The sequence below is a fragment of the Cuculus canorus genome, chromosome 1, assembly GCF_017976375.1.
Source record: "Cuculus canorus isolate bCucCan1 chromosome 1, bCucCan1.pri, whole genome shotgun sequence".
In the NCBI taxonomy this organism is placed as follows: domain Eukaryota; kingdom Metazoa; phylum Chordata; class Aves; order Cuculiformes; family Cuculidae; genus Cuculus; species Cuculus canorus.
This window is the reverse complement of record NC_071401.1, coordinates 154,352,119-154,413,066: the sequence shown is the minus strand read 5'-3', so window position 1 is coordinate 154,413,066 and position 60,948 is coordinate 154,352,119. Positions and strand designations below refer to the sequence as shown.

Here is a 60,948-nt window from a genome sequence, read left to right as displayed (position 1 = left end):
GTCCTCAGCACAGGAAGGACATGGAGCTGTCCAGAGGATGCCACAAAGACTATCAAGGGGCTGGAGCACCTGCCATAAAAAGATAGGTTGACAGAGTTGGGGTTGTTCAGCCTGGAGAAGGCTCCCAGGAGACCTTAGAGCAGCCTTCCAGCACTGAAAGGGGGCTACAGGAAAGCTGGAGAGGGACTCTTTATCCGGCAGTTCAGGGACAAGACAAGAGGGAACAGTTTGAAGCTGAAAGAAGGTAGATTCAGATTAGATACTAGGAAGAAATTTTTTCCTGTGAGAGCGATGAGGCACTGGCACAGGTTGCCCAGAGAAGTCACCAATGCCCCATCGCTGGAGGTGTTCAAGGCCAGGTTGGATGTGGCTTTGAGCAACCTGGTCTAGTGGGAGGTGTCCCTGCCCACGGCAGGGGAGTGGAACTGGATGATCTATAAGGTCCCTTCCAACCCAAACCATTTTGTGATTCCCCGATCTACAAGGCAGTTGCATTGCAACATAGTTTTGGTTCAATCCAGCATGACTTCCCGCTGTGCCCTACCAGAAACCTGTACAGGAGAAGTGTTTTACAAACTCCATCTGCCCGCTACAGCTTTGCAGATAGACTTTTCCCCTTGTGTTAAGGGAAACGTGTATTTTGCCAACCAAAACCAAAAATCTGAATTTATAGTTCAGCACCAAGCCATAATCCAGTACTAAATCTCAGCAAATAAGTACAAGACACAGACCTTGCACTTTTACGTCACCTGAAAGGGCTCAGGCTACTTTGATGCGAGACGCTCACCCGCTGCTAGCTGCAACCCTGCATTCTGGATGAATAGAGGGTTTCACCAGGAAGAGCTGTCACACCCACGCACGTCTAATGTAAGGAAGAGAGCAAGAGACATAGGTGCCAATGACTGTAGCTATAAGTTATTTATTCTGCAAAATAGAGGTATCTTCTATGGATTTGAACACTGAAATCACAGCATTATGAATTGTGGAAACGTTATGACAGCGCACACACACAGGCACACGTGGGTACACCTACACACGCGCGCACACACACACACACACACACACAGAGCCTTTGTACAGGCCCCCAACTCTTGCATTATCCAGAGGGAGCCCTCTCCGCATCCTTATTTGCAAAAATCTGCAGCGAGGGTTGCATTCAAGACCCCTTCCCCTAATTCACAGGGCTTCCGAGAGAACGAGGTTGGTCAGGATTGGGTGCATGGCACAGGTAATACGTGTCAACACGTGTGTAGAGAGCGCTGCACACACTCACCAGCCCTGTGTTCAGCACATCCTGATTAGGAATTAACTCTCGGCAGAACACAGCCCTTGGTGGAGCGTTCTCATTCTTGCCTCAGCTTCTGATCACACAGCTGAGTGCAGGGTGTCTAGATGAGGCACATTTCCACATTAGGACACAGTCAGTGGCCCCTGCTCGCTATGGTCCATGTTCCAAAGCCGGTAAAACTCTGCAAAATCCACGTAGGGCTCCACACGCCCATCTTCATCTGGCTGGAGTGAGTGGGTGGGTCGGGAGCGGAAGAGACCCCCATCTGAACTTGAGCTACTACTCTGTGTGCGAGTATTAGTCGACTGAAGCGTCACAGTTGGGCTTTGGCTATGGAGATAAAAAGAGAGAGAGAACATAGGCATCTTTATTTTTCCCCATGTGATGCTTTGGACACGAAAAGCACCAGAACAAGTGCCAGCTTCTTCACAGATCAAGCTATCCTTAGCAAACAGGTAAAATGTTGTGGTCTCTTGCTCTATCAGAGAACTGAAAGTGTTGAGAACTGCTTGGAATTGATGAATGCCAAAGATATCTGATTCACATTTAACTGGAAAGTCTTAAGTACAACCAGGTGTCTGAGAAACAGAGGGGAGGAAGCAGGGGAAAAAAAAGTGAAAAAGTAATAGTAACAGCAAAAAGAGGCATGCACTCTGCTGGCCTCCTCATACCCATACGGTACAAGTTTTATGGGAAGAGCCTGGCAGAAAGGAAGGCTATTCTTGGGTGACCTGCACTGTAGCCGAAGTAGCTCCAGTGCATCAGCCTCATTGTTTCTGGAGCTTCCAGAACACAATAACCACAGAGCTTTGCCGCTTTGCAGCATGTACAAACACCACCCTGTACCAAGGGCTGAACCTAAATCAGAGCTGCTAACTAGTATGACCCTGCAAAATGGATCCAAATAGGATCCAGTTCTAACCTTTATCCTTTTCCCTGTCCTGACTTCTACCTCTAAGCTCGCCAATTTGTGCAGCGCAGCCTCTCTAGCAACAATACAGATGGCCTGCATAACCCATCATCCTTATTAAAACAAAGGGCACCCACACTCCCTCCATGCACAGCATCCAACACACTTGGCACCCAAAATCCAAACAGAAGGACTGCTGGCTGCCAGAGTGCCCTCCGCAAACAGCAGCAGATGCTGCTCCCAAGGCATGTTCCCAGAGCTGGTTCAGAACTGCTCGCTTTACTCCTTCCCACTCCTCACACAATCACTTTCCAGCTAACACCTTACACTGGCTGTCAATACTGCAGCCAGGAGGGCCTCATTCCAGATAAAGGAACGATTGACAGGTAACTGACAGCTGTCAGCCACCTGATGTAGCACAATGTGCAGGGAAAACCTGTGTGTATCAAGAGATCAAGACACTTACTTGGTGAGGGTGGGGGTGGCTTCATCCAGAGTTGAGCTGCTGTGGGCACCATTGACCATCTGGCCTTGGGAAGGCATGACAAGAGACAGTGTGACACTCGTTTTGCTGGTGCTTTGGGAGCTGGAATATGGGACAGAGACTGGATAGACACGGCCTCCTGAGAAGGGAGAAAACAGAGTTACAAAAAGCAGCTGAGACGTTAGCAACTGGAGGTGCGCGGCGCCAAAGAAAGGCCAAAAGAAGGGCCAAAGAACCCAAGAATTTATATTAAACTGTTTCTTAGATGCTATACTGCGTTCTCTCAAATTGTCACAGATTCTGCACCTCAGAAGCCAATAATCCATTTAGCATGAAATTCCTTCTACTTCGAGTATCTCCTCTTCTGATGTTAGGTTAGTGCTGGATCAATTGAGAGATCTTCCACCCTCTATTTTGTTTCATTATCTCCCTAACATACCTTGCGTGGGTGTCAGTGTAGGCTGGCTCATCTCACCCAGGGGGTACCCAAAATTCCTCACAAGCAGTGTCATGTCTTCATGCCGGGGACAGAATTTGGACCGTTCCCCACCACTGGCAAAAGTGTCACAGTGGATCCGCTTAACCCTGTCCACTACTGCTTGTGCCACAGCATCCAGTGATGTCTGCTTGGCAAACTCCGTGGCTATCATGGCTGCAATTTCCTGAGATGAGAAGGGAAAGAAAAAAAGAGGAAGGATGTTCAGGAGAATCTGGAGGAAATCCTTTCCAGCCATTCAACCTCACAGTTTTTATGGCAACTCATGTGACTACTGTGCCTGCCTCTCTTGGCTGCCAATACACGCCCCTGTGCCTTCACAGAATCACAGGATGGTTTGGGTTGGAGGGGACCTTAAAGATCATCCAGTTCCAACCCCTCCGCCATGGGCAGGGACACCTTCCATCAATCAGGTTGCTCAAATACCCATCCAACCTGGCCTTGAACACCTCCTGGGCATTCATGACTTCTCCGAACAACCTGTTCCAGTGCCTCACTACCCTCACAAGAAAAAAATTCTTCCTAATATATAATCTAAATCTCCACTCTTTCAGGTTCAAACCATTCCCTCTTGTCCTATCCCTGCACTCCCTGCCCCTCTTCAGCTTTCCTGCAGGCCCCCTTTAATACCTGAAGGCTGCTATAAGGTCTCCCTGGTCTCCCTTCTCTTCTCTAGGCTAATCAACCCCAACTCTCACAGCCTTGAATCATCCCATTCCCTTTAATGAGCTGCTCCTGAGGGACAGGCAACTGCCTAGAAGAACTGGCTTGGCAAAGAATATCCCATGTGATTACAGACTGGAATGGGGTGGCACAGGCATTCAACCTGGCCAGCTCTCACAGGACACATGAGGAGGAAAATCTGTATGGGAGCAGCTGACACGGCTGAAGTGGGTCAATAGCCAAGAGAAGGTTTCCCCTGTGAGCAGGCTCACCTGGTTGGCCTGCCCCGGCCCGTGAGCTGCCTCCAGCGCTTTATAGAGCCCTTCAGACATGAGCACCAAGAAGCCAGTCACTCCATCCAGCGAGTGCCCTCCATGGATTTCAGGCTCTGCTATGATGGGCTTAGATTTAGCAGCACTGGAAAGAGATAGTGTTATTTAGTATTTAATAGTGCCATAGTAGGTGAGAATAGAAGGTCATGAAGAAACAAAGGGTTTGAAACCAGGAAGTTGAGTTTTTCTGACCTGAGCAATTCAATATCAGTGTAGCCGTATTTGACTTTGTAATCTCCAATGCGACGAGTGCTTTCCTGCCCACGAATTGTTCCCACTTGTTTTATTTTCCCTGCGTCCAAGCCTGCCAGATTGAAAACCAAAGAAGTTTAACTAACTTTGGGAAATTTGCAGTACTTCCTCTGATTACACTGTCAGGAATGAGAAAAGAAATATCCACATCTAAAGAGAATTGTAAGACAAAACAAGATGCCAAAGAATCATCAGGAGCTCAACAAGAAGGAAAGGAAGAACAATTTGCTCTGTTCCAAAGGACACCTCCTGATTAATTGTAATCTGGGATGGAAAGAAAAGGACAGAGATGCACAGAGCCTGACATTCGCACTCTGCAATGGTTGGCCCTGAGACAAAGCCCGCATTCTGGTCCAAAGCCACCAGTGGCAGCTGGCCTGTGCACACAGGCATTCGCTGAAAAGGCAGAGGAACATCTGTGCCTGTCAGCTCTGGACTGTGTGATGGGAGAGGGCAGCAGGGAGAGGGAAAAAAAATATGTGAAGGATTCTGCTTTTACTTCCACCTATTATTGATCCCTGATTCTAAGCTCCACGTGACGGTATCACCAATATGGTAGGTTGCAAAGGGAGAAAAGGAGAACTATCTACAAGAGGCACTGAATTTGCTCAACTGGCTCAAACAACGCTGGCTACTCCTAAAATAAGGACAATGACCAAACAAGAATTTGTCCCCTTAAATTTATTTAAATATATCTCCACTCAGCGTCCAACTCAAATCTGGCAAGGGTTAGGAAGGAATCCCATCTTGAAGAAGGTCCTAAGAGGAACCATCCAGAAGCAGCTATGATTTCAGGCAGGACTCTGAGCAGCAGAGTCACTTACCTGGACTGTTCTGCCAATCCCCCCTCTCCCCCCCCTCCCACTTATACCTACAGCTAACAGGCAGAAAATGTTCTTTTGAGATTTTATCTAGGGATGACTGTCCTCAGCACAAGGTGAAGGCAGGGGTCCAACTGAAACTCTCCCTCTGAGTCAAACCCAGCCTCACCACACAGATGGCTCTACACCTACCCCAGCAGTAAGACACAACTCTGCCATCTGCTGCAGACCAAAGCTGACTCATCAACATGGCCTGGCTCATTTGCCAGCTCCTGGCAGGGGGATACACGCTATCGACAGACACAAACACAGGGAGGCTCGCAGTACGCCACAGAGGTTATGTCTAAACCACAGCAACTCTCCTGGAGCACTGAACAAGCTGCAATGTGCTGAGTGAAGAGCCTGAAGGCCAAAGACCTCTCCTCTTCCCTCAAGAGATACAGGCATCATCTTAACAAACACTATCCCCACTACTTTTTACCACTACGCTTGAACCTAGCCCTACAACCACCTCCTTTGGGCCTCAGACTGTGCACGCAAGCTTGTTCCACAGGCTCTCTCTTCTGCTGGGAAGACCAGCAAGAGAGCCACTGCTGCACCAGAAGGTCAAGTACTTCTAGCAGATCTCTGTTGTGCTATGGGCTGCGGGTAAATTCTGCATAGTATTTTTGGCAGCAGAAAGGCAATCAGAGTCTCTCTCCCTGGATTCTTGTATGCCTTCTCTTTCATAGCATACACCACTACTGCAGGAGTATGAGCAAAAGAGGAAATGGAAGAGAAATGGAATGAAACAAGACCCAGCAGCAGCAAATTACATCAACAGCCTCACTAGATAAGGATATGCCCTCTAGGTGAACCTCGTGAAGAATGTCAAGTTAGAGCTACCTAAAGAAAGGTACAGAACATGAGTATCTCAACAAGAAGAATTCAGTGCTAGCAATCACACAAGTGGTCTGGGCTAGTTCTACACAAAGAAAGAAAACACATCAAACTGTAAAGGAAAAGTGAAATTGCCTAAAGCAAAATGTCAGCATTAGAGTTCAATAGTTACTGATGTGAAAGCAGTAAATGCCAGTGCTTAGTCTAGCTCCATCTGAAGCATAACTGCTTTTTTTGCAGCAGCTTGTACAAAGGCACATTAAAAAACACTGTCCTGAGGGTGCAGCATCACACAGAACTCAACCCGGCATAACTGTGGTTTGCCTCCAAAGGAGCAGTCATGTACTGTCCATCCTGCTTCTACCCTCAGGCTGTGTGCTTCTACCGTGTTTCTACTCCCGTCTTCCTATCGACTCAAGCAATCACACAGCTGGAGGGCAAATCAATGTCAGTTTGGCAGCTGGACACAAAACTAATTCTCAAACTCGGAAAAAAAAAAAGAGACAGTTTTCCACTGGTTCAGTGAGCTGAACTTACTCACTCTGCAGGCTCACAATGGCAAGACATGCAGAAAAAGAAGGCACTGAACTCATCGTTTGAAATCACAGAAAGCTTCTTTCTGTGGTTATTTATTGTTTCCTGTGGCTTGAGTCATTCCTGGTACTCCAGATAAACAGAGGCACATGATGTTGTCGGATAAGAACATGAAACCCACTCACCTAGCTGGGAGAAACGAAAAAGTTCATCCTCGTTCTCTGTCGTATGGTCCACGTTGAGCTGAGTCACCTGCAGCCCATCCACCGTGGACTTGCATAACAGTGCCCGGTTGGTACCTGCAGTGGGAGCAGCGAGATGAGGCATCGGATAGCTCTGCCATTTAAGAAGGAGAACATATCCAAATGGAAAAATAACAGAAGAGGGGAATAAAGACAGAAAAGAAGAGAAAGGCTCATGTACTGTCTCGTTATCATCTCCAAAATGTAGTCTTGCTAGCAGCATAACATGCCTACTACGCAGCTCTTCATCCAGGCCTGAGCTTCTCAAGAAAGCTTTCCACTTCTCAGTGAACCTGCACTTCTGCCTCTCAACCCATTTTCCCTCTGTTCTTCGATCATACACATTGCATCAGCCAACATCTGCAGAGACAAGGAGCCAGGCTGATTTCAAGTGTTCCTACAAGTAACGAGCGTATCACTCCTTGGCTACAGAACAAGGAAAATGTCCCAAACATTCAAATTTCTATCACTTCCTAGAACCATAGCCATCCTCATAAACACCTAGACTGAGGTGCTGACAAAAAAATAACTCACCCACGTTGGCAATATAGAGCTTGTTGTTGAGAACAACAGCCACAATAGCCATGGCTCCTCCAGAGATCTCCTGTTCTACAGCCTTCAATCTCTCCACAATCTTCGAGTACTGAGGTGGCAGTTGGTGGTGAGGGACACCCTGGAACCCAAAATGAGGGAGAAGTTTAAATGCATACAGTCCACAACACAAAAACCACAACTGGAACCAAAGTTCTGCATAGAGAGGACTCGTCTTGGCATGTCTAAGCCTCATGCCAAGATTGTGCAAGATGTACTATTATTTGTTCAATCCTAACAAATGCACAGCACCAATAAGGTTCTGGAAACAACAGCCCAGTTCACCTGAAGGACAAAATCCACACCCTCCCAGATGCTATGCAAATTCGAGGCCTTGCCTCTCATTTGCATCATATGGTTTTGTCCTGAAAAAGCCACACATACAGATTGAACTCCTCTCCATATGTTCCGTTTCTTAACAAGACAACCACTTACAGGTTTAAGTAGTACGAGTATAAAAAGTAGAAACTCTGGGAAAAGGACTAAGATGCTTGCTTCATTCCATACAAGCCTTCCAGAAAAGAAACACATAGAAATAATTTTCAATCACAGGACCAGACTAACATGCCAAAACCCCATGGAGCTATCTGGAAGGTGTGACCTCTAGCAATCTCTGTTCTGAAGGCTGCATTACCTCTGGTAGCTGGGACTGCAGACTGGCCTTCTCTGCCAAGGCATCATCAATGGACTCCAGGAAACTTCTTTCTACCACATCAAAAGCCTAAAAAAAGCCACAAAGAGAAAATAAGTTCTTATTCAATACCTACAGACCTTTGAGGCTACCCATCCGCACCTTCCCCAAACTGGCTCATAGCCGTTGACAACAGATCACTGCGTCACACTGAAGCATGGTTATTTTAGCACAACTAGTTAATAGCTTGTAAAAACAATCTTCAACTACTGAAAACATGAGACAAAATCGTAAAAATTACATTCAAAGCAATGTTGGAGACCTATCTGATTTTGTGTGTTGATTGAAAGGACTTGCCTATCACTCAAGAAAGCACACTCACAAGTCCATCTCCCCACACACTAACTTCCTCCTTTCACTCATCGTCATCCTCATAGGCTGACTTGTTCCTACATGTCTACTGAAGACCAAGTACAGCTTCTTGGAGAGCTCTCAGCACTATGCTGACAGAGCCAGGGGGACAGATGGGCATGAGGCGGGAGTGAAACAAAGCTCTACAGCTGCTAAGGATGAGCGCAATCGCAACCATCAGTAGACGTTTCCAAGCCTCTCAGAAACCAGATGCTGCCCCCCTGGTGGCAAAAAGAGGAGGTGGGTAGTGTGAGAAACAGGAGCTGTTCCCAGCCAAAGCTTCTTTACCTGCAGCAGAACTCGGCGCACATCAGCATCGCTGTGATCTGCATGTAGCTGGCCCAGCAGCAATTCTGCAGACAGCCTCTGACCCACAAAGTTGGTGACTCGATTGCCATCATAGCCATTGAAGACACCATAGAGGTAGCAGTTGTTCTCACTCCTGTTAAAGAGGGCAGAAGCAAAGAGGTCACAGGTGTCTGTGATGTCTGATGTTACCAACGTAACAAGTTCCTCCAGACACCTCCTGCACGCTCATGCCCCACCCTCTTCTTCTGAATCCTGTGTGACAAACTAAATGCCGCTTTTACATGTCCTTGCGTCTGCAGGAGTCTGTGTCCCAAGTGCAACCCACTTACCTGAATTTTAACCAGTTATCTTCCAAGGGGTGACCCTCTGTCCCCTTGCCATCTGCACTGTAGGAACGGTTTGGAGCTGAGCCCACCCCAGAGAGATGGCACGACGGCAAGTCGTCTGTCCAGCTGGGCTGCTGCTCCTGGGAGACAGAAAGAGGAAAGAGACTATGATCAGCCTCAAGCGGCCTGAATTATGGATTCTGGTCCAGTACAAGTTCCAAGTCCATCTCCATCCTCTTCTCAACTCTTTGCTGACAGATTTAGAATCCAATGCCAATCTCATTCCCAAGAATCCTGTACAAAGAAATTCCTTTTTGGACCAACTGTTTGGCATCGTTTTGCCTTCATTTAGCCTGGTGGGTACCGAACCCATAAATTTTACAGGAAGACCCAAGGTCTTACCCTGGCGACGCATGGACTGTCCAGGCAAGGTCACAACACACACCAGCCCAACCAATTACTTCAAATTCCCTGCTGCAGAACTGGATCACTCACCACTTCCTTTCCCTCTGCAGCTGAGCTCTGGCTGCACCTCCAACTCTTGCTAACAAGAAAACAGAGATGAAATGGAACAGATCCTCCTAGAAGACATGCTAAAGCACATGGAGGACATGGAGGTGATTAATGGCAGCCAGCATGCCTTCACCAGGGGCAAGACCTGTATGACTATCTTAATTGCTTTCTATGATGGGGTAACCACAGCAGTGGACACAGAAAAAACAACGGATGTGATCTATCTGGACTTCTGTAAAGCCTTTGACACAGTCTCCCACAACATCCTTCTCTCTAAATTGGAGAGATGTTCAGTGGATAAGAGACTGGTTGGATGGTCGTATTCAGAGAGTAGTGGTCAATAGCTCAAAGCCCAGATGGAGATCTGTGACAATTGGTGTCCCTCAGGGGTCCGTACTGGGACTAGTGCTGTTTAATATCTTCATTAATAATATTGACAGCGAGATTGAGTGCAACCTCAGCAAGTTTGCAGATGACATCAAGCGGAGTGGTGCAGTTGCCACACCGGAAGGATGGGATGTCATCCAGAGGGACCTAGACAAACTGGAGAAGTGGGGCTCTGAGAACCTCATGAGGTTCAACAAGGCCAAGTGTAAGGTCCTACACTTGGGTAGGGACAATCCCCGATACCAATACAGCACGAGGGATGATGTGATTGAGAGCAGCCCTGCAGAGAAGGACTTCGGGGGTGCTGGTTGATGAGAAGCTCGACATGAGCCGGCAATGTGCGATCGCAGCCCAGAAGGCCAACCATATCCTGGGCTGCATCAAAAGAAACGTGTCCAGCAGGGCGAGGATAGTGATTCTGCCCCTCTATTCCTCTCTTGTAAGACCCCACCTGAAGTACTGTGTCCAGTTCTGGAATCCTTAACATAAGAAGGATATGGAACCATTGGAACAGCTCCAGAGAAGTGCTACAAAGATGATCAGAGGACTGGAGCACCTCCCATACGAGGACAGGCTGAGACAGTTGTGCTTGTTCAGCCTGGAGAAGTCTCCAAGAAGACCTTATAGCGACCTAACACAAGAAGAGGCTACAGGAAAGCTGGGGAGGGACTGTTTATAAAGGCTTGTAGTTGTAGGACTAGGGGCAATGGGTATAAACTGAAGAGGGGCAGATTTAGATTAGACATAAGGAAGAATTTCTTCACTATGAGAGTGGTGAGGCACTGGAACAGGTTTCCCAGGGACGTTGTGGATGCCCCATCCCTGGAGATGTTCAAGGCTGGGTTGGATGGGGCCTTGGGCACCCTGATCAAGTGGGAGGTGTCCCTGCCCATCACAGTGGGGTTGGAACTGGACGATCTTTAAGGTCCCTTCCAACCTAAACCATTCTAAATTGCACCAGAGTTTTCCAACTGATGTAGCACAGCACTACCTGTTCACTCAGCGGATCGGACCCTCATGCACCTGCAGCACGGAGCAGAAGGCAGACTCCTGTCCCCTACTGGACTACGCTCACCAAGGACAAGGGGTCTGGGGCCCTGTTGCTGCCAGCAGCATCCCAGTCAATTACTTCATATTCCCCGTTGCAGAACTGGATCGCTCACTACTTCCTTTCCCTTTGCAGCTGAGCTCTGGCTGCACCCCTGACTCTCGCTAACAAGAAAACAGAGGTGAAATTGCACTACAGTTTTACAACCGATACAGCACAGCACTATCTGTTCATTCGGTGGATCGGACCATCACACACTCGTGTCAGGGAGCAGAGGGAAGGCTCCTGTTCCCTGCTGGACTACACTCCCCCAGGACACGGGGACTGGGACCCTGCTGCTGCCTGCAGCGAGGCACCTCCGGGGCCGCCCCCTCTCTGGCGCACACACGGCCTGCAAGACCCAGGTGTCCCTCGCGGAGGGGAGCACCCACAGCCCCCCTCCCCGCCCCACAGCGCTGCAGAACGACGGCACGGCCCCGGGTGGCGGCGCAGAGCACGCAGGGCTCGTCCCCAGGCCGGGAGCCCCTGCCCTCGAGCCCCTGGCCCTCAGGGGGCAGCACCCTAACTCCCCACCCGGGCCTCGCCCTGCCCGCACGGTGGGACTAGGAGGAGGAGGAGTAGGCCGTGTTGTCCCCCCCTCGCACCCACCTGGGGGGGTGCCCGTGCACGGAGAGGGGGAAGGAGCCACTCACACTCTGCAGCAGGCTCCTCCTCTGCGCCGCCATCTTGGACCAGCAGCGACCTCCCCCCCTCCCACACGCCCTCCTCCTCCAGAGCAGACGACTCGGCCGGGCAGAGCGGCCGCACTGCAGGAACCCGCCTGCCTGTAAACCACACCCCCGTCTCCGCGATCCGGCCCTGGCCCCGCCCACCTGCGCGCGATGGCACCGGCACCGCCCAATAGGCACGCGGGGGGGGGGGGGGGGGGAGGTACACGGGCAGAGGGACGCACGGTGGGGGGGGTCACACGGAAACGTGCGGACTTACAGACATACACAGGCACACTGACAGGCACACGTGCAGGGGCACATACATCCACAGAGACACACATAAATAAACAGACGCACAGACGTGCACACACAGACATAGGGACATGTACATCCACAGACACACAGACACAGACATACAAGATGCACACAGACAGACGCACACACATCCACACACACATCCAGACACACACAGAGACGCATATACATAGACACACACAGACAAGATGCACACATATCCACAGACACACACGTAGACACACAGGCAGACCCACATATACAGGTGCATACACACATACACAGATACAGACTCATGCTAAATCAGACACACACACAAGCACCCATTCCCTCATGCCCGCTGGGATGAGGCAGATGCCTAACACACACCGTGGTTTTACCCAGCCCTAAAGTCATAGAATAGAATCATAGAATGGTTTGGGTTGGAAGGGACCTTAAAGATCACCCAGTTCCAACCCCCCTGCCATGGGCAGGGACACCTCCCTCTGGCTCAGGTTGTTCAAAGCCTCATCCAACCTGGCCTTGAACACCTCCAGGGATGGGGCAGCCACAGCTTCTATGGGCAACCTGTTCCTGTGCCTTACCACTCTCATAGGAAAAAAAAATCATAATATCTAACCTAAATCTCCCCTCTTTCAGCTTAAAACCATTACCCCTCATCCTCTCCCTGAGCTTCCCGGTTAAGAGCTGAACCACATCTTTCCTGCTGCTTATAATGTCTCCCCTATCCCTTCCCCAGCCCTTACCTATCCCTTCCGTTCTCTATCCCAATTCTCTCAGGCTTGAATCATCCCACTCCCTTTAATGAGCTACTCCTAAGGGACAGGCAACTGCCTAGAACTGGCTTGGCAAAGCATATCCCATATTATTACAGACTGGAATGAGGTGGCACGGGCATTCAACCCGGCCAGCACTCACAGGACAGATGGGGAGGAATTGGTCCTAGCACTGCACTCCCTGACAGTTTTGAGGGCACTTGGAAATGTGGCACTTGAAAACAGGGCTGTGGAGCCCTCTGGGGCTCCTGAAAGGAGACCCTGGAGAAACACACACCCCACTGTGATGTAGGGGAGACTGCGATGGTGCCTCAGTGCTTGCCTGGACGACTGGAGGAGAGAGCATGGTTAGCTCACCTCTGTGAGGAGAGAAATCCCACGGAAATGAAATATTCCCTGCCATTGCCCCTTCCTCTTGTATAGAGGGAATAGAGCCATCCAGTATTAAATGGGGCTACAGGAAATCTGGGGAGGAGCTCTTTATCAGGGAGTGCAGGGACAGGATGAGGGGTGAAGGTTTTAAGCTGAAAGAGAGCAGATTTAAGTTAGATATTAGGAAGATATTTTTTTCCTGTGAGGGTGGTGAGGCACTGGCACAGGTAGCCCAGAGAAGTTGTGGATGCCCCCTTCCTTGGAGGTGTTCAAGGCCAGGTTGGATGAGGCTTTGAGCAGCCTAAGCCAGTGGAAGGTGTCCCTGCCCATGGCAGAGGGGTAGGAACTGGATGATCTTGAAGTTCCCCGACAATCCAAACCAGTGATTCTACTCTATGATCTCCGTTTCTTACCTTGAGGCCTTATGGTGTGCAAAAAAAGACCTTTTGGCCACCACTCCAAACGTGTGTGGAGGGGCAGGAGGTCCTGAGGGGTCACCCGGGGCACCAGAGAGCCCTGAGAGAGCCTGGTGGTGAAATGTTTTTCTTAGCACCCTGTCATGTTCTATGCAACCTCTAGGGAAGACCAAGCTCCAGTAAGCCCAAGATACCAGCTCTCAAGTGCACTGCTGCTCTGTAGACACAAGAGATGTCCATTTGTCTCAGTTTGAAGTCCATAGTCCTTTCCCATCCTCTTTTGCAGGCCATAAGAAGGACATAGTGGGACCGCACGCTCAGGACAGCAATGGGAATGCATCTGTAACAGCTGACAAGTGGTTCTCGATACCCACCACAGTTTGGAGAAGTCCTTGGTAGTCTTGAGTCAGGTACAACAGTAAAATCGCTTGTGTGCCCGCCTGAATGATACAGAAAGAAACAGAGATGGCTGTTTTTTCTCCTTAACCTTTCTGGGCTGTGGTAGGCTGTTCCAGGAGGGACAGTTTCCATTGAGCCAGCTTAGCTGGAGGAGGAGGGAAGACACAAGAATCCTTGCTGCTGCTTTATTAACATTGTCAGTCAGTGGAAGAGCCCTCCAGGTGTGTGAGTAGCATCTTAGTGAGAGCATCTGTGTGAGTAGTATCTTAGATTGGTGATGGCCAGCAGACAGGCTGTGGCAGTGGGGGGCTTGGGGAAGAGCACGTTTCCCCTTGTGAATCGAGGCTGAAGGAGCTCGAGATGTGCAGTTTCGGTCATGTGTAGCACTGCAGTTGTGGTGAGGGTTGGGAGTGTTCAGTAGTCATGACTTCCAGCAGTGTCTTGATGATGCTCTTTTAATGACATCTTTGTGGCAAATATATTAGATTCAGATGCACTTCAGAGATAATCGCCAGTTAATTAACCTAATTCTATATACTGGGTTTTTTTTTTTTTTTTGCTTCAGGGGATCCTGTTGGAGGATTCCGGCTCCCTTTCCTGTAAATCCATTGTCTATTGTTTTGTTTCTTCCAAATACACAAAGATTAGAGATCCTTTGCCTTCACATAAGGCTCGCAAATATTCAGCCACTCAAGCAGATGTAGATGTACAGGCAAAATTAATTTTTGAAAGGTTGTATTCACCAAAAATAGAAGAAAATGCTAAATTCAGAACCTCCGTCTACAAACAAGTTTCCACAGGTTTAGCTTTCTGTATAAGCTTGGTCTCCCTGATGTAATTTGCAGTATTCCTGTGGGTAAAGCTGTGAGTGGGTACAAATAATTATAGGAATGTCGAGTCTGCATTAAAATTAAAAGTAGCATGGACAGATTTAGTACCAATAAAGATTTGTTTTCTACAAGCATCAAGAAGAATTCCTGGTGCTGCAGAAATCTGTGTAGAACAGCATTGTCTGTGTCATTAAAAGCAACAGGCGAGTTTATCAGGTCTGAAACACGATGTCACTTTTTCAGCACTGCAGCAGAGGCTTATGCTTATTTAATGACATTCAAGGTTGCAGTCACGTACCTTGATGAGCACAGTCAGACCCTGTCCTTGCTGAGAGCACCACTGAAATCAGAAAAGCTTTGGGTGTGCTCAGAGACTGCCAGCATGTCTCTCATTAGAGCACTGGGAATTTAGGAGTCATTTCTGTCTTCTTATATCCTTAAGTGAGTCTCTCTGAGACTAACAAGAGCGGAGTCTGTGTATGGGTGCAATAGGGCAGAATGTGATCTCAATGAAAGAATAAAATTACTTTCCTAAAGATTCGAGCTAGAAAAGCTGCCACTTTCCTTGTTTGTACAATGACATAGTCACCTCTTGCAGTTAAAAATGTGCCTTGTTCCTAATTTAAATATCTGGCTTCACCTTGTAGTCACTAATTATTGTCATTCTGTTTTATTGGGCTGGAATACAGACCTGATGTGAAATGTTTTTTTCTCCGTGAAAGTACTTGTGCCAGATTCCCTCTAGATATTCCAATGTTTCTGTCACTGAGGTTCTGCCCTAACTTTGAGCAAAGCAATTAACTACTTCATCTGCAAAAAGTGAATAGTAAGATTTACCAAATGCGGCTTCTTGCAGTGCTGAATGAATCTTTGTCCAGCATTCCACAGTCCTCCAAAGGAAAGTGCTACCGAAGTGCATGTGCTGCTTTGTAAGTATTTGCTCACAGACACCAATAGCTTTACGCAGCACTTGCAAGATGAAATACTGCACCAACAGTTTTTATTTGTATTGATCAAGCTTGTTTTATCCTTTGTTTTATTTATGTCTCTTGCATTCTGTAAATCCTCTCAGAAATTGCTATGAAGGAGCCAAAATCTCCCCAAGTATGCAGGATACCGGTCACTGAATCTCATCATCCATGCACCAATAAACGAATTATATGATCCAGTGACTACCACACCCACAGCTCCCTCACTCATATTAAACTCCCACATTTCTCATTCCTCTCTGTCTCTTTCCCTCTCTCTCTTTTTATAATTGTTATTTCTCATTGCTTCCCTTCCCTTTCTCCCGCACTAGGGATTATATACATGGTATTTCTGGTGCCAAGCTTTACTGCTGCCTTCCTGGTTTTTACTAATGTTTTCTCTGTAGAAAAGGAAGAAGCATGGTCACTGTGCTGGGCTGCTGGATAAAAGATGAACAACATGATTGAACAATGTGCCGTGGGGAGCAGGGAGCACCAGGCAGCCTCAGCCCAGTGCTCTTGGTGCTTGGAAACCACACACAATGGAAGCGATTACAGGATTGCTGGCAGAAGCCATCACATCATTTAGTTTCCCTCTACTGATCACATGTGAGATATGTTTAGGGAGATTTTTTTTTCTGCCTGGTTTTGATGATAATGGAGGCTAGGGCTGGAAAGGAAAGTCATGATTTTTGGCAAGGTTTGAGGAGGATGTTAAGGAAAAGAAAAGGGATCTGTCCGACACAGCCAGCTTGCTGCTCTTCTCTACTCCTCTGGCAGACTGTTAGAGGAAGGGACGGTGGAGGCATTGCAAGCCCTCACGCAGCTTCACTCCGAGCTCTCCCCAGCTACCTCTACCAACCTCAGCCTGATGCTTCCCACAGGCGCAGACACCCTCCTTGCTCTTCCACAGGCCACTATTTCCATGCAGGCTGGAATGGCAAAGAAATAGAGATGTTGCAGTAAAGAGAACAAGCGTTAAGGAAAGAAAGAGAGCTGGAGATAGAGAGGAGGACACAGCAACTTCTTTCCCCCGGCATCCTCTAGAAAGCTGGAAAGCTGGAAAGCCAACATGGAGAGATGCTGCCAGAAGAAGGGAGAATGTTGAAGGAGTGCTGATCCCACCGAGAGACAGCCAAATATTGCTGCAAAACAAGAGTTTGTACAGAGCTTCAGGCTAGTTGGGCTTTTGAGGGCGGGAAATGGGGTTGTTTCAGTTGTGCCAAAGCATCTGATTTTATTGAATTCCACACTACACCAAACTAAGCCTCATCGCCTCGAGTCCTGGAATTATGTGAACTTTTTTAAAAGAAACAACTTTATAATAGAATTATATTTCTAGATGTCATGGCTGCAGGCAGAAGCTTCAACACATGACTCATAAGAGCTTGAAATACCAGAAAGCGAAATTAGAGATTTCAAATGATTAGAAGAAACAAACAAACTAGTAATGTTGGAGTCTTATTCATCTTAAATGCTTGCTTTTGGCAACACCTTGTCTCACCAGTTTTCAGTTCCGCCTGTTGCCAACACAGACATTTGCCTTTCTGTGGGCATGATATCTCCCCAATATTTGCACTCCAAAAGCTGGGACTGTAGGAAGGGTCTTTGTCCAAACAAAGATTAATCCAGAAACAGATGGGCCTATCAACACTTTCACATATGATCTGATGAGAAGCTACAGTGTGTGTGTGCTTAGTTGTGTCCCCAAGAGGGGAGACAGTTTGGAGGCCAGGATAGGACCAGCTTGCCATCATGTGCCTCTGCTTGCCATCCTCAAGCTGCACAAGGGAATCTGATAACTCAAGTACTTGGGTGACATGTTCATTAAAAGAGGATGAGAAAGAAGCTTTACCGTCGGCACGGGATGGGATTTTGAATTTTATTTTTATGGCAGAGCCAGTTGAAATGAGATCCTTTGTAATGGTGGACTATCAGTTACTGATGGCCGCTGTCAGCAGAGCCCCGAGAGCTTGTTTCCCACTATTTGATTATGTTTTGAAAATGTGTGCTATGCTAACCATCCAGGCGATGGCCACATGCAGATGAATGGAGGTAAAGACACATCAAAGGAATAAATGGATCTGCTTCCCTGGGTATGATTGTTTATTTTCATATAGGTTTGTATCCTGTATTTCACTGTGTCCCCCATCCATACCTCCAATAGCCACCCACACCCTTTCACGGTGAGAGTTCACTTTTAATATGGAATGTCAAGCTCCTTCTCATGTTTTTCTACTTATTAGGTAAGAGACACTTGATGGTGTGTTTGTTTTGAAATTTAGGGCAAGCAAACTAAGCAACCATTAGCTCCCCCCAAAATACATATTTGAATATGGGCAGTTCTTTAGGTCTCTTTCCTTCATTCAAGCTACCAGTTGTCACTAAATCTACAGCCTAGCTGTGTGGAAGCAAACTGAGCTGGAAAAGCCAAGCTGTGTGGAAGCAAACTGAGCTGGAAAAGCCACCCCTCCCCAAAGAAGAAAATCCAGACATTTGGTTTTTTTTTTCATATAGTTTGGTTATTTTGAATGTCATAGCTTTATTGAGACACCAGTAGTTACCACCTTCACTTTGTTAACCACAAATATATAGGACATTGTAAACACAGGTGCCAAGGTGGCAGGATTCACTGTAGTTGGATTTTGGAACAGACAGGGGCAAGGGGTGGAGGGGGAAGGGGGATGAAGGGACACTCGGGCTTAGACAAGACCACTCAGGGGATCCTGTATGCAGCAGGCCATCCATGAGTCATCGTATATAAGTATATATGTATAGCTTTATATTATACATCTTTTTAAATATATATATATATAATATATATACTATACACAGGCAGTAATGTGGCAGGGGAAGGGGCAGGGCAGCCCAGGTGGTATTACAGATGCCACACATGCAGCAGGGAGTCAGTTCTCTGGATGGATGGTTTGGACTTGCTGCATGAGGTGGCCTTGCTGGGCTCCTTGCATTGTACCTGCTCTGGGGACTGGAGCCAAGACTCCTGTGGGAACCACCCTGCAACACTGCCTTCCCGGATCCTCTCAAGTGCTTGCCAGGTTGCAGGGGCAAAAATGCCTCCTCCCCTGAGGGAACTGCCAGGAATGACGTGGAAGGGAAGGGTGTGCGATGAGGTGATGAACAGTGTGGTGGGGACATGGGTAAGCCTGGGATGGGGACACATTAGGAGACTGAAGACACAGGTAGAACTGGGGCAAAGTTTCATCATTCTTTTGCCCTTCACAGCCCCTACTTCTACAAAATAGTCCCTATCTTGGGGGCTTCAGAAGATAAGACATCAAGGGGCCATTGCTCCCAACGGGGAATGCGTAATCCTCTGTAATCCGAACAAATGGCAGAAGGGGAAGAAAGCCGCCTTATCGTTTTGCTTATACAGCCTTCCCTCTGATCTCCTAATCCCTAGAGTGGGGCTGATCTCACCCATGTTTAGGATCTAAAAGGGACATGTTCCAGGCAGCTGCTCAGGCCTCGCCTATGATCACCAGAAAGAGGCAGAACCTTATCAGAAGATAAGACAACCAACCCTTTGGGTAGGTCTGTATCTCTCATCAGCTGCAGCACCGGCCAAATGCCTCTAGAAATTGCATTTTAAAGAGCTACCAGCAAACAAGGAGAGTCCCACCCTCAAGTCTGTCCCCATCAACACTGCGAAAGCTGAAAGCAAGTCAACGCAAGGAGAGTATGTCTCCTCCCACAAGCAAAAGCAAGAAGTTGCCAGAGAATCTACTGTTATAGTGTCTCCTGCCTTTCCTATAATGCAAAACAAGGAGGAAAGGGACAGAGTGGTGGGCAGTAACCCAGCAGGAAGCCAACTGTCTCATCTCTCACTGATGTGCCGGCTCTGAGGGGGAGGCTCATTCCTACTTCAAACCCACCGGAGCCTATCAGCTGGTTACATGAGAGGAGCAAGCCAAAGAGGGTAAAGAAAATCTTAATCATGAGTCAGCCCCCAATGATGTTTAGCCATCTACATAACTCTGGAGAAGGGGCATGTAAGATGTTTCTGTGCTACACCCCAAAACAGAGCCCCAAGGAGACACACACCCCCCCCAATATGGCCTGTACCTCTCCTCATGCACCCGGTCCCTCACACCCTCACCAAGAAGAGGGGACAGGTGATGGGCAGTTCCTCCCAAAAAAGCACCACGCATTTTTCTGCTGAGGGCTAGCTATTTACAGACTCCTTCTCCTCTTGGTCCCCCACACACTCAAAACAAAAGCATGAAGGATGACACACATGAACCTGAGTGAGTACAACTAATTTTTCTCCGCCTCAACCTCAGCATTCTTTCCTCTCCTCTGGTGGGAGAGATGGACTGGAGGGAGCTCACCCCCAGCCACGGTCATAACAAACCTCTCTCAATAAAGTAACCCCCTCCCAAGCCTAAATATTAGGCTAAGCCCACAGAAAAAGAAGCCTGAAGGGCTTCCCTTCAAAAAATACCCCTGCTATTTACAGTATTGCTTTCACTCACAGCCACAGAGTGAGGGATGTGTGCCTAGTTCCTCCTGGTGCATCCACAGGTCCCCCTTTCCCATCTTCACCAGTGGTTGCCACCAGTGGTTACCACCTAACCAGTGGTTGCCCAGCAAGCTGGGGCAAACTGTGGGAAGGACAACCCACAGGGAGGACAACCCACAGGGACAGCCACCGGCAGCACAAGCCTGCTGGTAGGAGCAGGTAGAAACAGTGCCTATATATAGCAGAGAACTGCCCTCCCTTCCCTCTTAGGGCTTGCAGCTCTACGGTTTCTACCCCTTCCCTGTTGTTTCTACCCCTTCCCTGTTGTTGTGGTGCAACTGGTGAGGAGTAGCACTGGAGAGGGGAAGGAAACTCAGCGTTTTCCACATGAGATGCTCACACAACCACATGCCAGACCTGGGTCTCATTCTCCCAACTCCTAAGGGTGCTACAGAGAACAAGCTGGACTCTCAGGGAGAGCACCTATGGATTTTGGATCTACTCCTGAACTCTGCTACTGTGCTCTGAGAGATGTCTGTGCTGGAGAGAATTGTCCAGGTAGCTATTGCTGCTTTATTTCCCTCTAGGCACCATCTTCACAGATACACCCTACTTTTATCCTGGAATAAAGTATGTGTTTCCACAGCTGTGTCTTTACTTGAAGCACAGCCAGGAGCATTGTGGAATGGTTTCCATACGAGCTCTGTCTGAGAGACACTACTGCCATCTAGGCGAGGCTCTGGAGACAGTCAGGATCTGAGATGCTGGAGGAGACTCACTAAGGTAGAGTCGATGTAAAGCAGAATAAGACTAGTTTTCAGAGAGCTCAGCCTGGGCCCAACAAGTTCTCTGCACACCAAAACCTCCTCTCCATCCAAGCAGGAGGCAAAGCACAGCTGTGTGGGCAAGGAGCCTTCTCCACTTGGTTGCACTCCTGTGCAGCAGCTAGAAGCACGCTGGCCGTCCCAGCAGCAGTATTTCTTTCCAGGGGAGTCCTGCTCCTTTCCTATGCTACAAAGATAGTGTCAGAAAGAGGCTTTGCAGTCTCGTAGCAGAAGAACAGAGGAGGGTTCAGCAAGACCTGAGGAGTGAAACTAGCTTTCTTCTCCTCCTGCCCAGGGTGAAATGGCAAAGCTCTCCTCCCCGCTTCAAACCAACCCAGCAGGAGACAGGAGCTCTCAGGACTCCATAGAGGCAAACCTCCTCCATCCTTCCTCCCATAGGGACTGTGCCTGGGAGCCAGGGACTGGGTATGGCTCCCCATCCTGCCTCACTAAACATAGGTCTGAGGAAACTGGTGAGCTGGGCATACAGGCAAGCGGAACCACCTCCACCTCAATCCAAGGGGTTTGGGAAAGGAGCAAATTTCATGGCACTGCCCCTCTGCTCTGCCGCGTCTCCTGCTGTTACCTACAGACAGGCCGGTGATTTTTGATTGTACTTGTTTATCTTCCTCCTTCCCTTCTCATTTTAGCTCTTTGTGCTCCCCCTTCCAATACCATTTCTCCCCAAACCCTCTAAAAATAAATCATCTCTCCCTCACAAGTGGGTGGGAGAGAAAAACTTCCCTGTCTTTGCACGGGGGATGCCATTCCCACTCCTCTCCATGCTTGCACGACTGCATGCTGACTGTAACACCATTTTCCTCCCTGAGACATCAGGCCCTCTGGCCTGATTCAGATGCTCCCATATCTACTCCAGCCTTTAGCGACACCATCTCTTCTAGGAAGGCTCCCAGTCCCCCTCACTCCTTCCCCTCTGCTCCCAACACCCTCTCTCCTGCCCTGCTGGTGTTGTAGCCACTCTCCTGCCCACTATCCAGACTCTGCCCTCCACAGCAAGACAGGAGGGAGAGGAGGGAAGGGAGAACCTTCCTGTCACAATGAAGTGACAGATTTTGGAAGAATTTGGTTCTAGCAGGTAGTTTTGGTGGGGAGGAGAAGGAAGAGGTGGTGGGGAAACCTTTTTTTCTTTTTTTTTTTTCCTTTTTTAAAAATGATAAATAAAAACAGATGACCCAGAAGGCTGGAGCATAGCTGAGAGCCACCTCTTGTGCCACTACGCACGTGTCTGGTTTGTGCCTCGGCTTTCTGCCGGCAGTGGGAAAGGGGGCAGAAGGAAAAGGGGAAGGGAAAGGGGCATCGGTGGCTCAGTAGTTCTGCGTTTGGTAACCCTGTGTCTCGGTGTCGAAAGCATCTGCCGGAGGGGGCTGCTGGTACGTCCCCACCGCATCTGAAGCATCCTCCTCATTCGTATAGGGAGCGTAAGGCATGCCGGAGTCCTGGCTTGGGTCCATGTAGTCTTGGGAGAAGAGGGCTGAATCGGCACCCAGCCGGAAACGCTGATATGCCAGGAACGCCTGGCCCACCTTTAAGGGAGGAGGTGGAGGGAAGAGATGGGAAGCAGAAAGGAGAGGGGAGAAAGAGAGGAGGAACATACCGAAAAAGAGAAACAAACAAAAGTGGGGTTAGTAGTGGTTACAGGTTAGTGTGCGAAGCCCACCTGGAAGACTGCTGGTGAAAAAACCCCGAGTGCATGGAAGTTCAGACTGCCTCACAGAAAGCACAAGCTGACCTAGAGAAAGGAGGACTGGGCAAGGTTGACTGCCAGTCAGCTGCTGCACACAGCCTGCCAGGGCTCCCTGCTGCCTGTGGGCATCTTCTGCCCAGTGGTGGGGTTTCACGGACACGGTGCAAGTCACAGAGGCTCAGAGAGCCCGTGGTTATCCCATTCAGACCTTCCTGCCCCTAGGAAAGGCAATCTGCCTCCGCAAACACTGCAGAAGGTTTGTCTGCCAGGCTGGATGTATGCAGCCATTTTGCCTGCAGAGGTCAGGAAGGAGAGCAGGATTAGACTCAGACTAGTGAGGTAGTGGTCACCCCCTGTAGCCCTTTCCCTGGCCAACATCCGGACAGTGCAGCACACTGTCCTTGGGAAGGAGCAGCAGGAGGCAAGGCAGCTGCTTCCCAGGCCAGGGGTTGGGTAGTAAGCATAATGCTGCTTTCTGCCTCAGGCATTGCAGACAGGATGCCATTTGGTGGATGGAGGGAGCTTGCATCCAGGGTTAAGCATCACAGACCCCAGCAGGTACAGCTCATTGCCCCAGAGCATCCCTGATAGAGGCAAGCAGTCTAGTAGGTGATGGGTTAGGGGTCTTCAGGGAAAGTGGGCTGGGCAAAATGGAAAAGATATAGTGGTGGAGGCAGAGGGCATCTCATGGCTGAAGTATTAGGTCTGAGCAGTCACCAAAAGAAAGGCACAGCAGTGTTATGCAGCATTAGTTAGTATATGGGTGAGGGAGAAAAGGGAGCAGAGGAGGAGGAGAAATTGCCAGTTCCAACTCCCCAGAGGGAGATCCACTGTTTGGTGGAGATCCCCATACCAGCTCAATGGTACATCTCTTCCCACGCCGTGCCCTGGTGTGATCACACACCCATGGTCAGAGCGTTGGAACTGTCTCTATCAGTAACCTCCTCCAGCTGCACCCCTTTGCCTCAAGTTCCCCCATCAGTGACAGGCACTAAGGGGAGTTAGGGAACAGAGTGTTGTATTCTTCCTGAAAAGTAATGTCTCTAAGTCTCCGGAAAGCCAGAAATGTGAGGAAGCCCTGTGAGGAGAGAGAGGGGTTTGGGGAGGAGAATCAGTAAACCAGAGCATGTGATTGAAATAAAAGCCCCAAGGAACAGGGGAAGAGGATGCCTACTTAGCCACTTGCAAGCCCATGAATCAGGGAGGACCACTGCAGCTGGTGGCACCCCTGCTGAGGACATGCCTCTCAAAAAGGGGTCCTGGGGGACCTCTTGCAAAAGCCTCGCTCCCCACTGCATTTTCTGCTGGAGCTTACGAGGGGCCTTTGGCAGCACTTGAGTGCAGGACACCATCCGTGGGAGGACACACACGCTGCTGTCCCTTGCCCCAGCTGGGTTTCACCTTGCTGAATGTGCTGACTGCACAACTCTTTGCAGTCCCCCTCCCTCTCTGACAGCTTCACGGCAGCCTTTCTTACCTGGCCCCTGCCCAATGTTACAGCCCATAGGAAGAGGAGAAGGTAAAGCCACAAGGACTTACACAGGGAGACTGGTCTAAAATACTTTCCTGCTTGGCGCTAACCTGTCGCTTCAGACAGAAATCACTCAGGCTTGGTACTTTGAGAGATGGGAGGAAATAGTGGGGCATACTTAGATTGCACACCGCAGTTCTTCCAGGAAATTAGCAATAAGGAACTACTGAGAAAGGACAGTCTTAAGAGTTGCTTCCTAAAAGGCAACCCAGTGAGGCAGTGCCGCAGTCACGGGTGCAGAGGAAGAGCTAAGAGTGACACAAATTGCAGCTTCTTGCGCTGACATTTCATGTGATGGGAGCAAAGCAGGGAGGGGGATGGGTGCAACCCCCGGCCTGGAGCTCCCTTCTCTGAGCATCTGTGAGGTGAAAATGCTGTTTAAGTCCTCTGATGCAGAGGAAAAATCATGTTTGGGGAGCTGGCTTGTCCAAGGTCATATTAGAGACTTGTCAAGGCTGCTCCTTACTGGGATATGGGACCCTCTTTCCCATCATGCTTATTAGTGTTCTAGCACCTTCTTCCACAAAAGTTCTGGAGTCCTTGTTTCCCAAGTTTGCCTTCTAACCACCTGCCCTCCCGCTTCTTCTTCTCAGAAGACATGTGGACTGGGATGTCAGAAGGAATCAGTCTTAGCCAGTCACCTTCCATTCCCCACAAGCTAATACACTGCAGAGGACACATGATCCAACATCAGGGCTGCTTTACTCACCCAGGTGAAGATGGAGAAGAATGAGAACGTGATGGCTGCTCGGGCTGCGTCCGCTCCCTCATTCATTGGGTTGTCCTCTTCTTTTGAAGCCTGCCACTGGTTGGTCAGAAAGCAGAAGCCAACGAACCAGAGGAATGCCCAAAAGGCTGGGATGAACCACCACCAACATGCCAAAGGGGAAGGGGAGAGAAATCAAGAAGGTGTGTGTGAACAGAACATAAACACATTGCATTTCTCTGGAAACTTCAACCTTACAAGACCAACCAGTATGTTGCAAACTGGGCCAACCTCTGATTGCACAGCCTGCCTAACCACAAGGGAACTGGCAGGCTTGCTGACGGCAAAATTGTCAAGGTGACAATCGATGTCTGCAGAAAGTTACCTCAGGCGAGTTCATTTGCTTGTGTTTGGATTGATCACAGGACTTGCATTTGGCCTTGAAAGGGAGCCTGAAGGGCTTCCAGTACAGGAGTGATCACCTGGGCTCTGTAAAACAGCCACCACTTTGCAACCCTGTTCTGCAAGGACGACTGAAGAGCAATTCATTCCAAGGGAGCTGCAGAAGAGTGGGAAGCAGCCATCCTAAAGTTGCAAAGGATGCATGGACTGAGGGACTCACACCAAGGAAAGGTGCTGAAGGATCATTACATCCTGCACTCCTGCAATGAGTAAAGGTAGGAGGGAGCTCCAAGTATAGACTGACAGCTGGTGGCAAGGAGTAGAACCCACCTTTCCTGCCAGGCACAGCCAGATACCCAGCAGCAAAACAGGGCTCAGTCCTTCCCCTTCTCAGCTGTCCACAGGTCTGCCAGGCAAGGGGCTAACCACGAATAAACTTGCAAGCCAGAAGTCCTAAACAAGTTCAGATGCTGCATCTGATCCTGCTCTCGCTCTCCTCATAAGCCCCTTTAACAAACTGTGGGGGAACCCTGACATGGAGAAGTTTGCCTCCACAGCTGGACTAAGCTGGGAGAGTGACTCAGGATCATAACACGAGAGCAAAGTGTCTCCTCGTGATGCTGCTGACTGGTGTTACACACGTGCATATACACACATCATTGCTCTGTGTCAGTTCAACACACTGCTGGGGATGGAGACATCTGACTAAAAGTTAGAATAAATCTCAGGGCTGGATGAGGTCCTGCAGAGCTATTCATCTGTGGAATAGCAGGTAATCTAGGAAGACTGGTTTAGTCAGCCTGCATGAAATCCTCATTAGTTTTTTATAATATATAGAGTTCAGTCACCTGGAGCTGGAAAATAAGGATGTACCAGCTAAAGAGGCAACAACACTCAGCCTTGGCAAGCGCAAGCATGCGTGGAGGCAAGACGTGTTGAGCCTAAAGGGCTTCCTGAGCTATACCTACGGAGCAAAAGAAAAGGAGAGAGAGAAAGAGAAGATCTGAGGGAAAGCAAGAAACCCAAAGACCTCCCGGACAGCAGGAACCTGGCAGGTGAGGTGGCAGAAGCTCTTTTCCTCTCCCTAGCCTTTGGAGAGAGGGGCACTACGGTCAACTGGCCAGGAAGCTCACCTGAGACTCCGATGTCTGAGAGCACTGCCTTCTTGCGGTCCTTGACGCTGCTGATCTGCGGGAAGTAGGCATCCAGAGCCAGGTAAAGAAGGCAGCTGAGGAAGGCGAGGACACCCACGGTAATGCCATAGTTGCAGGCATTGCGATTACGGTTGAAAATGCAGTGCTCTTGTGTCTCATCTGCACGGTTCACATACCCTTCATTGACAATGGAGCCGAACACCACGATGGAGAACACCTGGTGGGAAGGAAGGAGGGAGACATGTCAGGGCCAGCTCCATCTCTCTGGACCAGCAAAAAGGTGCTGAGCTCTGCAGGGGACAGACACCTCAGCTCCTGTTTCACTGCCTTGTCTGGGCTGTAGCCGCATGGAATTTACTGGGGAGATGGTCTCATTTTATTTCTGAGGATTAACTTAAAATAGGACACTTATAGATTGAGCTTTTTTATCCATCTGATCTAAAGCAATGTAAAGTGGTCTCAGCCTGGAGCAAGGGTGGCTTCCCACAGACACACAGTGAGGTGACACAAAGTGTAATTTGGGATACAGTTTTGGTGCGGGTGCCTGCACACAAGGGTTTCAAGTAGCGGAAATCCTCTTAGTATGCACTTATTCTCCCACACACTCCTTTCCCTTCTAGGAATTAATTGTTTCTACCACGCATTTGTTCACTGATTTGATCTATTCAGCTACTATGCTCTTTTACCCATCCACCCTCCTACAATTCACAGCTCTGCAGCTCCATTCTGCCGGGTTCCCGCTCTGCCCCTCTCCCTGCACATCACACACCTCTCTCCACCAGTCTTCCATCACCTCAGCCCATGACACCACCTATCCTTCTGCCTACTTGCCTGTACACTGACACCCTTCAATCTTCCCCACAGATTTCATGGGCCAAACATCCACCTGGCAGAGCCACCAGGAGTTCTCCCTTCCCGTCACCACCACTGCTGCTGCACATTCTCTTAAATCAGCTAGAATTAAGGATGAGTCCAGGTAGAAATGCCATAATCCACAATTGCTGGTCTAATCATGGCTTTAGCCTTTGTCACCTGCCAAAAGGCCATCCCTCTTTGACACAGCAGGTTCACCAAAGCGGAGAGCTATTTACAGCAGCCCCAGTCCTGCATCTCCACTACACAGATTCCCCTCACAGCCACAGGAGAAAGACGGGAAGATTAAGGCAGCAGGTACAGATTTTTCATTGCAGGACATCTTGAAACCTTTGGTAGGAACGGCAAGGGCCCCAGACAGAAGGGAAATTGGACCTCAAGTATGGGGTGAAAATACATATGACGTGCACTAGGACATCACTGGAGCACTCTTGCTAGCATTCTTGTCTGTGCAATAGGAGCCTGGCACCCTTGGAATCACTGCCCGATTCCCAAGGAGAAAAAGCACAAGAAGAAAAGGTAGCCAAGTCTCCTGCAGGGAGTGAAGGTAGGTCTGAGGGTGTGCTAAGTCAGCAGAACATCACTACCACTTAATCCAACTAAGCACCAGAAGAGGACATGGCAGACAACCCAGAAAGCAGAGAAGCACCTTTGTGAGTGCAGGGAAAATTAACTGTTGATTAATGCCAAACCAACACACTATCTATCATTGGTGGGGTTGGACGCCTGAGATCCACACCACAGACCTCTGCTGCTTGACTTATGGCATCAAGAACCAGAGGAAAAACCTTACTCATGGTCGCCAACAACCCTTGGGTGGGTAATGCTGACCACGTTTCAGCTGCCACACTCTTTCTAACAAGTATCCACCGACACAAATATTTTTTTTCACCCCAAGGCTTGTAATTGAGTCACACTTCAGTTGCTGAGTTTGGGTGTATTTTTGACACACTTGAGAAAAATAGAAAAGCTGGAAGGCGGTGCTCCTAAGTGCAGGGACTGTATGGGTTCTCTGAAAGTTCACAAGAGCTTTTTAAGCTCGGAAATAAAACAGCTGATTTGTCCTCCTCCTCCTTCTTCTCAAAAACGAGATTGATCATACTTTGCAGAAATCGCCCATGAAAATCAAATAAAAATATCTTCTTCCTGAAACAAAGGTCTGGTCTTCAAAATTTCAGCCTGAATGGTTTGGAAAGCAGCAAAATTGCACACAATTACAGCCAGGCTCTTTCAGTGGGAAGTCTCACCCGGTTTCACAACAGGCTGGGCTGACAGGTCTGCCTAGGATAATTGGCAGTAACACTGTAGTCTGACCTGAGGGGGAGCTGACAGACTCCTTGAAGTGACATCTGGGTATGAGGCTTGACCAGCGCTGATGCTGCCACCTCCAACCTCCCTATAACAGGGTTACAAAGTGGATGCTCGGTTTTCCACAGCACAAGACGAAAAGCATGTGTTCTCTTTGGAAGACGAGAAATAGACTCAAAATTTGAAGTACTGTCTGGTATTAGGTTTGGTTTAGAACTCAAAACCTGTCAACACCCTGAGTTAGGTCAGCCCTTGCAATGAGCTATATTGTGAGTCTCTGCTTACTCATTTGGTATGAATGAACTTCTGTAACAGTCCCTCCCCAGAGACACCTCTGTTTACTCTGCTTATATACTGATACACATCTTCCCTCTGCACTGATCTTTGGCTTTGCTGCGGCCTGGAAGATGTCTCATCTGTGAGTGAAAGAAGTAGAACAAGTCCTTTTTGCATTTGCTCTTCCACATCTCTTTACGCTGGCATGTCATAAAGACACGTCAGAGTCATGAGACCAAAGGGACATCTTCCTCTCCCTAACTTTCAAGCAGAGGTGGCATTCCTAACCTCCTTTCTCCATGTTTGGTCAGCCACGTTGCCATAACTTTGCTCCTATGAAGAGAAACCCATTTCACAGCCTGCAGGTGCCCAAGCTATGATTTATTGGTAAACACCTGATTTAAGATGATCTAAGAGTTTTCTGGGGAGATTCCACTAATGCCACTCTCACTTCTGAGCAGAACAAGTCACTGCAGATGCTTATCTTCTGTGTCCTGAAACAGCCACCCCAAAGTCTTCTTTGTCCTTAGGAAAGCTTTCTATGGACGGCAGCACAGGAGCATACAGGCTGTCTGCTGCTCTCTACGTTTTCCTCACCATTGGTATCAGCTCTGGTCCATGTTCTACTCTCCAGTGCTGTAGAGAGGGCAAAGTCAGTGGCAGTGGAGAGGGCTTGCTCCCACCACCACTCTCACGGCACAGCAAAATGCTGCAAGGATCCACTGTGCATAGAAGCCATGAGCTGGACAGGGTAACAGAGATTGGGCAAGAATGGGCAGGCTCAAACCAGAGGTTTCAGACCAACAGGCAGAGCTGGACAGCAGAAGAGGTGATTGCTGCTGCTGCCTACAGGCAGCATCATCCGTAATATCTGTATCCAGAAGCTGTTGCAACAGGCACTCAGACAAACAATTTTCTAGAAAAAAATATAATTATGAGAGCCCAGATGTCGCAGCCCTCAGGAGAAATTGTTGGATGCTTAATCCATGGCAGACACCTCTTGTTGGTAAAGCGGTGGGTGGATAGAAGCTCACTGATGTAGCAAGTCGTCTTAGAAAGAATAAATTGCCTTGATTTCACAATCCATGCCTGTGCAAAGATGATGCGGGCAGCAGGTGCTGTATGAATGCTGCCTGGATTATAAACAAAGCACCAAGTCTGCAAGGATGAAGCATTTACGTTTTCGTTCCTTCTACCCATTTGGCACAGCAAATCCTCGCTGCAGGAGGTCTCGCCTGCAGCCTCTAATAAAATGGTCCAAAATATGCACCCAGCTGTGAAGAGAAGACGAGAAGATGGCAGGGGCCTTGTCCTGACTGAGCACTAAGATGTATAGAAGTGACTGGTCTGAAGGCAGACAGGAGGTGGACACAAAGGCTTGCATCCTGGCATTCCCAAATGCAGCCCATCCTTCCACTCCACAGAGGGAGATCATTAACCACTTTCCTGCGCTCAGCAATGAAAACTAGCCATTCGTCCCCAGCTCTGTGCACCTCAGTGGCCTAATTTCTTCAGTAAGGCTGCTTAACTCAGTTAACAGGACTTGAAGTAACTAGATTTTTAGGTTGAGAGAGTTTCCTTAAGCTTCCAAGATCAACGTTAATTGGGCATGTGTGCAGTGTGCCTGGAGATGCATATTTAATAAGCAGTAGTGTATTCATCTGACCTCCAGAAAAGGGACAAAAACCAGTACATGGAGAAGATCTGACAAACTGAGTGTTGCTACTGGGCTTCGGCTTTTCTCGGTCCTTAAACATCACATCCACATAGGTTGTTGCAATGATTTTCCTAGATTTTCTTCAAAGACACCAAGCAAAGCCCAGAACCAGGCACCCTGCAAAGCCGACAGAGACAGAACAATTTGCTGCAAGATGCAGCAAAATCAACGTACTGCTAAGCACTGCAGGGACGAGACAGGGAGAGGCTGAGAGTTTCCCTGTCCTGGTTTCTCAAGGGGGTCGTGCTAGCCATTACAGGCCTGTAAGGGCTCACTACAGCGTGAAAAGTGCAGAACAGGGAAAGGCTGCATGCCACTATAAAAGAGCTTTTTTTTTTTTTTTACTCTCACTGAACTCGGTGATTTGATTTTACCAGAGGCAAAGATGAGAGAGGCTCTCTGGTCCCTCTCTACCTCCCTGCTGTAGGTTCAGCCCCACAAAAATCCAGGCAAAACCTTCTGAGCATCATGTGAGGCTTTCTGCCATGCTGCCCATCCCCAGCCCTACATCAGATGCTCCCAAGCATCATGTGATGGAGCCACAGCACAGTCAGCCTCTGGCGGTGCTCTAGGATTTTCCTGCTTGTCATCCCAGGAGTTTGTCACACTGCCTCCAGACTTCATCCCTGAGACCCCACAACAAGGTTTCTGCTGAGCTGCCTGCTTGGGCTCATTGTGATGCCCTCTGGTCACAGGCTCTGTCACACTGCACGTTGCCTCTCCCTTTCCCAAAGCCCCCTTTTATTCTGTTATAGAGAGGAAATAGTTTGGTGACATAATATTCCTCATGGGACTTGAAATCAAATCCACTGGGGGCAGAATGAAGCCATAACCTCTTCTGAGTCTGATCTGGTAATGACCAGGAATAAATCTGTTTAAAAAGAAAGCAAGAGTGAGGGAGAGTGAAAAACGATAAAACTGGCAGAGATGATCTAGCTTACATTTTCATTCAGCCACTAGCAAATGGAGTTTCTGGAAAGCTTTGGAGAGCCCTGTACAGGCATGGATGATAATGATGATTATTATCATTAAACCTACTTGTATTTAGTTCATTTTGAAGAAAACATATGCAGCTTTTGATACGTATGGGGCTAGCAGCTTGGGAACAGGCGGCCTCTATTTATACCCTCCAGCCAGCACCACGCAGGCAGTGAACAATTCCTGCCCACGGTCGACAGCCTGTCTGCGCCCTGAGCGGGTGCTGGAGGAGACCAGCTTCCCTGCACCCATTTGTCCCCAGTTCTTCAGAGCGTGGGATCGGGGAAGAGCATAGGTACACCACCATCTCCCTCCCAGCTCACCCTCCCTGGCCAGCAGCCATGTGGCACCAGCTCCCCAAGCAGGGCTGAGCCAGAGCAGGTGATGGAGGGGAGAAAGGCTCTGCATCCCTAATTCCTGCCACGGGATCTGGGACAGGCTTTTTTTTCACACATCGCTTGGCAGCTCACAGGCCAGCCATTAACCCTTCTGTCTCCTGCCAAACCCATGCCTGGGGAGATCTTCCTCCCCATAGCAGCCCAAACCCTGGGCGATGCTGGGGCGTCCTGCAGCCAGCAAGCCTCTGATGACAGCCAGGCCTGCAGGTACCACCCCAGGGAGGGAGGAGAGCTTTGCCATGGGAAGATGCTCACTGATATAACAGGGAGCTATGTCCCAGCGAGCAACTACAGGAAGCTCTGTCCAGTTTCACAGATTTCATGCTTTTCTCATGGTCAAATAGCATCTTCTGTCCCATCACTACTAGTGACAGCTCCCCATGACAACACCTCCATGCTGGTATCCATGTCTTTCTGTGCTTTCTAGATAGTCCTCATATAGCCAGGTCACTGCTCAGCAAAGTGACCACCCAAAAGTTGCATCTTTGTCCATGAGGAACCGTTCAGTTTTCTTTCTAGTAAGACATCTCTCCCTCCTTGCCTGTGCCATCCTAGGTGGAGGACTGCATCCACGGCTACCTACATCTCTTACAGCCACATTAAGCCTCTCTGCTGCCTTGTCTTGCCACAAATCATAGAATTTTTAAGGTTGGAGAAGACGTCTAAGATCATCAAGTCCAACCATCAGTACACTACTACCATGCCTATTAAACCATGCCCCGAAGTACCACATCTACACATTTTTTGAACACCGCCAGGATGTAGACTCCACCGCTTCTCTGGGTAGCCTCTTTGTCTTAGCCAAGTCTCATCACCATGCAGTTTCTTTGCTCCTCACCTGTGTGTCTCTCATGTTTTGAAATAGCATATTACATACGATTATCTAATTTTTTCACTCATATTTCTGACTGTCTTTGGTCCGTACGTGCCATTTCTCAGATTTTTATTTGCAAATGCCATTAATGAGAGATTTGTTCCTTCTCCAAGATCTTTCCTGGAAATGCTACCCTGGAAATAAGGTGACCCCTGCATCCAACCCTGAAATACCTGGTGGCTCTGCACATCTATTGCTTATCTTCTGACATGGCCTCTCACCCAATCCCAGTCACAGTGATCCCCAAAAACCCTTTTGAAGTGGACTCAAGGAAGAGGTTCCCATGAAGAACTGTACCTAGGCCTTGACGGAAAGCGCACACTTTGAACCACCATGTTTGTTTCAATGCAGACAATAAGCACGGTGGCTTGGGCAAAAGTCACATGGAGGAGCAGAGGCAGAGAGCACGAGCAATGGTCTAGAAACATGGGAAACATCTCAGCTAAATTTACTCAAGACAGAAAGAAAGTGGAGGTTGCAGCTGGTTTCAGACTTAACAAAGGCCCCGGGCTCTAAGTCTCAGTTTAGCTGCCACCAAAAACCCACATGAGGTGTCCTTTCCACACAACAAAAGGTGGTATGTGGGGAAGAGGGAAGGGATGTTGTAAGCAGAGTGTCATAAGCAGGGTGTCAGTGTGGCAAGCCAGGGACCCACTGGCAAGGCAGGAGACAGGGCTCTGTGCCATGCTGGTGCTTGTCCTCGTCCTCCAGCCCATTGTGGTGAGGCTGGGGATGTGGTTCTTGTCCTTCATCTGCCTTGTCTGGTTAGCCAACAGACGTGGTGGAAATGGCAGCAGGTGATAGAGAAGGAGACGGAGGACAGCAGCACCTCCCCTCACCAAACCACCCTTTTGAGGAGTAGTGCCCTTGGCATTAGAGAGAAATTTGGGGTGTCACTCCGTGTCGCAAGTTTTAATGGGCTGCTTTGCGTACAAGGCTGTGGTTGAAAATACTCTCACTCAAGCCACCTAGCTGGGCCTTCTTCCAAAAAGCAAGTTACCTTTGCCTCGTTAGGGTTTTATGTTGAGCAGCACTTTCTCCAGTGAGCAGGTTTCTCCAGTGAGCAGGTTTCCAAGCAGTCAGGAGCTCCTGGAACAGCCTGTTTCTATTAGCATTTTACTTATTTATGGAGCCAGTGCTACATTCAATGCCTGCGAGTTGCAAAGGAGCCTCCCAGCTCCCCTGTGCCGGCTGTGGAGAGCACCGCGGGTCAGGGCACAACAGGATTACGCAGGGATGTGCCCACGCTTGCCTGCTTTATTTCAGGAACAATCCTGGAGCCACACACTGTAGCACAGCTCTAGCTCAATGTGGGTCACCCAGCTCTGCTAGTTCCAGCTGCAGCACCACTAGCTCCAGCTGTTGGGTCACCTAAGAGGGCTGACCTCTATATGTCAAGGTGTTAGAAAACCCACCCATGCACCCACATCTCATCTACTGTGGGGCATCAATTGTGTGATGCTGCTCAGCTCAGAGCATGCCTCTGTGTTATAGCTAGTGGTCCAGCATAGACCAATGCCTTGAAAGACCAAGAATCAGAGTAAACCTCAGCCACCCACTGCAACAAGGCGAGATGCTTGTCTTCTCTTCATTACCACTGGGAATAGGGAGGGAGTTGTTTTTTGTCCTTCTCCACAGACAGGTGGGGAAGCCTCCAGGATCTTTCAGCAGCACACTGATTTCACAGTGCAAGCCTCAGTCCAGCCAGACTGGACAAGTCCCCTCACTGCAAGATCCAGAAGCCTTTGGAGGTATCCTCAGCAGAGATGCTCAGGAGGGACTGCTCCATAGAGCTGCCTCCCTGATCTACAAGGTTTCATCCAGGCAAGAGTATCAGGGCAGGCAGCAGCAGAGAAATTGCTCACACTACAGCTGAACATCCAAACCTAATGTGGGCACTCTGGAGGACCACCACCACTTGCCAGCACCCACGTCAGGCAACTTTTCTGGAGGGAGATGCATACTTATTCTGCTGACCTCTGAAACACCCAAGAAACCTGAGCTGCCTCACAACACTGTCACAGTGAACAGAGGTTCCAGAATTACCTCTTTCCATAGTTTAGCATCCTCCTTGTCAAACCTATCCCATCTCCTCTTCAGCAAAGAGCAAAATAAATAACCTTCAGTCACCTCATCCACTCCTGCTACTGCAGCTCTCCCTGGAGATTTGCTGCCATCTCGGTTGGACCGCAAACTCCATAGGCAGAAGCCAAGTTGGTAGAAAGCCATACACACCTCAGTGCCACCATAAAGTCTCCTAAAAGAGAGAGTCTCCTAAGGTCTCAGCATGACCTGAGCACAAGGTCACTGCCTGGGGAAGTGATCATGAGAATTTCTGCTCTCAGTGAAAGCTCATCACGTGAAATGGGATGAAAGGAGTCTCCAGCTTGCCCAGGGGAGATGATGGACCACCCATGCCACGTGCAAGACAAAGGCAAATGAGATTTCATGAAATGGACAGCAAGGTGCTTCCTGCCAGAATGGGTGAAAGGAAGGACTCTCATGGAGACCACAAGGAGGGACAGCCCTTCGCCACCAGAAGGGTTTGGCTCGTAGAGCCTGGCTAAGTGCGGATGTGATCGCAGGCTATAAATACATCAAGGGGAAAACACCAGGGAGGGAAAAGCACCATTTAAATTGAAGGGCACAAGAGCACAAAAGCAAATGGATAAAAACCCAGCCATGAATAGATTTATGGTGGAAGGCTCTGACCATTGGAACTGCTGAACCCTTTCCAAAGAGAGTGAGAAGGGCAAAAAATCCATGAACTCATCTTTTTGCAGCGAAGTTCAACCCATTTATGAGAAGGGGCCATAAAGGGTCTGGTGCTTGTGACAGTCTGAGATAGAACTTCAATGCCCATGAGGACTCCTCTTGGTCTCAAGGCAGAAAAAAGACCAAACCCACAACTAAATATCTGGGGTGAGCTTCTGGCTCCCCAACTTTGCAGAGAGGGAGATGCCTAGGAGGACAGAAAAGACTAAGCCAGTGGAAAAGCAGAAAGACCTCATATTTCCAGAGAAAAGAGATGCATGCGTAGCCTTGCACCACAATGGCCAGGCCAGCCTCCCTTGTCGAACCGCTGACCTGGAGCACCTCCACCTCCTGCAAAAGGACATTAGTTTCCACAGCCAACTGAAGTGCCTGGGCTAAATCCCGTCCTGTCCTCTGTCAAGGTCAGGTGGGCAGGGAGAAACAACGTGAGATCCCAAGGAGACGTCAGTCCCCAGGGAGTGCTCCTTGCCTGCAGAGACCTTGTGGGGCATGAGTCTGAGCTTGGCAAGCAAGTCAACCGTGTTTGAGACATTCTGAAGCAGAGTAGGTGCCTAATCAAAAAATAAACATATTTTCCATTCTCTCTCCCTCACCTGGCGCCTCCTGGAAGTCAAAATCCTGCAGTGCTTGGACGACAAGGGGAAAAAAACACCACCAAATCAAAAGAGAGAGATAAAGAGAAAATTATGCCACAGAGATTAGCAGCAGGAGAGCCTTTGTAGGTCACACCACGTCCATCATTCCCAGACACACAGGCTGGCTCCACTCCAACTGCCCAGGAGCAGGGGCTGCGCATAACCCCTCACCCAGCGTCCAGTGGCAGCGCTGCTGCAGCCAGCTCGCTCCCAGTGTGATCTGCTGTACTGTAAACAAGCTCAAGCGGATGGACGGATGGACAGACTGCCCGCATTAATCAGGTCCTCAGCTGTCTTGGGGCTCTCCAGTCACCCAGAGGGGACATCAGCCACCCAGCACACCAGAAGCACCAGGTCCACCTTCTCTTTTCCCTGCTTGTTTCCCCTGCGTGGCACTGTTTTTATTTTATTTTCCAAAGCCAGCCTGATATCTCTCCTCCTTGCTACGGTGCGCATGTGTCTTCTCCATTCCCTCTCCATGCCCTCCCTTCTCTGTGCCCGGTGGAGACCTCAATCTCTCTCCCGCCGGCTCGGTGTTGCAGCTCTCGCTTCCTTAATCCCAATGACCTTCTTGCACATACACGTCAAGCAGCCATGGGACTGGCACTCCGGGAAGAGGGAAAGACCTTCCCCCTGGCACCCCTTGCCTTCCCCATCAGCCCTGTTAGACCCCCCATTCCCCCTGCAACCTTTCCTACAAATTATGGAGGGGAAAGCATTATAGGGAAACAAGGTTGAAGGGAGGGAGGAGAGGATAAAATGCAGAGCAACATCCAGCCCCACAGCCCCCCTGACTCGCCCCAGCACAGCCAGTGCCCAGCATCCCTGAGCCCCAACTCGCTGGGAAGCCACACCAGGACTGCAGCATCACCACCAGCTCCCCCTCGTTACCTTATATTCTGTGACCCCCCTGGACCTACCGTAAACCCACCAGCATGGGGAGCGTGGAGTGGAAAGATACCACCCCCAAAACAGCAGAGATGGACACTGGGTCATGGCCCAAACCAGCTCCCTACTTCCCTCCCCAGGGAAGAACCCCCAAAACAGTGTCAACTGACACATGCATATCCACATATGGGGGATACATAGACCTACACCAGCATATATAAAATATATAGTAATAAATATAAAATCATAGACTGGTTTAGATCAGAAGGGACCTCAAAGATCCCCCAGTTCCAACCCCCCCTGCCATGGGCAGGGACACATTCTACTGGATCAGGTTGCTCAAAGCCTCCTCCAACCTGGCCTTGAACACCTCCGGGGAGGGGGCATCCACGACTGCTCTCGATAATATAAGATAAGGTGTAAGATATAAGATATAAGATGTAAGATATAAGATGTAATATGAGGTATGAGATATGAGGTATGAGATATGAGGTATGAGATATAAGGTATGAGATATAAGGTGTATGATATAAGATAGAACAGAGAATATACGAGGATAGAGAATAGAGAATTAGCATACAGTTATATTAACGTATAATGATACATAACATATAACATAATGATTTTATAAAGCTATAAGTATATACACAGACATACACACACACACGGAGGTACGCGGAGGGGTCGCATCCCCGCCTCCCGGTGCCGCGGGAGCCTTACCCACGAGACGAGCCGCAGGAGGGTTTGCGGCTGCCGGATGAAGGCGTTCAGGTCGAAGGCGCCGCCGGCTTTGCCCGCTCCGAAGGCTCCCCCGTCCATGTCGGCGCGGGGGGCTCCGAGCCGAGCGGAGCCGAGCCGCGCCGAGCCGTGCCTGGCAGCCCGGCGGCGGCGACGAGCCGCGCGCTCCCGCCCACGGGGACGCGCCGGGAGCGCGCACATCCCCCTCCCCCCCCCCGCGCTTCCACCGCACCGCGGCCGCTGACACAGCGTGGATGGGGGGGGAGGGAGGTGTGGGGTGGCCGTGGGGCAGGAGTCGGTGATGGAGGGGAGGGGGACACCTCTGCATGCCACCGGCATGGGGAGAGGGGGGCGAGGGATGCCACGCGTTCTCAGGCGGAGCCCAGCAGAAGTGAGGGGGCAGCCGCCCGCTGGCACTCCCGTACCCCTCAGCCATGAAACCCAGCACAGCGCTTTGCTACCTGCGGCCCCCATGGAGGGGTAACGCTGCCCCTCATGGAGGGGTAAGTCTGGTCCCCGTGGAGGGGGAAACTGGTCCTCGTGGAGGCATAAGACTAGCCCCCATGGAGGGGTAAATTTGGACCCCACAGAGGAGTAAGGGTGACCCGCACGGAGGGGTAAGAGTGCCCCCATGGAGAAGTAAGGTTAGCCCCATGGAAGTTTAAGTTTGGCCCCCATGGAGGAGTAAGGCTGCCCCCCACAGAAGGGTTAGGCTGGTCCCCATGGAAAGGCAAGGCTGGCCCACAGGGAGGGGTAAGGCTGATCCCCATAGAGGGGTAAGGTTGGCCCCCACAGAGGAGTAAGGCTGGACCCACAGAGGGGGAAGGCAGTCCCCACAGAGTGGTAAAGTTGGTCCCCACAGAGGGGTAAGGCTGCCCCCCATGGAGGGGTAAGGTTGGCCCCTGGGGAGGTGTAAAACTGGCCCCCACAGAAGTGTAAGGGTGCCCCCCATGGAGGAGAAAGGCTAGCCCCATGGAAGTATAAGTTTGGGCCCCATGGAGGTGTAAGGCTGCCCCCCGTGCAGGGGTAAGGCTCACCCCCACAGAGGAGTAAGGGTGGCCCCCTTGGAGGTGTAAGGCTGGCCCCCATGGAAGTGTAAGCTCGGCCCCCACAGAGGTGTAAGGAGGCAAAGACTGCAAGATATTCACCTTGCATCCCTGAGGCTGCAGCCTCAGAACCACCTGGGCTTCTGTGGCATCCACAGAACCACCAAGGTCACTGGCATAGCCAGGGAAGAATGCCTACCAGAAGCCATCCAACCTCGGGCAGCTCAAGTTCCTTGGCCTGTGCATTTTGCACAGAGTAGCTGCATGCCAGTGATCCACTGGCTTCAGCAGAGTCCTGATAATCTACATTAATATGACGGAAATTAAAAGCAAGCTCTTGGGTTGTAATATGGTTTCGTAAGCTTGGCAGCAGAAGCTAAAACCATTTTGAGTCTGTTTGCTTCATCCTGAATACAAGCCTAACTGCTCAGATGCTTTAATTGAGCAGAGATGCTCTGCACCTCATTTCCACCAGGCATAGCACAGGACATCTCTTGCTCTTCATTATGGAGACAACACAAACCAGGCAGCAGCTTTGCTGGATGCAGCCAGCCAAAGTGTGAAGTGGGAACACTGTGAGCACTCTGTAAGGTCTTACAGCCTCAGGTCATCTTCGGAGGGCTCAGAAATACAAAAGTTCTATCGTTGAAAGCTAAATTCCCATGAATTTGGGGAGATGAATGAAAGAGGAGAGAAAAATAAAGAGGGCAGAGGTTTGATTTTGCTAACAGATGTCTGAAATGCTCTGGTGTTCTGGATGAACAGGGTTTGGACATGGCCAAACAAGCCAGGTACACAGCAAAACCAGCTGCTTCTGCTCCAGACCCAGGCAGAGTGATGGTGCTGCACCCAACCATCAGCACAGAGGCTGACAAAGCAGAAGGACTGTCTTGATGGTTTACCTCCCGCTCACCTCTGGGTCACACCTATGCAGAGATTCAGAGGAGCAAACGGCAGAGCAGTGAGATAGGGAATGTACTTGACCTCCTCTAGCATCACTTTGTTCTGCCTGGGTCTGAATCCATGTTCTTGGCAAAGTCTACAAATTGACTCTATGACTCAGGAGCTCAGTGCAGGGGCTAGAGCAAAGGTATGGAGGAGTTGCAGGTTGAAGGCAGGGGATGGACAGTCCCCAGTCAAACCCAGCCATAGAATCATAGAATGGTTTGGGTTGGAAAGGGCCTTTAAAGGGCATGTAGTACAACACCTTTGTAACGAGTAGGGATATCTTCAGCTAGATCAAGTTGCTCAGAGCCCCATCCAGCCTAAACCTGAATGCTTCCAGGGAAAGAGCAACTCTGTTTTGGGAAGATGAGCTGCAGCAACATGGCTGGACCTTCATCCCAGCTGTTTGTACTGGTTCCCTTCCTGTTGTCTGCCAGGTTAGGGGTAGGTAATGAAACGTCCTCCAAACAAAGCACCTCTCAGTCTGTATGGGGTTTTTTTTGGTGCAGGCTTGCGTGCAGAATCCCTCCAGCAAAGCCTCCAAAGATTTTACTTAACCTGCAGGGACAGGAGTTTGGGAGAAGCAATGGAAGGTCTCTGGGAGTTGCTTAGGTGTGTTTAATACTTGGATATGCCCACCTTAATTATTTCATACTAGCTGGGTAACCAGCCTCCTCATGCTACACCTGTACAGCTGGTGGCAGGATTTGGCTCTATAAGTAGGTGTTTGCTTGAACTGTTTAATTAATGTTTGCAGTAACTTGATAGAACTGTAATGTGCAGCACTTATATCACATATTACAGGTCAGCATCCCTGTGGTATGAATTCAGGTGGCTTCCACATGGTGCTGCGGTCCCTGGTAGGGAGGGAGGAGACAGGGTGAGAGCCATCTCTGGGGGCACCGAACTTCCTGTGGTACTGAGTTTGCTAAATACATCCTTCTCTGTAAAGCCCAGGAGATCCTGAAGGGAAACTCTGGATGCCTCCTGTATGGGAAGCTCCAGCCCACCCAACTCTGGGTACTATCATCTTCATGGCGTTAGGTTTGCATCACCTTTCCTACCACAGGCAGTGGTGGATTAAGGCCCATTTCCTTATATTAACACAAAATTATCTACTTATTCCTGATTTATTCAGTCTCAGGATGTGGTTGGAGTGGATTTTATTATTCAGCAGTTTACTTATTTTGCAGAGATAACCCTGTGGATATATCCAATACCATCTCAACACTCCAGTGCCTTCATTGGCCTCCTTGGTTTTCTGTTGTCCCTCATCCTCACTCCAAAGAGAGTCTGTAGGTAGTAGCCATCAGCAGAGCTGGCTGGGCTCTTGGGTTTACAAGCCACCTGGATGTCTGATGCTGTGCCAGTTATCCAAAGCCTGGGTTCAGCCCATGTTACCTCAGCTGAGGCTCTTAGGCTGGCCCAGAGGCAATGTGGCACCCCAAAATTTTGAGTGAGGAGCCAAGAGTCATTCCTCTGAGGCATCAGCCTTCAATTGCTGGAGCACAGGCTGTATAAAGCTCTCCCAGCTACCGGGTGCATGTCCCATGTCTCCAGCAACGTGAAAAATAGGGGAGAGGAGATAGCTCTCGAGGCTGGGAGGGTGTCTGACCCTATGCTAACCCCTGGTGGTGCTGGGAGGGACCATGTCTCACAGCACCTCTCTCTCGATAGCTCCTCACCTGGTCTACAGCCAGCCTAGCCCAAGCAGGTAGCTCTGCCTGGCCCCAGTACCCTCTCCTGCCTTTCATAAGAGGGTCCTTTCCAGAGTCTTTGGCATAGTTCTTTCCTCTCCTTGGCCAGGAGGTGTGGGATTTCTGGCTGAGGACTAGAGCCGCTTCAGGGGATGTCTCAGCTGGAGCTGTGCATTACATCACCAGTTCTGGGCTCCCAAGTTCAAGAAAGACAAGGAACTACTGGAGAGAACCCACTGGAGGGCCACGAAGATGATCAGGAATATGGAGCACCTCTCTTACAAGGATAGGCTGAGAGACCAGGGTCTGTTCAGCCTGGAGAAGAGAAGACTGAGACTTATCAACAGTTACAAATACCTAAGGGGCAGGTGTAGGGACGATGGGGCCAGACTCTTTTCAGTGGTGCCCAGCAATAGGACAAGGGGCAACAAGCACAAACTAGAACACACGAAATTCCACCTGAACATGAGGAAATACTTCTTTACTGTGAGGGTGACGGAGCACTGGAAGAGGCTGCTCAGAGAGGTTGTGGAGTCTCCTTCTCTGGAGATATTCAAAACCCACGTGGACATGTTCCTGTACCACCTGCTGTAGGTGAACCTGCTTTAGCAGTGGGGTGGACTGGATTAACTCCAGAGGTGTCTTCCAATCCCAATCATTCTGTAATTCTGCAATCCATTATCCCACTGAGGGGCTCATACAGTTCTCAATCCAGGGAAGTCTGAGAGAGCTTATTCAGACAGGTCCTATCCAATTTCCCAGTGTCGATGGAAGGAGAGTGAATAATTTATTTCCTGTCCTCCAGCTCCCTCCCTGTTCAGGTTTCCCCTCGGCTCTTCTTCACCCCTACCCTGAAGAGACATTGCAGTGCCAGCTCCCACGTTAGCAACTTGCTGATGTGAGCTGAGCTGGCCAACACCCCCAGAGACACGTCTTGTCCTGACAGCGCTTATCCATGTACCAGAACAACAGAAAATGGAGCAAAAGAAATGATAGCATGAATAATAACAGCTCCAGTCAGGTTCCACAGCGAGTCTTATTTTCAGCTTCCCTTTCACAGCCTAACTTTAACATCTATATCTTTATTATTGTTTATTATTAGTTCAACAGTAGCACACAGAGGCTCTGATTGAGCTTGGAGCTGGGGTGTACCAAGCACTGTGGGAATACAGAGATGTTATAGAATCATCAAATTGTTGAGGTTGGAAAAGACCTATAGATCATCAATTCCGACCATCAGCCCAACAGCACCCATGCCTACTAAACCACATCCCAAAGTGTTACGTTTATATGGTTTTTGAACACCTCCAGGGATGGAGACTCCACCACTTCCCTAGGCAGCCTGTGCCAGTGCTTCACCACCCTGATAGCAAAGAAATTTTTCCTAATATCCAGTCTACACCTTCCCTGTTGCAACTTGAGGCCATTCCCTTTCATCCTATCGCTTGTCAGCTGGGAGAAGCGAACAGCACCCACCTCACTACAACCTCCTTTCAGGCAGTTGTAGAGAGCTATAACGTCCCCCCTCAGACTCCTCCTTGCTAAACAACCCCAGTTCCCTCATGTTCAAGGACCGCCCCTGTGCACGTGGCTTCTTCCCGCACACGCCGCCCCCGAACCCTTCTGGCCCCGCTCCCCACCCGTAGTTCCCCGCCCCTCCAACCTCTCGCGAGTCTGGGGTGCATCACGCGGGAGGGAGCCTATAAATAACCCTCGCCCAAGGTGTTCCGGCCCTTCCGGCTCGGCGCGGGACAACATGGTGGGTGGTGCTGGCGTTGCTGTCGCCTCGGCGCGGCCGCGCTATCGCTCGGGTATCGCCGCCATCCCGCCCCCGGCGGCTGCCCGGCCCCGCTCCCGCCGCGCCGAGGCCCCTGCGGGAGACGCCTAGGGGGTGATTTCGGGGTTCAGGCGCCGGGGGCGGGCGAAGCTTTGCTTTGGGGACGCGGGTCGGGCCCGGGGCCCTCCAGGTGGTGCGGGCGGTTGGGAGCGCGCTTGGGCCCGCGTCGGGGTGTGCTCGCTTTTTTTATAGAAACGAAGTCGTATTTTTCTAGAGAGCTCCCGGCTGCAGTGTCTGCCTGTCCGAGTAGCCGGGTCGCGGTTTGTTTGAGGGCTGGCAGCGCGGTCAGAGTGAGACCTAGGCGTCTGCTTTACTCCAGAGAGGGCAGTGAGGCCGTGGTGGGAGCTGCGAGTAGTTGGGGAGATCTGCCTGATATGCAGCTCACCGCCTTTCTTGTGTAGGAATAAAGGAAAGGATATGGACCTCTTTGAGGGGGTCCCGAGGAGGCCATGAAGATGATCAGAGAGCTGGAGCATCTCTGCTGTGAGGACAGGCTGAGAGAATTGGGCTTGTTCAGCCTGGAGAAGGCTCTGGGTACACCTCATAGCAGCCGTCCTGTACTGAAAGGGAGTGTATAGGAAAGCTGAGGAGCTCTTTTATCATGGAGTCTAGTGACGTAAATGGGTAAAAAGTTTTAAGCTGAAAGAGGGGGAATTTAGGTTAGATATTAGGAAGAAATTTTTACTGTGAGGATGGCGAGGAACTGGCATGGGTTGCCCAGAGAACACCTACATCCTGGGGGGTGTTCAAGGCTAGCTTGGAGAGGGCTTTAAACATCCAAGGTGTCCCTGCCCATGGCAGGGGGGTTGGAACTGGATGATTTTTGAGGTCCCTTCTAACCCAAACTATTCTGTGATTCTGTGAATTTTATGTTTGTCACTTATATGCGAAGGTTGTGTGTTACCATCCCTCAGTCCTGTGCAGGTGTCAAAATTTGGTTCTGTTGGGCCTTGTCACAAAATTTGTAATTTTAAGAACAAGCCCCTTCTGGTGCTGGTGAACTTAATCTGCTTTAGGCAACTTGTGTTTAATATTTTTATAAAAGACAGGCATTTTTCTTAATTATTGATTATCGGCTCCGTATTCAGCTGTACAATATTTTTTATAAACTTGTGTATATACATAGTTTCTTGTTGAGAGAATAGCTCGCTGAGTAGAGCCCAGCATTTCCATAGCGTCACTGATAGATTGACAGACATTGTAAAGTTATCTGTACTTACCTGTTTTCTAAGGTTTTGGGGTGCATTGAAATTCTGGTGACATGCTCTGGCCATACTAGAGCTTGTGCTATACTCTAACTAGAGTGGGAGTTGGTGATGCCTTAAAATAAGCTTGAAAGGGAGGGGATGTTAAAGAAATCTAGGAAGGACATGGTTGGGCTGTGAGGATTGTCCTTCTAATGTTATAATGGAATTCAGAAACTGAACAGCTGATACTGAGAATAATTTCTAGAATGCAAAATGTCTTGCAGGTGCATAATATTCATGTTTCAAGGCACAAAGAGAATTGGCCTTGGCTCTTAAGTGTTTCTAAGTGTAGTAAGCACTAAATGCTTATTTTCTTCCTCTAGTCTCACCGCAAGTTTTCAGCTCCGAGGCACGGGTCTCTGGGCTTCCTGCCCCGCAAGCGCAGTAGCAGGCACAGGGGGAAGGTGAAGAGCTTTCCCAAAGATGACCCCAGCAAGCCTGTCCATCTCACTGCCTTCTTGGGGTACAAAGCTGGCATGACCCACATTGTCCGTGAAGTCGACAGACCTGGATCCAGTATGTATTAATGTTCCTCTGGATAGAGGAGGGAGTTACCTTTTCTTTGAGTGGGGGAAGATGAACTGTTTGTTAGTAGCTCTGAATTTTAGCCCTGGTTTGACTTCACCCGGGTCAAAATTCGTGAGTGGGTGGAGTATAAAACACACAAATGCCTCCCACTTCAATGTGAGTGATGTTGCAGTAGCAAGACTTTGTCTGGTGATACTTTGTTAATGCTCCTGTTTCTGATGTGCACAGTGATGTGGTGGATTGGTTTAGCTGTACTGTAACAGGCTACTTGTGATGCCATCTTCTTGATGGATGGACATAAGCAAATTCCGTTTGGCGTTATTTTTGCTGATTAAGTTCTGAGTGCTGTTGTGTAACTTGCTGCCATCCATTTTGCCTATTGAGCTCTGTCTGTGCATGCTACTGAGCCAGCCTCAGATTTTTGCAAGGCTTTAAATTATAACTTATATTTGGTAATTATACTGTGCCTTGGGTAGGAACTTGAATCATGTAACCTTTCACGTGCATGGTTTGTGAATGAGAAAGAACAGAGTTTAGTAGCTGATGCTGGTGTTAATAGCTGTGCTGTATTTTTGTCTTCATCCAGAGGTGAACAAGAAGGAGGTGGTGGAGGCAGTCACTATAGTAGAAACTCCTCCCATGGTCATTGTGGGCATCGTGGGGTATGTGCAGACTCCTCGTGGTCTCCGCAGCTTCAAGACCATCTTTGCTGAGCATATCAGCGATGAGTGTAAGCGTCGCTTCTATAAGAATTGGTAAGAGAGCAGAGCTTTTGTTGCTTTAATCACATGCATGGTTTAATTTTTTCCGCTGGTTTGCAGGTTATACTGGCACAGCTTTTTGAGGGGGCTTTTCCGTAATTAGTGTTTGGCCTTGATAAACCAGCCCAATAATGCGATAGACTGTAGGAATGGCCCTGGGAAGATGACAGCATTGTATTAGTTACTGCCCTTCTTGGTGTGGAGTTTGCAGTGTTGGGTTTTTCCTGAGAACTCCTTAATGGGCTATACATGATGATACTTCGACGGGCGGACATAAGGAAATCGCCTCTGGCGCTTGTTGTTGATTGTCGAGTCCTGACTGTAGCCCTGTTTTCTCAGGAAAGGGAAAGACAAGTGTTCTGATTGCAGTTCCCGGCACTATTGTTGTAATTTTAAAGTATGTGTATTTGCTGAAGTGTGGCTCCAGCGTGTCTAGAGCTTGTAGCCTGTTTGTGATCTTTACAGGCTGAGAAGATGTCAAATTAGAGCAATAAAGATCTCAAGGGTACAGTAACAACCTTACCATCAGGCGTTGCTTGGGCATAGGGGAGGGTGGAGGGGTTGGAAGTTACGATCTTTTGAAATGGCTAGCAGTCATCTGACAATTGCTTTAAAGATCTGCTTTTTCTGTTATTGTTCAACATCTCTCTACAGTCTTTTGTCTTCTGTACTGTGAATGTTAATGTGCTTTGGAATTCATGGCAGCTCCGCTCAGATCTGGCAACTTTGCCTCTGTCTGATGAGCTCCAGGCTCCGCTTGCCAGTGGAAAAAAGTATTTAGAAGCTGGCAATGAGCCGAAACCAGTTAAGGTGGCAGCTCCTTCCGCTCGTCCCCGCTTTCCTGTGGGGAATTGATGAAGGGCTTAGCCAAACCGTGTCTCTGCTCTGCTCCTGAAGGCACAAGTCCAAGAAGAAGGCCTTCACCAAATACTGCAAGAAATGGCAAGACGAGGAAGGCAAAAAGCAGTTGGAGAAAGATTTCAATAGCATGAAGAAATACTGCCAGGTTATTAGAGTCATGGCTCACACTCAGGTAAGTGGCTGCAGAACTGAAGTGTACAGGGAAAACAACCAAGAGAGGAAGCATAAAGCTTGATCTATCTCTGTAGGGAGATTCTGCCCTCCCCTGCAACCTTGTGCTAACTATTAAGCATGATACAAATATGAGTACTCTTCATTCTGTACAAAATGGGTCCTCACAGGGTGCTTGAGGAGCCACAAGGGTGGCTGCTGGCCATCTTCTGAAACAGTGCTCAAAAGACTACACCAGTATAAGGGCTTCTTGGACTCAGTCCTGTGCTGATGCCATGTAGACATGGTCTCCCTTAATAAACTGGCTGGACACTTAACTCTGGGATTTGTGCTGTCGGCATTGTTTCAGGCTATGGTCTGTAGGGACTGCAAACACATGGAGGCTTTTGGTGGTTTCTGTTGCACAGCTGGAGGAGGTGCATTGCTGAGTGGTGTGGTGGTGTCTCCCTTACATATTAGTGCTCTGCTAGGCTTTCTGCCAGATCTAATTTAGGTTGGCTGTTATGTTATGCACTTAGTTATGACATTACTAGTTGTACTAGAATTAGTTTGTCATACTAGACCAGCAAAGGTGATATCGCATCTGCTGTTGATATTCCTATCAGTTCCTCTGCACTAAATATAGTACAAGTAACTGTAAATGTAACCCTACCCAAAGTGTCCTTCACTGTAGCAGGCTTATAATAGCTTGGTTTATGTTGGAAGGGACCTTTAAAGATCGTCCAGTCTATCCCACTACCGTCGGCAGGGATGTCTTTCAGCAGATCAGGTTGCTCAAAGCCCTGTCAAGCCTGACCATGGACACCTCCAGGGATGGGGCATCCAAAGCTTGTTCCAGCATCTTAACCACCCTCATAATAAAAAATCTTTCTTATGTCCAGTCTTAAGTTTATCTTCTTCCAGTTTAGAACTTTTCCCCCTCGATCTTCCTGGAGGGAGTTTGGCTGGGGCTCTGGGATTAGAGACACTTGTCAAATCTTTGTTCCTGTTAGTAGTGAACAACTTGCATATACTGTAACTTGTCATTAAAGTCACAACGCAGCCTTCCCCCTTAGTGGAGAGCCTTTTACTTCAGTGTGGTGAAGTTGTATATCTTGGAAAAGCACATGTTTAGTTGGAAAAACAGATTTGGCCAGGACTAGAATGATAATTGGGCTAGTAAGGTCTTAAAACAGCAGCAGCTAAATTTTATCCCTTTGTTTCCTAGATGCGTTTGCTTCCGCTGAGACAGAAGAAGTCTCACCTGATGGAGATCCAGGTGAATGGTGGCACTGTTGCTGAGAAAGTCGATTGGGCCCGGGAGAAGCTGGAACAGCAGGTGCCTGTGTCAAGTGTCTTTGGCCAGGATGAGATGATAGATGTCATTGGAGTCACTAAGGGCAAGGGATATAAAGGTAAATGTGTGGAAATTCTCCTCTTTGGGATTAGTATATAGATTTTAGTGGAATCCTAGCCTTTAGTTTTCAACAAGTGTGTGGACTAAGAGCTGAGGAGGTTAAATCCATACTGTTGTCACTGTTCAATGATGAGACCATGGAATAAGCGCTGGGCACAGCGCCTGACATCCGTGAGGAGTCATTCCATGCTGCCTTCCTTCTGAGAACACAAGCCAAGGACAGCTGGAGAGAAGGAGCCTGAGTGGTTCAGGAGCAGGGTGCTTCAGGAAATGTGGTTAATTCCTGGGATTCTGGGTCTGAGTTCCGTTTTGTTGCTCAGGGACAGCAGCTTGAAGTGTGACTTAAATTCTAGTTGAACAGTTTAGTGACATCTTTGCTTGACAACAGTTAGCACTGCTGATCTGGTTTCTTTCAGGTGTTACTAGCCGTTGGCACACCAAAAAGCTGCCCCGCAAGACTCACAGGGGTCTGCGCAAAGTGGCCTGCATCGGTGCGTGGCACCCTGCTCGTGTGGCTTTCTCTGTGGCCCGTGCTGGTCAGAAGGGATATCACCACCGGACTGAAATCAATAAGAAGGTTTGTGCCTCTGAACTGCTGGGAGGAAACAAGAGCTGGCTAAGGTGTCTCACTGCACAGCAGTGAATGGAGTGGAGAGTTCTGCTTTGGACATTTCACTCTGTTCGAGTGTCATCTTTGGTGCAGTAACCATATGTTAGATAACCATCAAATTTTTGTATAGCCATGTGTTTTTCAAAGTGCAACAGATGTATTTCTCCAACCCTGTGTAGAATTTTCTTGTTTGGCTGATATTAGGCCCTTTATCCTACCTTTTGCTAAATAGAAATTCTTGGTGTTTTTAGATCTACAAGATCGGTCAGGGTTACCAAATCAAGGATGGAAAGCTGATCAAAAACAATGCGTCAACTGATTATGACTTGTCTGACAAGAGCATTAACCCTCTGGTGAGTTGTTGCAGCTGCACAGAGAGTCTGCTTGTGAACTGCAGTCTTAAGAGGCAAATGGGCGTGATACGGCTTGCAAAATGATTGAATGAAGAGCTCTTGAGATCAAACTCGGCTGCTGTGGGAGGTGGTGTTGCTTCGTCACTCTCAATATTGACTTGTGTAACTCGCTAATTGCGTTTGATATGTGGCAATAGTCTAGAGAGATGTTACAAACCTAGAAATGATGCTTGTAAATAAGGAATAACTCAGCAGGGAAAGCAACTGTGGGAAAGCAGCTCTTGCTGTTTTGTTGGTGTCTTGTTGCGCTGTCCTCAGCAAGTGTCTTACAGCAACAAGTCAATTGCTTTGTTGAGAAACTTGACCAGCAAAAGCTAATACTGGAAATTGGATTTCAGTGAATGTGAATGGCTGAGACCCAGAAGTAGAGCAAGAACATCAAGCTGTAGGCACACATGATCATTGGTCCTGCTTTATACAGAGCACTAACTGTTCTCTCCTTGTTAAGGGAGGCTTTGTCCATTACGGTGAGGTGACCAATGACTTCATCATGCTGAAAGGCTGTGTTGTTGGGACCAAGAAGAGGGTCCTAACCCTGCGCAAGGTGAGTAGCACAGACTGCTGTCAAGTGGGCTTGATCAGCTGAAGTGAGCTGTGCTGCCACTGGTGTGGATTTGCTTCCTGCTGTGGGAACTTGTGTAGCATGAGAAAAGCCCCATGCACAGCAGCCCACCTTGTATTAATGACCTTGGAAATGGCATGAGGTCCTTTCCCTGGTTAATTCAGTCCAGGTCTCTTCATAGTGAAGAGCATTCTTTAGGCTTGAGAATTCTCCTGGGCCGTAAGCACACTGGCCAGCAGACTGGGACTCACCTTCTGGTGTGAGCTGACCAGTCTCCAGCGTTGTAAGCCAAAGGTGCAGGCTGGCTTGTTGGCAAGTGCTCCTTCTGCATAATAGCACCTGAGGTGTGAGGTCAGAGTGACTTATGAGGTGTTAGCCATGGAGGCGATAAGAAGTGAAAGGGTGCTGCCGCATACTCACCTGGCATCTCTCTTGCAGTCCCTGCTTGTGCAGACCAAACGCCGGGCCCTGGAGAAGATTGACCTGAAGTTCATTGACACAACCTCCAAATTTGGTCATGGCCGCTTCCAGACAGCTGAGGAGAAGAAAGCTTTCATGGTAAGGACACTGGGTGAAGCTGGCAGCTGTGTGTTGTGTGTCTGAATTGTCTTTCAGCTAATGGCACTCTGTAGCTTTATCTTTGGGTTGCCACCAAGGCCAACATTTTTATGTAAAGAAATGTGTAGTTTCAATTTGAGACGGTCCCTCCTGCCAATTTGAGTTGTAACCACAGAGGGAGGGCACTGGGATCTCCGGTCTTGCTTCCCTTGTGGCAGTGTTTGGTGCCTGAGGAGCGTTGCTGTATTTGGGCACAAATTATGTGGTCATGAGGCACAGAATAAGCGCTGAGCAGCATCTGACTCCCACGGGGAGTGGCTCTGCACTGCATTTCTTCTGAGAGCAGCTCTGGCTGGCGGTGCTCACAGTGGGTGGCATAACCAGTTGGTCACTTGCTGGAGAAGGCAAGTCTGAGAGTCCTGGGTGGGAGGCTCTTGGGTCAGTGGATCAGCTGCTTGGAGGCTGCACAGGAGCTTCCCCACAAGGTGGCACCAGCATTTCTTGCATATCAGATTTTGTGCACCATGGCTGTACCAAGTTCAGCTTTCCCACAAAACCTGTAGCTGTGGGGTGGGGGTTGGGTTATCCAATGGGTTGCAACATTGAGGGCTTTATTTTGGCCTTAATTTCTTTGCAGTAAGAGGAGAAGAAATAGCAGCATTGTGATTGGGATGTGGTATTTGGTGCAGACTGCTCTTTACATTGTTCCTTTTTTTTTCCAGGGACCACTCAAGAAAGATCGTATTGCAAAGGAGGAGGCTGCTTAATGTGTGGAATGGTCTCGTGTCCTGCAGCCTATGTTCTCTCAGACCGAAAAATAAACATTTTAAAGACATGAACTTGGCCTTTTGCTTTGTAAATAGCTGTGTTGAGTCTGGTGCTCTCACTGCAGGCCCTTTGCATGGAACCAACCAAACCACAGAAGCAAATAAAGCTCGTTCATAGCAGCCAACTCACTGCAGGGTTCCTGTAACGAGAAAGAAGCTGCTGTTGCTGTTTCTGGAGAGCAAAGATTTTGGGGCAGAGCAAGGCTTCTCTGGTTGTGTGAAACATTAAAGCAGCAGGAGCTCTGAATGTGTTTGCAGTTACAGAGGTATTATTCCAGGCGTTAATCATGTCCTGGGTGGGTAGAGAACTCCTTTGAATCAAAGCAGGATTTGAAATTAATGAAACTACTTCAGGCAGTGGAGACATCACTAAATTTTGGGTAGGTGGCTGGTGCTGGCTGTTGCCATGGGAACCCTCCAGTTTCTGAATGACAGAGGGTCTGTAACCTGAGCACCGTTCACAGATGTGGTTTGATGCTATTGAGAGCAGCAGAAGGCAGCAGGTAACATAAAAATTCTAGCTCGCAGCAGCTTGGTGTTCCTGCATCCAGTTCCCATCCCTGCTGAAAGGCTCTGCCTTTCAGAAAGTAGAAAATGGTCCTGTCTAGGAGGGAGGGGAGGACTATTCTGCATCCTGCTCCTAGGAGAGCTGCTGAGTGCTGCTGGTGTGTGACTGCAGGGCTCGGAATACTCTTGTCAGCTCCTGGGAAGACAGCTTGGCCACTGTTCCTAGCCCAGTGCAGTGGTGAAGGGCAGATGAGATGTCGCGCCTGTGCGTGGGACTGGCTCTGTGTAGCACCAGTCTTGATGGAAGCATTGCAGCGAGGGCAGCTGCAGCCTCATACCAAGAAAGGCAGCAGTGGCCCTGAGCACTTGTCTGCCTCCAGCCGCAACAGTGAGATCACTGGCGCTTGGGAATGGAGGTGGACTGAGGCACATGTAAATTTAGATAACTGCGCTGGTGTATCCTTCACTGACCATAATTGGAGACGTCAGCAATTAAGGCAATAACCCTCTGGATCCGCACACGGATGTGTAGTGCTGCTTTGGGACAGACACAATTTGATGCTATTTCATTTAATTGAAAGGAGGGAAAGGTAGAGAATGTTTCCTGTGGTGATGCCTAGGAACCTCTTTAAGAGTTAAAGGTGGCAAGGAGGAGGAAAAACATTTACCTTGTTTCCTTAGAAACGAGACTCGATGACTGCACAAGCTGACTGGCTCCCTGTCAGCCTCATTTAGCACATGAACCTGCTGCCTGATCCCAGCCAAGTGTAACAAGAGAGAGAGGTCTCACCCTCTGCTTTTATTTTCTTTTCCCAAGTCTCAAATCAGCAGGTAGGCAGAGAAGAGCCCTAAGCTAGTATTCCTCCAGTGTGGGAAAGCGGAACTTCCAACCTCTGTCCATCTTGTGGCCAAGATTTTATGAGTTGCTTTGAAGGGTGAGGTTTTCCTGCCCATTAGGGAGCTTTAGGTGGTCTTTTTGCTTGGCCCTGAGATGGATACTTTAAGCCGCGTATGTGCTAGCTGGCTATCAAGTGCCCGGCTCTAAGCCAGCCCTGTCTGCTACTGCTGCTTTAATCCAACCAGGAAGGCATCTCAGGGGGAACTGGCATTATTGCGATAAACAGTGAGGTGTTGGGAATGAGTATCCATGATGAGCTATGTGCCAACCTAATGAAAATCTTTAAAAGCTCCTAATTTTACCAACTCGAACCTTGTGGTGAGGTCTCCAGTGAGGGCTGGTGAGCTGGTGAATGTGTTTTGAAGTGGCAATGGTAATGGAGGTAATTTTTAGTCAATTAGTACCTAATTAGAAGGAAGCAGTCCTGAAGAAATGCTGCCCTTGTTGAAGACGCTTGGTGTGTTTCTAGCAGGAGGAGCTGCTTTGGCTTGGGACCCAATACCTGACTACAGTGAGTTTGTTCTTGAAGTGATGGCTGCTGACTGTTACAACGCTCGATTCAGTAGGGTGAACCCATAAAAGTGGTTTCTAATCCTTTTTCATCCTGAAATCCCGGGTACAAGAGGGCGCCTGGCGTCAGGAGGTGGCGCTCCTCCCTCTGTAGATGATGTGTGAGACACTTGTTCCCCAGGGACTTGGCTGGTGGGGCTGGCTTGGAGGAAGCTATGAGTAGCTGAGACCAGGGCACCGGCAGCTGTGTGGTCCCTCTCGGCCCCTCCAAAGGGCTTCCTGAAGTCCAGCGATGGCTCCACAGCACTTTGCTGGGAAGCTCTGCAGATCCGTGCTCAGGAGGTCCCCACAAAGCTGTCCTAGTGGTGGTGGGGAGTGAAGCCAGGGGATGCTGCACTGCCTCCGGCAAAGCTTTGTGCTCCCAACACCTCAGTCTGTCCAGCAGCCTTCATCCCCCCAACACCTCCGTCTGTCCAGCAGCCTTCATCCCCACAGCCTTCCCATGCTCTGCTGTGGGGACAGGCCCCAGCGCAACAGGCAGCAAACGGTGCAGGTCACGCATCAGTCTAGCAGCTCCTGAGAGCCCAGAAACTGGTTTTTTTTGGGGGGAGGAGTGTGTTATGATTTTGTTTAAACCACCTTCTCTTAACATTGAGCTCTTTTTGTTCAGCACAGTTGTCTCTCCCAGATAGCTCCGCACGTGCATCTTCCCTGGTCCAAAATTACCAGTGACCTCCCCACCAGAAAAGATCCTGCGCTACAGCGATGCTTCAAACCATCCCGTGAGCTGCCAGGGGACAGGCACAGCCCTGATCCTGCCAAAATAGCACCAAGCACCGTGGGAACATGACCTGTTCCAGCTGGTGCCGGGAGCGCTGTGGCTGGGAAGTGGGGCTGGGTTTCACCCCCAGCACCCGGGGCTCCCCAGCTGCCACCAGCACAGTGGCTGAGACCCGGCACTCCCGGAGGGGGAGCTGCTTTTCCAGCCTTCCCAGGGCGAATCTGGCTTTGGTGTTGCCTCTTTCCCTCACTGGAGATGAAACGAGATGCAGCTGTGGTGCCGAAGCAGAGACGTTAGAAGCGTGTGAGGATGCCTGCGGGCTGGAAAAAAAAAGCGGGTTCAAGTTGGAGGTCTTGGCTCCCGCAATCAGCTTCACAAGTGGCCCAGCTGACACCCCTGCCTCCCACCCCAGCCCCTGCCTTTGATCCCAGCGACAGGCAAGGAGCTTCAAGTCTGCTTGATGGGAAAGAGGGGTTGACGAAGGCGCCCTGGGGGAGCCACGGCTGGGTTCATGCTCCACATGGTGGCTTTTCTGCTGGGGAGCTCAGCTGGGCTTTTCCAAACACTGCATGGATTTGATTTGCAGCCCCTCTGGCCTGAGGACTGCTTTCCTACCTGACAGCTCCCTGGCTTCTCATCAGCCCTTAGAAGTGCCTGCAGGACCTGAGAGAGATGGGGTGGGGTGAAGAAGGAGATGGGTCCTCATGGAGATCAAGCTCTCCTTGTATGAGGCAAGGGGGTGGCAGGGAGCCCTGCTCTGGGACTGCAGCCTCGCAGGTACCCCAAGCTCCCTGTGCCAAGACAAAGCCAGAGCTGAAGCCTCCCCATCCCTGTGGCTACCGTAGCCGCCCTGCCATTGACTGTCGGTGGTCCTGGTGTAGCACTGCTTGCTGACCAAGCACGGTGCTTATGTGAGCGCACATCACATTTGGGAAAGCCCTCTCATTGCTCCAGAACAGCACTGGGGAATCATGTGTTTCTGTGGCAGTCGGCAGGCACAGCGGAAAAGACTAAATTTATCTCCTACTGCCTCCTAACTTCCCCAAACTCTGGCGCAGGACTGTCCTCCCTTCCTGGAGCAGAACAGCCATCGTGCTGGGGTCCCCAGATGCCACTCAAGATGCAGCACCAGGCTTGGCCACCCACCAGTCCCAAAGCATCCCGATGCCAGGCAGCACTTCTAGTAGCATGCGTGGACCAAATTCAAACCCAAAGATTGAAGCTGGTAAAGGCGTATGCCCAGATCCAGCCCAATGTCCTAGGGAATCGAGGGACACTTCTCCAAGGCTCAGGTATTGTTCCATGCCCAGCTGCTGTATTACAGGTCTTTCTTAATATATATCTTTTAACTTCTTCCTTGACTCCAGCAGCAGTAGAGACTGAATGAAGCCAGCGTGGGCTGTTCCCACTGCGTGAGGCTGTGTGTGCAGCTGGCGGGAGAGATTCCCTCCATGTGCATCCTCCCACAGAGACAAATCCCCCCCCCCCAGCTTTATGGCTGGAGCTGTCTGTTGTGCCCTCCGTTCCTATCCACCACCATGGTCGAGTGCTGGATAGAATCCAAAGTTCATTTTTCCCCTTGGGAATCAGCCAGCAACCGAGGCCCCGGTGGGCCGGGTCGGCGAGAAGCTGTTGATGGCGGTAGGTATTTATAATCTTTGTTTGGTTCCAGCAAGGCTGGACGCCCACTCCCACTTCCCTCCATACAATAAGATCAAACAGCTCCGGGACATTTCCTCGCTCCTCACAGATGAAATCCCTGCATTTGCCTCCCCACTCCGCCCTGCCCAGGGCTGCAGCCTCTTCCTTCGCTTGAAGACTTGGGGTTCACTGCTGCTGTTTCTTCTGCCCTGAAATGGGGGATTTCCTCATTTTTCCCATCCCCCTCCACTTATAGGAGTTGTGGGTGAGGGTTGCTGGGACACTGGGACTGCAGCAACTTCCCTGCCTCAGCTTCATTTCCTCTCCCACTATTGAAGGACCTTGGTGAGGACCCACATTGGGTATGAAGGCTCTTGTGCAGGGCATGTGGGCTGTGCCCACGGGTGTTGCTGCAGATGAAGATGAGAAAGTAGGAGTACACCTACACCTGGCGAGGAGAAGGTGCCCAGCAAGAGTTTATTTTTCTGTCCCACACCTCCCTCCTCTTTCTTGGTGCCTGGCTCTGATGACGGGCAGGGATAAAGGGAAGATGAGGTCCCAGGAACATGGTACAGCTGTGCTGGCTGGGTTGTCTGCATCACCAGTGATATGTGTGTGTGTGTGTGACAACTTTGTTGTGGGCACGTGCTGCTGCTGCCACCATCCCAGTCAAAGGCCTTCACTGCACTGCTGCACTGGGGAACTGTGCAGATCTTTTCTCTAAAGGCCATTTGAGTCTGAGAATTCCTGCCCGGGGCTCTCTGGGGGGAGATCAGCAGCACCACTACTGGGGATGCAGGAGGGACAATGTGCAGCAGCCCTGAGAAGGTGACACTGCGCACTGGCAAAGGCCAATTGTCTCCCAGGCTCTGCTTGGAGTGAAGCGGGATCATCCTCCCTGGCATCTGGCAAGCAATGGGGCGGTGGGCAAACACCCACCCGTTCACCCTCCTCCCTTCTGAGGAGGCTTACCTGCAGGGCAGAAGCAGTCCTCGGAGATGCTGGCTGGTGGCTGGGACCTGCAGCTGGCCATGTCCCAAGCTGTTCTGTGTTCTCCTGTCTTTCTAAGCAGGTTCCTGCTCCTCTTTCCCAGCAGGCGCCTTCCCCAGGTGTCCCCGGTGCCGGGGGCTGCTGGGGTGGGGGAGGCCCTCTCGGCTGCAGGTAGAGGCTGCGGCTGCTTTTCATGTTCACCCCTCAGCCTGGCTCAGGCTCTCTCTTTCAGCAGGTCCGTGTGATCTCAGGGGTAATTACAGGTGTCAGGTTCAGGGCAGCCAAGAGAGGATTTTGAAGGGGGGAGGTGATAGGGAGCAGGGGGGAGACACAGCAAGGGGCCAGGGAGGAATGGAGCAGGGTGGGGTTGGCAGTATTTTAGTGTCGTTTCACCTGGGTCCTGCTCAGCTCTGTGTCGAGGTGCCACAGCAGCCCTTCACCCCATGCAGTCAGGTGCTGGCTCCCTGTTTCAGGGTCTGCGGCTTCCCCTGGGATGATCCAGCTCTATTAATCTTGTCTCCTTGGGTGCAGTCTGTCCCCCCTTCATTTGCTGCACACACGCAGCTCCCACCCAACACCAGCCAGGAGCAGGGAGAGAGGGTGAGAATATGGAAGCTGCTGCCCCAAAGTGGTTTCTTTCCCCAGATGATGTCTTTCCCCCTCTGTCGCATGCTGCTTTACTTCTTGTGCCTCAAATTGAGCCAGACCTTCATAGCACCTCTTCCTGGAGCATTCTGTGACTGCACTTGGAGGGTCGAAATGCACACATCTCCCTAACTCTGAGCCTTCAGAATCTCTTCTTCAACTCAAGCCTTCCTTCCAAAGGGAAATCCCAGGTAAAGCCCTCCCATGATCACCTCCTCCTCCTTGCTCCAGGGTGCTGAGCTGGGTTTCCCTGGCTCTGGGGTGTGGGATGGGTGCCAGGGGCTTAGCCACTGGAGGAAACGGTGGAGACGGCGGCGAGGCAGGGACCCAGGTGTGAACCTGCGCAGGTAGCAGGGCTGTGACTCAGCCATCCAAGAGAAAACACCACGGTGCCCCAGCTGCCAGCAGGGCCATGGCTGGAAGGGCTCCACACCAGACAAACCTCTGGCCTTACTGCTAACCAGCATTTTACTCCAGCAGCCGAGTGTGGCCATTCCAGGGCTATTGGGGTGCAGGAGTGCTGAGCTTCCAATTTTAGGCTCATTTTGTTTCCATGAGGCAAAGCACCTCTTTCTCTCAGAGACCTGGGAGAGGTGTGTAGGCCCAAGCTTTTCCTACCCTCCATCTAGCCTAATGTCAGAGTCTGAGGTCCAACCATGGAGACCCCTTCCCCTTGTAAGCACGCTTCCCTCTTCCTCCCTCTTCTCTGCAAAGAGTTAAATTTCTCTCTTGAATTCAGCACTTTTTCCCTCCCTCCTGTTCTTCTCCCCCCCTTCCCCTCCCCTCAAGATAATGTTTAACCAAGCCCATTGCTAATTAAGTATCGATGACCTCAGGCAGGTTTTGTTATCGTCTGGAAACACCTGATGCATGTGTCACCAGCAAGAGTTTTTTCTCTTCTCAAGTACACCGGCAACCCTTGAACTCCCATTGGCTTTTCCCTTCCCGCCTCCGCTGCCGGCCGCACTGCCTGCAGGCACCAGGACTGGTGGTTGAGGTTTCGCTGGCTGCCCAGCGGCTCATGTAGGCTTCTCATCATTGTTTCTAACTGCAGGGGACAAATAAGATGGGAAGGAGGGCAGTATTCCTCTTCTCCTTTCCCAAATCATGGCCATTGCTGCCCACCATCCACTGCCAAGCAGACCCAGCTTGAACTTGGTGGACCTTCCTATTCTGGGCTTTCTTGTGCTTGTCCTATTCTTGTGCTTTCTCACCCCGTGTGAGCATGGGGATGGCCTGGCAGGGAGCTCAGCTCTGCAAAATATCTCCTGGGCTTTCCCAGGAGAGTGGCAAAGCCCTACAAGGAATGAGGTAGATGCCCTTTCCCCTCTTTCCCTGTCCCCCCAAGGCAGACCTGGGGCAACACCACTGGGCTGAACAGATTGGAGTTGAAAACCTAAAAGGCTGAAATGGAGAATGAGGTAAAGAAAAAGAGGATAAAAAAGAAAGACAGAGAAAGAGGAGGCCTGGAGGGAGTTGGAGATATTCTGGGAGGCTCTTATCAGAATCAAGATGGACTTTTATAGGTACAAGGACATATCCTAGATGAGTTTGGGACAACTGCCCCTTCCCCAAGCCAGATGTGTGGAAGCAGAGGGGACTCCCTGGGAATCACAGAGCAGCTGGGATTTCCTGCTGACTCTGCCAGCCTTGTTAAGAGCCTTTGAGTCTCACTGCTCAAGGAGTGAGACTTTTTTGGCCCTTCAGAAATTCTCAGGGCTGGTTTTCTTTGCAGTGCAAAGTAGAGGTTTTGCTGACATCATTTTCACACTCCAAGGTATAAATAGCCAATCTGAAAAACAAAGGAAAATTCACCACAAAGCCCATGTAAGGCAGAGCTACAGTTGCACCATTTATTTATTCGCTCACCGTAGCTATTTCCTGCCTCTGTTGGTCAGAGACCTCCTGTGTTGGCCAAAAGTCAGCTTTTCCTTCATCGCCGGGAATTTACGGATCAGCAGCGCTGCTGGTAACTGCCGGATTACAACCCCCTGGCCGTGGCAGGACAGACTCATGCCTAGGGTTGACCTGGGTCCCACCAGTTGCTCCAAAGTCTTGTGCATCTGCTGGACATCTACAGGGTAGGGCAGTGGTCAGCTTCCCTTGCAGCAGCAAGGTCAGGGCTATGGCTGGATGGGTCAGTAAGGCCAGAGACAGTGTCCTACTCCATCTTTGCTCTGCAAGAGTGGTATTTGCTGGATATTGCAGCAGGCAGGATGGCTCCACCATCTCCAGGATATCTTTTTGCATTGCACCACTTCCAAGACACCTGCATCCCCAGTGGGATGCAGATGCCCCTTTAAAGTGGGGCATGGCAAGGTGATTTCCAGGCCACAAAGCCCAGTGATCCGTCACTCAAGTGATTTTGTCGATAAGTCAGTTTTTGCGGTGTCCCCTCCCCCCTGCCTCTACAAGCTACAGGTCCCTGCTGTGTGAGGTGAAGGGAGCACTCAATCTGGGGTGACCGAGCACCTGCAAGGGGGATGGCGGTACAGACACATGTGCATGCACAGGCTCGGCTTGTTCAACAAGCCAGTACGAGGCTATAGACAAGTCTTCTTCAGGCTCCAGCTGCACTCCCACTCTGCAGCTCCTTCTCATCACTTGGCGCTGCCTCCAGACCTGCCAGTGGATCAGTCTGTGCATGCGCTCCCTAACTCGCTTCAGGCAATGTCAGCCAGGCTCGCTCAGGCCCCGTCTTCCCTTGTCTCAGCTGTGCCGGCCGGCTTTGCACAAAGCAAATCAAGTGACGCATCCCCCTATGGCTCCATCAGTGCACTGGGAGACTGGCAGCTCCTTGGCAGGGAGCAGTGGCGAGCAGCCAGGGATGGGAGCTCCTCCAGAAGCACAGCTAGATCCAGAAGAGGATTTTGGGACAGGGGTGAGGGTTCCCTGAATATCATATCTCCATCTGGGATGTTAAACAATCCCATCTCTCCCTCAGGCATGCCCGGGGTGGATGGATGGACACCTAGGTCCAGGGCTACCTCTGCACAGGATCATGCCCGCGGACAATATATCCCTCAGTTCTGCCTACAAGCTAAAGCTGCCTTCATTTCTATTCATGGATGAAGCCAGACCACAATTGACCTTGCAATGGAGGTGGGTTGGCAAGGGAGAGCACAGCATGGTCCCTGCTGCTCTCACTGCCACTGGTAAGGATGGGAGCTGTCATGGGTTTGGTGTCAGAGTTGCTTTGGCTGTCCACCATGGCCAAGGAGTGTGGATGGATGGACCTGCCTGCAGGCAGCAGGTCACACAGGATTTCCCCTTTCTGCCTGCTAATTCCCCTGACTGAAATCTCCCCACCATGTACCAGCAGCCCCAGGGGATGGGGAAGAGGGGGTGCCAAAGGCTGGTGCGAGCCAACAAG

General features: G+C 49.9%; 3 protein-coding genes and 2 non-coding genes across 6 annotated transcripts; 3 read left to right on the top strand and 2 right to left on the bottom strand.

Annotated features, from left to right (window-relative positions):
• Positions 1 to 889: 889 nt before the first annotated feature.
• TAB1 (TGF-beta activated kinase 1 (MAP3K7) binding protein 1) lies at positions 890 to 11,913 on the bottom strand. The gene is made up of 11 exons (XM_054075079.1): positions 11,810 to 11,913; positions 9,173 to 9,309; positions 8,823 to 8,976; positions 8,127 to 8,213; positions 7,436 to 7,574; positions 6,845 to 6,958; positions 4,366 to 4,477; positions 4,114 to 4,258; positions 3,122 to 3,344; positions 2,665 to 2,821; positions 890 to 1,618 (listed from the first exon to the last, which is right to left on the bottom strand). Exons 1-11 carry the CDS (start codon positions 11,840 to 11,842, stop codon positions 1,411 to 1,413), a joined length of 1,509 nt encoding a protein of 502 aa, XP_053931054.1. The 5' UTR covers positions 11,843 to 11,913; the 3' UTR covers positions 890 to 1,410.
• A 6,539-nt stretch (positions 11,914 to 18,452) lies between these two features.
• On the bottom strand, positions 18,453 to 38,326 carry SYNGR1 (synaptogyrin 1). Of its 2 annotated transcripts, none has more exons than XM_054075088.1 (4): positions 38,127 to 38,323; positions 26,664 to 26,901; positions 25,132 to 25,277; positions 18,453 to 22,730 (listed from the first exon to the last, which is right to left on the bottom strand). In XM_054075088.1, exons 1-4 carry the CDS (start codon positions 38,223 to 38,225, stop codon positions 22,512 to 22,514), a joined length of 702 nt encoding a protein of 233 aa, XP_053931063.1. In that variant the 5' UTR covers positions 38,226 to 38,323; the 3' UTR covers positions 18,453 to 22,511. The 2 variants fall into 2 exon arrangements, with proteins under 2 accessions (XP_053931063.1, XP_053931074.1); XM_054075099.1 differs by having other exon boundaries at positions 22,594 to 23,969; positions 38,127 to 38,326.
• A 5,134-nt stretch (positions 38,327 to 43,460) lies between these two features.
• On the top strand, positions 43,461 to 51,611 carry RPL3 (ribosomal protein L3). Its single transcript, XM_054055670.1, has 10 exons — positions 43,461 to 43,591; positions 45,240 to 45,432; positions 46,031 to 46,199; positions 47,103 to 47,238; positions 48,445 to 48,631; positions 49,050 to 49,210; positions 49,495 to 49,596; positions 50,105 to 50,200; positions 50,657 to 50,776; positions 51,499 to 51,611. The coding sequence occupies exons 1-10, from the start codon at positions 43,589 to 43,591 to the stop codon at positions 51,541 to 51,543; spliced, it is 1,212 nt and encodes a 403-aa protein (XP_053911645.1). The 5' UTR covers positions 43,461 to 43,588; the 3' UTR covers positions 51,544 to 51,611.
• On the top strand, positions 48,752 to 48,844 carry LOC128851053 (small nucleolar RNA U83B). The gene has a single exon (XR_008448342.1). It is a non-coding gene; the product is annotated as a small nucleolar RNA U83B (small nucleolar RNA).
• LOC128851054 (small nucleolar RNA U83B) lies at positions 51,034 to 51,123 on the top strand. Its single transcript, XR_008448343.1, has one exon. It is a non-coding gene; the product is annotated as a small nucleolar RNA U83B (small nucleolar RNA).
• Positions 51,612 to 60,948: the final 9,337 nt, after the last annotated feature.

Coding starts and splice junctions, on each gene's coding strand:
- TAB1 (XM_054075079.1), bottom strand. CDS start 11,842: ATGGCGGCGCAGAGGAGGAGCCTGCTGCAGAGT. Junction 9,310..11,809: donor GGAGGAGCCTGCTGCAGAGT/GTGAGTGGCTCC, acceptor TCTGTCTCCCAG/GAGCAGCAGCCCAGCTGGAC. Junction 4,478..6,844: donor TTTTCGTTTCTCCCAGCTAG/GTGAGTGGGTTT, acceptor TCAATCTGGCAG/GCTTGGACGCAGGGAAAATA.
- SYNGR1 (XM_054075088.1), bottom strand. CDS start 38,225: ATGGACGGGGGAGCCTTCGGAGCGGGCAAAGCCGGCGGCGCCTTCGAC. Junction 26,902..38,126: donor TCCTGCGGCTCGTCTCGTGG/GTAAGGCTCCCG, acceptor CCTTCCCACCAG/GTGTTCTCCATCGTGGTGTT. Junction 22,731..25,131: donor TCTTCTCCATCTTCACCTGG/GTGAGTAAAGCA, acceptor CCTCCCTTAAAG/GTGGGCCAGGCGTTCCTGGC.
- RPL3 (XM_054055670.1), top strand. Junction 48,632..49,049: donor TAAGGGCAAGGGATATAAAG/GTAAATGTGTGG, acceptor GGTTTCTTTCAG/GTGTTACTAGCCGTTGGCAC. Junction 49,597..50,104: donor ACAAGAGCATTAACCCTCTG/GTGAGTTGTTGC, acceptor CTCCTTGTTAAG/GGAGGCTTTGTCCATTACGG.